We start from the raw sequence: 60,948 nt of genomic DNA, 5'->3' as shown, positions 1-60,948 counted from the left end.
AACTCACATTTGACCAAAAACAACAACGTGTTGATGATTCTGAGCGGTGTTTGCAGCGGTTAACTCGTAATACACCCGAGTTTTTCCGTCGATATGTGACAATGGATGAAACATGGCTCCATCACTACACTCCTGAGTCCAATCGACAGTCGGCTGAGTGGACAGCGACCGGTGAACCGTCTCCGAAGCGTAGAAAGACTTAAAAGTCCGCTGGCAAAGTAATGGCCTCTGTGTTTTGGGATGCGCATGGAATAATTTTTATCGATTATCTTGAGAAGGGAAAAACCATCAACAGTGACTATTATATGGCGTTATTGGAGCATTTGAAGGTCGAAATCGCGGCAAAACAGTCCCATATGGAGAAGAAAAATGTGTTGTTCCACCAAGACAACGCACCGTGCCGCAAGTCATTGAGAATGATGGCAAAAATTCATGAATTGGGCTTCGAATTGCTTCCCCACCCACCGTATTCTCCAGATCTGGCTCCCAGCGACTTTTTCTTGTTCTCAGACCTCAAAAGGATGCTCGCAGGGAAAAAATTTGGCTGCAATGAAGAGGTGATCGCCGAGACTGAGGCCTATTTTGAGGCAAAACCGAAGGAGTACTACCAAAATGGTATCAAAAAATTGGAAGGTCTTTATAATCGTTGCATCGCTCTTGAAGGGAACTATGTTGAATAATAAAAACGAATTTGTTAGACCGCGGACTTATCAGCCAACCTGTTAAATCCCCACATGCGTTTTTTGTAGGCAAATACTTACAGAACCACCCTCGTATTTGATGTGATTAAAATATTTTGACCAAAAATCACAAAGTTACAGGAACAAACAATTTTTATTTGAATTCATTCTGTTACAATTATTTAATTGAATCAATTATTGCTATTATTTCTACAACAGAGCTACCTGAATTAAAAGAATTCAGCTATTTGTTTATTTATTTATATTTAAATTAAAATAAATAAAAAACTTATATAGTCTAAAACATAGGTGGGTATTTTGTGTTGTTTCTTGTTTTTTTGGTGGGTTAGCTTTGAACACTTTTCTCTACCTCGCTTTCTCTCCATCGTTCTCTCACTCTCTCTCTCTCTAAATTCCAAATGTCCATTTATGATGTTTTATCACTCAGCATATCGTCCCAGAAATGCATTCGTCTTACATTGAATTCATTTCTTGTACTTAATTGTAATGAATCTTCTGATCCATTTTCAAAGGATATATAATCACAGATTGAATTCTCAGAATCGACAGGATAATTTTGAATATTGCACTGTACAAGAGAATCTGAGTGGCTAAAATAGAGAGAATATTTACTAAATTATATTGACTCAATTCAAACACACAAAATTGATGACTCACCTATTTTTGGCAAATGTTACAAATAAATTCACAAATGCACTACTTGCTTCGGCACGTGAAGAATTCTTTGGAAAATCTGGAAATAGAAGGGGTGACCGAAACAGGTAAATCAAATCATCACAATGTACAACACCATATGGCGTTGTACTAGCACCACCAGCGTACAATGTCGAATATGAATAGGGTCCCGTGTAATTAAAATAGTACAGATACAATGGTGATTTCACAGTATTGATATGAATCTTAATGGCATTATAGAATGGATGGTGAAAGCCTCGATCGGTAACAACCTGAAAGTAGATGAAAATATCAGCTGTTAGTAAAAATTATAGCCATGTTTGATTTATAAGATAGATTAGCTGCGAGGGCGATTTGATAAATATTTAGCCTACAAAATAAAATAAAAATTTTTTAGAAACTGTTTTTTTCAGATGCTTGAAAACTAATGGCGATTTTGATTGTAATCAATAGAGCGAAATTTACGAAATGGTTGCGAAATGTAAACAATTGCTCTATAGCATTTGAGTTTAATATCATTGACGGAATTATTAATTAGTAACTTTTTTCGTATGATACTATAATTTGGGCGTAAGGGCAATGAGATGAGAAGTAGTGTAACCCTTGGATTGCACCTTTGCACCGAATTAAAATCACCGTGACGGCAATGATATCTTCACTTGACTGATATTTTTGATCAACGATTTTTTGAAAAAAATAAGTCGGTAAGTGGATTTAATCAGGGTAATACGCTGGACCTTGCAGTTCGTAGACCAATTAAACCAAATTGATAATCGCGGGCGGAGGATGTGAATCGGTGCGTTATCATGATGAAAGAGGAATTTTTCCTTCGCCAAATGCTACCGTTCATCAGCCTCATAATAATTGGGCATAGTACAAGACTTCCCCATGTTGTCGTTAAAAACCACACGGAAAAAATATTACGAAAATTTTTCCAATTAAAATTTTAATTAAGTTTTTAAAAATATTCAATAAAAAATTTAATTGATTCAACACATATTTTAACAACATATATATTTAATTAATATTTCAATCATAAAAATTATTTATATCAATTAATTTTTTAATTGGATCAATTAATTTTCTAATTGATTTTTGGTGATTGAAGACATTTCAATTTAAAATTAATTCGATCAATTAATTTCGTGATTGAAGACAAAAAATAGTTTTCTGTGTGCATGGGAGAGTCTTCGTCTAATTAGACGCAGCCCTTGTGATCTCCGTTGTGTTCCAGATATCTATACTCAAAATATTTTGTACTACATTTTTATTATTCAAAAGCAAAAATGTCGAAATTGGCTACATTTGGCACAAATTATGGCCTTCAAATGACCCACAAAATCATACCGCGAAAATAGTTCTGCGGTATTTTGTCCCATTCCCGCGAAGCACTGTCTTGAGACGATCGAACCTTTGATATTTTTTTAGTGGCAACCTTACTCTCGAAAATGCGCCAGGCGTAAAAACCCCACCGATTGATATCCAGAAATTTTGGTGGCCATTGAGCGGTAGCTCCTTTTTAAGCCATTATTGATTGATGCGTGCTAAGTGACATGGTGCTGAATTCGGTTGCAATGTCCATATTGCCCAATGCTTCAATACTGTCTTTAGGACATTTTCCTGATAATGTTAGGCATTTATTTTGACGCTTGAGTTCTGTTGGAAAAATCGAAGGAGTACATTTTCATCTAACACCTTTGGCAATTCTGAGTAAATCATTTTGTTTATTCTCAAACTCAAACCATTTAATTTGGAATGGCTTCTCATCGGAGAAAACCAAATTCGATAACTGGCCACCTTCGAGCACGTGAAACCGTTGTAGAGATATCTCTCATCATCTCACTAGCAAGCTTTCTACCACTGTGGCGTGGATTTCGATCAAATCTAGTCTACATTTTTCATTTTGTTACCGTCCGTTCACGATTTTGGAACGTAATTTTTTCTACTACTAAACTCATAGAAATAACCATGAACAGCGTGTACGTCTCAAAACGATCCGTTCATGAAAGTTAATCGAACCACACATGTGGTGTCACACGGAGAATAGACGGCATCAATCTGGCAACGATAAAATGACATGTATTATCAAAACTACAATATATGTTGAAACCGTTCTAGAGATATCTCACGAGCAAGCTTTCTACCACTGTGGCGTGGATTTCTATCAAATCTGGTCTTCATTTCTCATTTTGATTTTTTGTGAACGTTTCCGCTTCATTTTGTAACCGTCCGTTCACGATTTTGGAACGTAATTTTTTCTACTAGTGAACTCATAGAAATAACCATGAACAGAGTGTACGTTTCAAAACGATCCGTTCATGAAAGTTAATCGACACACATGTGGTGTCACACGGAGAATAGACGGCATCAATCTGGCAACTATAAAATTACATGTATTATCAAAACTACATCAAGCGTCGATGATCTGAAAATGTAATGTAATTGTTTTCTCCATACGCGTTAAATGTCGCCTGAGTGCACTGCAGCACCATAAGAACGTCTAACTAATATTTTAGAACTCTTCATGACCAAAGAACAACGAAAGCCGTTCAGGAAATCGTGAACGCCCGTGGACGAATACGTGACCATCAGACAAAAATGTTACATGTTTCTCATGAAAAAGTAGCATGATGCTACGGCATCAATCTGGCAACTATAAAATTACATGTATTATCAAAACTACATCAAGCGTCCATGATCTGAAAACGTAATGGTTACGAATTTACAAAAAATCCGCCACCGTCAGTCGAACCTGAATTGTTTTCTCCATACGCGTTAAATGTCGCCTGAGTGCACTTCAGCACCATAAGAACGTCTAACTAATATTTTAGAACTCTTCATGACCAAAGAACAACGAAAGCCGTTCAGGAAATCGTGAACGCCCGTGGACGAATACGTGACCATCAGACAAAAATGTTACATGTTCATCGTGAAAAAGTAGCATGATGCTCTTCAGACACATTTGGGGCAATATCATATTTCTTCTATCGGTGTATATAGTCTCAATACTTACATCAACAAATCCTTGATTCGTCAACTCATGCTTTCCATCGAAATATTCTGCTATAACACTGGTCATTGTGGCATTCAAACGTGTGCTATCGAAATGGGGTGGTAACTCTAGAAATTCCTCTAAAAGATAATCAAAATCAGCATCGAAAGCTATCCTCAAAGATGGTTGCTCCAAAATGGCTACTGCTCGAACTGCCCCCTCTCCGGGGACAACTCCCGTCATAAATGGCAACGCCTTATAGTCACCGCGGGTGAAAATATCTGTAGGATGTTCGGTGAAGAATGCATCACTGGAATTGAAATTTTCCACAACTGGTCTATACACTGTTAGGGGATCAACATCCCAATATTTAATAGCATCGGCAGCATTGAGTAAAGTATTCACATCCACGGAGCGAAGAGCTTTCAGCAGCTTGGCTGTACTTAATTCATTGTAATTGGCTATATTGGAATACTTTGCTGTCATGCGAGCCAATTTCAACGCATTGGGTTGTATACCAAAGGGTACATTTGCTGGACCACTCATTGAGATAACACTCTGGAAGAGACCCTCAGAATGTTTGCTTAACATATGCATGTGGGCCGAGACACCACCAGCACTTTGTCCGAAAATTGTAACCTGTTTGGCATTGCCACCAAAAGCTCCAATATTCCGTTGTACCCATTTTAGGGCTAAAGTTTGATCTTTCAAACCAAAATTACCAGGAACTATGGAATCTTCAGTGGAAAGAAAACCAAAAACACCCAAACGATAATTGAAAGTAACCAAAATTACTTCCTGGGTGTCCATGAAATAGTCGGGGCCCAACACGGCTGGATGTGAGGAGCCTGCAAACCAACCGCCACCATGTATATAGACCATAACTGGCAGTTTTTCTTTGGGATTACGTAGCTAGAGGAAATGAAAATTAAAATTGGTGATGTTTTTCTTCTTCTTTCTTAATAAACTCACCATTGGCCTATAAACATTTAGGTAGAGACAATCTTCAGCACCACTTGCCTGAGGATTTGGCACCAAGGTGTTTTTTTGTATACAATCTGATTTTGCTTCTGTTGCATTAATAATTTCCAGAGATTTGGGATAAGCTTTTGGGTGCTGAAAAGATAAAAAACCATTCGGTAATTTTGTCAAAGAATAAAAGTTAGTTTAGGTATAGATGGCCAAAAATCGCCTTTATGGATTTTGGTATTGAGTGCGAGCCAAATATGCTGCTTATTTACAATAAATACCTTCTGTAAAGACCCATCTAGCATAAAATCCAATTTATAAATAAAAAACGTCGTAATCCAAAGATGCAAAATCCTAAAAATAAGTCTTAGCCTTCATTTGAAGTTTTTTATTTTTATTTTTGTACCAAATATTCATTACCACAGATAATTTATATACTATTTTTTTTTGTTTTTCTTTACCTTAAGATTTGCCGTACTTAAAAAACACGGCTGCCACTCGGGCCAAAAATAATCTACCAAAATTTGCAGCACATTTTACCAAAAAACTAGCCAACAAAAAATCGTAATTTGTCAAAATTTTAAAGTTGTCAAAATTTTATTTCTATAAAAATTTTGTCAACTTTATTTTCTATAGAAAATCTTGTTAAAATTTTATGTGTATAAAATTTCGTCTATAGAAAATGTCGTCAAATTTTTTTCTATTGAAAATTTTGTTAAAAATGTATTTCTATAGAAAGTTCTGTCAAAATTTTATCTCTAGAAACTTTTGTCAAAATTTTATTTCCATAGAATTTTTTTTTTTCAAAATTTTATCTCTATAGAAATTGTTGTCAAAATTTTATTTCTATAGAAAATTTTATCAACATTTGATTTTTATAAATAGATTTGGGCAGAGCCACTTCCCAAAGAGGAGTTCTATTCACGATTGTCACTCGAGCCAAACATATTCTACCGAAATTTGGAGCAAATTTTACCAAAAAAAAACTACTACAAAAATAATAAAAAACTTATTTTGTCAAAATTTTATTTCCATAGGAATTTTTGTCAAAATGATATTTTTGTACGAAATTTTGTCAAAATTATATTTTTGTAGAGAATTTCTATAGAAAATTTTGCGAAAATTTCATTTCTATCGAAAATTTTGTTAACATTTTATTTCTATAGAAAATTTTTTTTCTAAAGAAAATTTTGTCAAAATTTTATTTTCATTGAAAATTTTGTGAAAATCTAATCTCTATACAAAAATTTGTCAAAATTTTATTTCTATAGAAAAAATTTGTTAAAATTGTATTTCTATAAAAAATTTTGTCAAATTTTATTTCTATAGAACATTTTGTCAAAATTTTCTCTATACAAAATTATGTTACAATTTTATTTCTTTCAAAAATTTTGTCAAATTTTATTTCTATAGAAAATTTCGTCAAAATTGTATTTCTAAAGAAAATTTTGTCAAAATTTTATTTCTATAGAAAATTTTGTCAAAATTTTATTTCTATTGAAAATTTTGTGAAAATCTTATCTCTACCCAAAATTTTGTCAAAATTTTATTTCTATAGAAAAATTTTGTCAAAATTTTATTTCTAAAGAAAATTTTGTCAAATTTTTATTTCTATCGAAAATTTTGTCAAAATTTTATTTCTATAAAAATTTGTCAAAATCTTATCTCTATTCAAAATTTTGTTAAAATTTTATTTCTATAGAAAATTTTGTCAAAATTTTATTTCTATAGAAAATTTCGTCAAAATTTTATTTCTATAGAAAATTTTGTCAAAATGTTATTTCTATAGAAAATTTTGCCAAAATTTGATTTCTATCGAAAATTTTGTTAACATTTTATTTCTAAAGAAAAGTTTTTTTCTAAAGAAAATTTTGTCAAAATTTTATTTCTAAAGAAAATTTTGTCAAAATTTTATTTCTAAAGAAAATTTTGTCAAAATTTTATTTCCATTGAAAATTTTGTGAAAATCTTATCTCTATAAAAAAATTTGTCAAAATTTTATTTCTATAGAAAAATTTTGTTAAAATTGTATTTCTATAAAAAATTTTGTCAAATTTTATTTCATTTTGTCAAAATTTTATTTTTAAAGAACATTTTGTCAAAATTTTATTTCTATAGAAGATTTTGTCAAAATTTTATTTCTATTGAAAATTTTGTCAAAATCTTATTTCTATAGAAAAATTTTGTCAAAAATTTTTTTCCATAGAAAATTTTGTCAAAATTTTATGTCTATACAAAATTTTGTCAACATTTTATTTCTATAGAAAATTTTGTCAAAATTTTATTTCTGTGGAAAATTTTGTCCAAATTTTATATCTAAAGAAAATTTTGTCAAAATTTTACTTTTATAAACAATTTTGTCAAAATTTTATTTCTATAGATAATTTTGTCAAAATTTTATTTCTACAGAAAATTTTGTCAAAATTTTATTTCTATAGAAAATGTTATCCAAATTTTATGCCTATAGAAAATTTTGTCAAGATTTTATTTCTATAGAAAATTTTGTCAAAATTTTATTTCTATTGAAAATTTTGTCAAAATTTTGTTTCTATAGAAAATTTTGTCAAAATTTTATTTCTATAGAAAATATTGTCAAAATTTTATTTCTATAGAAAATTTTGTCAAAATCTTATCTCAATTCAAAATTTGGCTAAACTTTTAATTCTATAGAAAATTTTGTCAAAATTTTATTTCTATAGAAAAATGTTGTCAAAATTTTATTTCTATAGAAAATTTTGTCAAAATTTTATTTCTATAGAAAATTTTATCCAAATTTTATATGTATAGAAGATTTTGTCAAAATTTTATTTCTATAAAAAATTTTGTCAAAATTTTATTTCTATAGAAAATTTTGTCAAAATTTTATTTCTATAGAAAATTTTGTCAAAATCTTCTCTATTCAAAATTTGGTTAAAATTTTATTTCTAAAGAAAATTTTGTCAAAATTTTATTTCTAAAGAAAATTCTATCAAATTTTTATTTCTATAGAAAATTATGTCAAAATTTTATTTCTATGGAAAATTTTGTCTAAATTTTATACCTAAAGAAAATTTTGTCAAAATTTTATTTCTATAGAAAATTTTGTCAAAATTTTATTTATAGAAAATTTTGTCAAGAATTTATTTCTATAGAAAATTTTGTCAAAATTTTATTTCTATAGAAAATGTTATCCAAATTTTATGCCTATAGAAAATATTGTCAACATTTTATTTCTATAGAATATTTTCTAAATTTCGAGGTGACTCTCTAAAAATCGTAAATTTTAATTTTTATAGTTTTTAAATACATACACTAAACCTCAATTCTCCAATCGGTGGATAGGCATAGGGAATACCTAAGAAGGCTTCAAAGTATTCCGAGCGATAACCAGGCATCAATTTACCCAGAATACATCCAGCATGCCGGCTACACACCTTGGGTTGCGGTGGTCTATAATCATATCCTGAATTTACATATACTGGAGCTGTTATGGCTTGGGTAAGAGCATAGGCTAATGGCACAATAATCATGAGCAGACATTTAAGTAAAATATTTGTCATCTTTTGGCATGAAATAGGAATGTCTAAATTGAAAAGAAAACAAGAAAAGTATTTATGAAAATATAATTTTAAATAATTAATAAAATTAATATTATTAAATACTTGATGAGCGTTAGTTTTATAGTATATGTTCATCGTATTATATAATTACACTGCAAAAAAATATTGCCCTAATATGTAATCTAAATTTTTAGGATATGCAATTTACATAATATTAAGGACACATTTCTTGGAAACAAAGATATTTTAATTAAAGAAAAAATCATAATATTTGCCTTAAGAATTGTTTTCTATAAGTTGAAAAGACGAATTTTTGAAATTTGCGCCCCTTCGTTAAAGTCGTTTTTCTTTCGTAATATTTGTTTTGAAAAAATTCTTTCAAGATAATTTAAGATACTCATTTTTAAAATTCTCTTCTCTCAGTTAAAGTGATATATCTTTTCATAATAAATCCCATGAACTAAAATCGAGTTAATTGGCTTTGTTCTTGTGTTCTAGTGCATTTAAGGAGAATTTCATTTGTCTTAAATTTCGTACCGGAGGAAAGTATTTTTTCTTTAGGTGTAGACAAAAATTTAATTTAGGGCTATTGTATCCTTGATTTTGAGTTCTTTCGAGAAAAAAAACGAAACCACACCTAAAATCATCGGCGGCGCCACATGGCGCCTTCATTCTCTGTTAACACATAAAACTTCTTTTTTGCTCTTAGTTTTTATAAAATGTAGAAATGTTTTTTTTTCATTTATTTATTCAAAATTAATGAGGTATTATTTGAAAATTATACGCTTCAGCATAATCCAATTTAAATTTCAATACTTTAACACAAATATCAATACAAACGAGTTTTAACATTGTTGCTAATCGAGCGATGATAAATTTCTTGCTTTTGCTATTGGCGAAATTCAGGGGTGGGGGACGAAGCTAGGTTTAATACAATTTTATTTTATTTATTATGCCATTATGTTTGCCATGATGTCAAAATCTATTTAAGAAACAATATTGTCTATAATTTTGAAATGTTTTGTTTTTGTTTTTTCATAGGTGTTGATTTTGAAGCTAAAATAAAATTCCATGGAAATTCCATAATTTGGTCCATCGTCTACAACTCCTATAGGTCCAACGATCATTTCTATTTTTAAAATGGCTCTTAAATGGGCAGTTAAATTCATATTAGCTACTGTAAGGAAATTAGTTTAGTAAAACATGAGATTATCGTTTGACGTCAATGGGTGTTTCGATGTATTTCTCATTTTTTCTTCTTTTTTTTTTTTGAAGACTTGACAAGAGCTATTAGTTTAGTTAGTTAATTATCAGAAGTGTTGATATTGAATAACGGCTATAAATGTTGTGGTAGGTCGAAATAGTTGTTTTTGATTTATTCCCTCCGTTATTGAAATATAATAAATTTTTAATTCAGTTTGTAACAAATCAAAATAAAGATTTTAAATTTCCCTTAAGGTTTTAGCAATTGATTGCGAGGCAAAGATGTGACTTTATTTAAGAATCTACAAAAAAAAACAACATTCAGTCTGCTGTTATATTTTTATACCCACCACCATAGAATGGTGACGGGGGTATAATAAGTTTGTCATTCCGTTTGTAACGCATCGAAATATCGATTTCCGACTATATAAAGTATATATATTCTTGATCAGGGAGAAATTCTAAGACGATATAACGATATCCGTCTGTCCGTCTGTCTGTCTGTCTGTCTGTCTGTCTGTCTGTCTGTTGTAATCACGCTACAGTCTTCAATAATGAAGCAATCGTGCTGAAATTTTGCACAAGCTCGTCTTTTGTCTGCAGGCAGGTCAAGTTCGAAGATGGGCTATATCGGTCCAGGTTTTGATATAGTCCCCATATAAACCGACCTCCCGATTTGGGGTCTTGGGCTTATAGAAATCGTAGTTTTTATCCAATTTGCCTGAAATTTGAAATCTGGAGGTATTTTATGACCATAAAGAGATGTGCCAAAAATGGTGAGTATCGGTCCACGTTTTGGTATAGCCCCCATATAGACCGATCTCCCGATTTTACTTCTAGGGCTTATAGAAACCGAAGTTTTTATTCAATTTACCTGAAATTTGAAATCTAGAGGTATTGTAGGACCACAAATACGTGTGCCAAAAATTGTGAGTATCGGTCCATATTTTGGTATAGCCCCCATATAGACCGATCTCCCGATTTTACTTCTTGGGCTTATAGAAAACGCAGTTTTTATTCAATTTACCTGAAATTTGAAATCTAGAGGTATTGTAGGACCACAAATACGTGTGCCAAAAATTGTGAGTATCGGTCCATATTTTGGTATAGCCCCCATATAGACCGATCTCCCGATTTTACTTCTAGGGCTTATAGAAACCGAAGTTTTTATTCAATTTACCTGAAATTTGAAATCTAGAGGTATTGTAGGACCACAAATACGTGTGACAAAAATTGTGAGTATCGGTCCATATTTTGGTATAGCCCCCATATAGACCGATCTCCCGATTTTACTTCTTGGGCTTATAGAAAACGCAGTTTTTATTCAATTTACCTGAAATTGGAAATCTAGAGGTATTGTAGGACCACAAATACGTGTGCCAAAAATTGTGAGTATCGGTCCATATTTTGGTATAGCCCCCATATAGACCGATCTCCCGATTTTACTTCTTGGGCTTATAGAAAACGCAGTTTTTATTCAATTTACCTGAAATTGGAAATCTAGAGGTATTGTAGGACCACAAATACGTGTGCCAAAAATTGTGAGTATCGGTCCATATTTTGGTATAGCCCCCATATAGACCGATCTCCCGATTTTACTTCTTGGGCTTATAGAAACCGCAGTTTTTATTCAATTTATCTGAAATTGGAAATCTAGAGGTATTGTAGGACCACAAATACGTGTGCCAAAAATTGTGAGTATCGGTCCATATTTTGGGATAGCCCCCATATAGACCGATCTCCCGATTTGGGGTCTTGGGCTTATAGAAACCGTATTTTTGATCCAATTTGTCTGAAATTGGAAATCTAGAGGTATTTTAGGACCATAAAGAGGTGTGCCGAAAATGGTGAGTATCGATCCATATTTTGATATAGCCCCCATATAGACCGATTTCCCAATTTTACTTCTTGGGCTTCTAGAATCCGAAGTTTTTATCCTATTTGCCTGAAATTGGAAATCTAGAGGTATTTTCGGGTCACAAAGAGGTGTGCCGAAAATGGTGGGTATCGGTCCATATTTTAGTATAGCCCCCATAAGAACGATCTCCCGATTTAACTCCTTGGGTTTCTAGAAACCGTAGTTTTTATCTGATATGCCTGAAATTGTAAATATTCTGGTATTTTAGGCTCACAAAAACGTGTATCGGATTAAGTTTTTATCGGTCCATTTGGTAATGCCTCCATATAGACCGACTTCACTTCTTGAGGGTGTAGAAGGCGCACTGATAATGAAAATTGCTTGAAACTCAATGTAAATTTTCCAGATTTTACTTCTACAGATTTAAGATTTCAAATCAAGACGTTATTTTATAATTTTCTTGCACACTTACAAGAGATGTTAATGATTCCTCTAAAACTCAAACAAAAATGGTTCTTACAAATCCAGAATCTGATATAGTCCTCATAGGTGAAATCTTTAAATTTATCTTCGGGTTGTGTCCTCAAGTCCTCAAGCCCTCCTGAAATTTCAAAGGAAACCCTAATATTTGGTTCATGGTGGTGGGTATTTAAGATTCGGCCCGGCCGAACTTACTGCTGTATATACTTGTTGTAATTTATGGTCGGATGCAAAACAATCCATAAACAATTATATGCAAATTTCAAATTTAGTTTAGTTCCTAGTCCATATCCTAATAATACAAAGATTTAATATCATATTTAATTTAAAGATTATCTTGTTAATTCAGATATGTCTTCTTAATTTCACAACAAAATTAAATCTTTGATTTTTTTTAAATTTTCATTGATTTAATTAAAAAAAAAATATTTAATCTTTTGATGGAACATTTTTTTAATTTATAAGAATATATGGTTTAACAGTGGTTTGCTTCCTTTAAATATCGATTTTCCTTCTGGGCGAAAAGTAAAATTTGAAAAATTTGTAAAATCGAATATTTCTACATTGTTTGTATTCACGATTGCCACTCATGCAAAAAAATCTACCACAATTTGAAGAGCTTCTTAATCAAAAATCTATCAAATTTAAATAAAATTGTTATCAAAATTTATTTCGTTCCGGAGGAATGTATTTTTTCTTTCGGTGTAGACAAAAAATTAATTTAGGGTTATTGTATCCTTGATTTTGAGTTCTTTCGAAAAAAAACGAAACCACGCCTAAAATCAAAAATCTACAAAATTTAAATAAAATTGTTATCAAAATTTGTATATCTTAGTAATTTTGTCAAATATTCATTTCTATTTTCGAAATTTAATTTCTTTAGGAAAATTTCTCAAAGATTCATTTCTTTAGAAAACTTCTTTTCTATAGAAAATTTTGTCAAAAAAAAAAATTATAGGATGTTTTGTCAAACTTTCATTTCTATGGAAAATTTTTCAAAATGTTATTTCTATAGAAAATTTTGTCAAAATTTAATTTCTTTAGAAAATTTTGTCGAAATTTTATTTCTATTGACACTTTTGTCAAAATTTTATTTCTATAGAAAATTTTGTCAAAATTTGATTTCTATAGAAAATTTTGTCAAAATTTTTATTTTTATAGAAAATTTTGTTAAAATTTTATTTGTATAGAAAATTTGTCAAAATTTTATTTGTATAGAAAATTTTGTCAAAATTTTATTTCTATAGAAAATTTTGTCAAAATTTTATTTCTATAGAAAATTTTGTCAAAATTTTGTTTGTATAAAAAATTTTGTCAAATTTTTATTTCTATAGAAAATTTTGACAAAGTTGATTTCCATAGAAAATTTTGTCAAAAATTTTATTTCTATAGAAAATTTTTTCAAAATGTTTTTTCTATAGAAAATGTTGTCAAAAATTTTATTTCTATAGAAAATTTTGTCAAAAATGTTATTTCTATAGAAAATTTTGTCAAAATTTTATTTCTATAGAAAATTTTGTCAAAATTTTATTTCTATAGAAAATTTTGTCAAAATTTTGTTTGTATAAAAAATTTTGTCAAATTTTTATTTCTATAGACAATTTTGACAAAGTTGATTTCTATAGAAAATTTTGTCAAAAATTTTATTTCTATAGAAAATTTTTTCAAAATGTTTTTTCTATAGAAAATTTGGTCAAAAATTTTATTTCTATAGAAAATTTTGTCAAAATTTTATTTCTATAGAAAAAATTTCTATAGAAAAAAAATATAGAAAATTTTGTCAAAATTTTGTTTGTATAAAAAATTTTGTCAAATTTTTATTTCTATAGACAATTTTGACAACGTAGATTTCTATAGAAAATTTTGTCAAAAATTTTATTTCTATAGAAAATTTTGTCAAAAATTTTATTTCTATAGAAAATTTTGTCAAAATTTTATTTCTATAGAAAATTTGTCAAAAATTGTATTTCTATAGAAAATTTTTTTCAAAATGTTATTTCTATAGAAAATTTTGTCAAAATTATATTTCTATAGAAAATTTTGTCAAAATTTTATTTCTATAGAAAATTTTGTCAAAAATTTTATTTCTATAGAAAATTTTGTCAAAATTTTATTTCTATAGATATTAAACATTTCTTTCAAATAAATATAGAAAATTTCAAAATTTTATTTCTATAGAAAATTTTGTCAAAATTGTATTTCTATAGAAATTTTTTTCAAAATGTTATTTCTATAGAAAATTTTGTCAAAATAATATTTCTATAGAAAATTTTGTAAAAATTTTATTTCTATAGAAAATTTTGTCAAAATTTTATTTCTATAAAAATTGAAGTACCTCTCAGTTGGATAGAAATATATAGAAATTTTGTCAAAATTGTATTTCTATAGAAAATTTTGTCAAAATTTTATTTCTATAGAAAAATTTGTCAACATTTTTTTTCTATAGAAAATTTTGTCAACATTTTATTTCTATAGAAAATTTTGTCAACATTTTATTTCTATAAAAATTTAAGTACCTCTCAGTTGGATAGGAATATATAGAAAATGTTGTCATAATTTTATTTCTATAGAAAATTTTGCCATAATTGTATTTCTATAAAAATTAAAGTACCTCTTAGTTGGAGAGAAATATTGTGCAATATCTACCAAAACATCAAGAATTCTACCAATCTACCAAAGAGTAAAAGCCTACCATTTTCTATAGAAGTTTTGTCAAATTTTATTTTTATAGAATTTTTTTTAAAATTTTATTTTTATAGACAATTTATTTCTATAAAAAGTTTTGTAAACATTTTATTTCTATAAAAAAATTTGTCAAATATCAAGAATTCTACCAATGTACCAAACAGTAAAAATCTACCATTTTCTATAGAAGTTTGTCAAATTTTATTTTTGGAGAAAATTTTGTCAAATTTTATTTCTTTGGAAGGTTTTGTCAAAATTTTATTTCTATAGAAAATTTATTCAAAAATTTTATTTCTATCGAAAATTTTGTCAAATTTTTATTCCTGTAGAAATTTTTCAAAATTTTATTTCTTTAGGAAAATTTGTGAAACATTAATTTCTATAGAAAATTTCATCAACAATTTATTTCTATAGAAAGTTTTGTCAACATTTTATTTCTATAAAAAAATTGTCAAAATTTTATTTCTATAGAAAATGTTGTCAAACTTTTTTTCTATTGTCAAAATTTAATTTCTATAGTATATATTGTCAAAATTTTATTTCTATACAGAATTTTGCCAATATTTTATCTAGATTTCAAATTTCAAAAATAGGAGACGTTTTTTAATACTTTATTTCAAAGACTTTTTTACTTGAAATATACCATAATTTCTACTTGAATTTTTTGTATGATTTTTAGAAAGCATATACTAATTTGCTCCATCAATAGATTCCGGAAATCAAATCTGGTGATCGGTTTATATGGGACCTATATGGGAGCCACCGTGGTACAATGCTTGACATGCCTGCCTTTATACAATGGGTAGTGGTTTCATTACCAGCTTCTTCCTAACACCAAAACATTTTTCAGTGATGGAATTTCTCCTCTCAGTAATGTTGGCCACATTTCTAAGTGTTTCAAAGCTCCCCTATAAAAAAGGGGTGCAGTCAGTGATACTACTGTGGTATCACAATAGCCTAAGTATCGGAAAGATTGCGACAAATTGGAGCAACTGGTGCCAGTCCTGTCAGTGACGAATTGCACCAATATCCCATATTATTTTCTCGAAAATGGTGTATCTGATTTCGGCAAGTATGTTATGCTTGGCGAGAAAACAAAATTTTTGCGACAAACATGTGACAGGATCATGTTACATGGAAATAAGTTTGAGGTGAACATATTCCTTTTCTGCGTGGAGTTAGTGTGATTTCCGAGGGACTTCGAAGGGACATTTGAATCAATAGAAAATACATTCACATAACAAACAAATATGTTCACTTAAATTGATAACACTACGTGCCAGAAACCCTGTATGCTCTTTACGATTATATCAAAATACATAATTATTGTATTAAACCCCCACAAATATAGTTTTCCTTGCTCCTGGTAGAAGATATAAAGACTTTTATAAAAACCAATTTATCGACCTTTTATTATTTTTTAATAAAAATCACACCATATAAAATGGAGTGAGACAATGAAAGGTCATTTTTTAATGTGTTGTTTAATTGTGCATTATGATTTACATATTTACCGTTTCCCAAAGGCTTGTTACAATTAACCACTTTTTAATAGTTGACGTTACACTGTTAGAAAAATATGTTTTTCATATGTTCCGATATAAACAAAATGTGTTTCGGGCACGATTTTAAACCACAATATATTTAAGTGCGAACATGTAATTTTCCTAAACTAACACTAAATGTTTGGGACATCTATGTTAATATGTTAGAATATATTATGTTTGGGGCATGAATGTTTCATAAAAATCATATGTGTGAATACAAACATATATAAATTTACAAATTTCAACTAAACATACATATGTTGTGATATTTTATTCAAAGCGACAGAGAGAGTATAGAGAGAAATAGAGATGGAAACCGGGAGAGTTGACGAAAGATATCAATATAACACAGCAAAAGAGTCAAAAGAGAACAATTTCTGTGAAATCGCTTGTATGTTGTTTCGGAAAACTGTTTTATGATAAGGCCAAAAATTTGATATGTTTAAGTCTAAATATTATTTAATTTGAATAAAGAGAATATACATTCTGAACCAAGAGAATAGACATTTGAAAAACAAACAGCTTATGTTTTCACTTTGAGAGCAGCATTTTATGTATGTGTGGACATGTGTTTTGTTTATCATTTTGGCATTATTTTTTTCTTGGTTCGTTAAAAGAGATCAGGGGTCTTCATAAAAATAACGAAAGGGCACTATACTCTTTTTAGAGTTGGGACGGTAAAATGAAATAAGGAGGAAATAGTGAAAAATTACACAGTAAAATGTAAAAAAAACAAAGTTTAGTTTCTCTTTATTAAAAAGTAGTCCACGAGGAGTTGACGGACACCATCAAATATAAAAGCGGGCATAAAGTTCGACTTTTACAGCTAAAACAATTTAAAAAGTTTATTTTCTTTAAAATGAATTATTAAAGAAAAATAAAAGGAATTTTAGAGCGATGGTGTTAAATGCTAGTAAAAAACTGTTCACTCCTAAATAAATTTATGTTTATATTATAAAATTATGTATGTATGTTTATACTCGACTCCACGTTCTTCTTTTGTTAGTTTTTGAATTCCTTCCAAATTTTAAAGTTTTGTACAAAAACAGTTTTTTATTAAAGATTGTTATTTTTGCAATAAAAAATAATATTTTATCCAAAAATCATTCAATTTCGTTTATATCAAGCACTGTTACTGACTATAAATCTTTAATAACGCACATTTCGATGTTTCATTTAAAAAAATTAATATAGTATAAATATAAATGTGTAAATTAAAAAAAAAAAAATGTTCGGTCGGAGCAGGGATTGAACCCACGACCCTTTGCATGCAAGGCAGACATGCTAACCACTGCTCCACGTGGCAAACAAATGTATGTTTCTGTTAAATAATGTTATGTTTGCATGGGCTTGTGGGCGCTGCAAACTATGCTATATAAATGTAACTTAAAACGATAATTATCTACTGGTGACTATAACAGCTACGTAGCCCAGTGGATAGTGTGTTGGCTTACAAACTGTATGGTCCTCGGTTCGATTCTCCGTGCAGGCGAAAGGTAAAATTTAAAAAAATTATAAAAGTGAATAATTTCTTCAACATTATTTGTATTACAGAGAAAGGTGCCAATAACTAAAAAATTTCGTGGAAGTGAAAATTACGAGTATGTTAGGGAATGAGCACAATCGTGTTTGGGAAAAATTCTTCCAAGCATATAATATTTTTGGCTCAAAATGCTTCCAAACATATAATATGTTCACATAAAACAAACATATTAATGTTTCGGCAGTATGCAATTATATATGTGCTTCCTGCAAAATATGTTTGGAACATATGTTAAAGAAGCGATTTTTTTTGAGGGTGTAGTTATGATGACGTTAGTGTATTGTAATGGCCTCTTTCAATGAACTTAAAAACACATTTCTTTTTTTTTTTAATAAGCACTTTTCATTATTCAACTAGCACACTTTTGCAATTATCGGTATTTATCAATTATATTAATTAATATTTTATAATAGTAAAGATTTTTTTAACCGATTTTGATTTTAAATAACGATTTTTAAAACTTAATAGACACTCACTAAATTTCATAAAATTTTTGGGTATCCAGTCTCCAATTCAAATTAATCCTTTTTTGTAGTTTTTTTTTGGGATTTCGAAATTAGTTTATTTTTATCGTTATGGTTTTCAAAAACATCTTTTAACGTTGACTATTACCGAACGTCTAACACATGTGAAATGTGACCGCTGATATTTTATTCTTGAAATACAGGCAACGGAATAAATAAATAACGATTGACGGCTGGTGGTGGTGATAACGACAAATGTCGTTATAGCTCTACGGCAATTTCTATAGTATTTCACCTCATTTATCCGTACTAAAGCAAATAATATTCGTTACCAACATTTGTCTTTGTTTTATTAAAAAAAAATAAAAATTCGAGTGCTCTTATACAAACATATCTCGTCCGACCACTAGCACAACAAGTCAATGATAGTGCACGCGCTTTGGTTTCATCAAAACTGGCTAACAATTAATCGCCAATTCAAACATTTGTTGGGGAATACCATTATTGATTAATTGTGAATGCGCCGCTATCTAAACGATCCTATCACGAGTGTCTTAAATGAGAGAATGTGTGAGAGTAACGAAAGTGTTACAACTGGTCTGTCTATGCTATTGAAGAATGTTAAGAAACCTGCTTTACCGGCACTCTATTTAAATCACCCCATGAAATGAGAACAAAATATTCATAGGGGGTAGGGTGAATCAAAACAATAACAGTAACACGCTTAAATCGTTAACTGCCAAAACGAGATGCTTACACTCGTGCATAGGGGGTAGGGAGAATCAAAACAATAACAGTAACACGCTTAAATCTTTAAATGACAAAAGAGATGCTTACACTCGTGCATGTTTTTGTTTTTTCGATCAACAGAAATGAGTGCAAAATATTAGCATAATTTCAAATGCATTCTTTGGATATACGGGGGAAAAATGGCATTAGTTAAGGCAGACCCAAACTACTACACAGGAAAAAATATCAACAATATCACTTTTTTTTGTCCTATCCTATTGTAATGGACTAGCTTCCCAGCAAAAACTGTAATGACATATTTCCACTCGGAAATAATTCCACGAATTATTAGGATAATGCTTATGACTCTGATGCAATATTTGCTTTTTATGATTTATCGTGATTTTTTTTTCTTTCCTTGGATAAATTTTGGTAGAGGACATTTTAATTCTTTTTTTTTTGTGAAAGGTTTCTTATACCTATATTAAGCGACATGTTGCTAAGGTATAAAGTTGCTACTATTCAAGTGAATACACGTTTGCATACATAACAGCAGCATAAGCTCTTGATTGTTGCAAAAGGATTTTAAATCGATTCGATGAAATAATACCTTGCAATTGGATGTATTATCTCAATATTGTTTGAGGACAAAATCACCGAAGACTTGTAAAGGCCCCACGAATTTGATTGCACTCTATGGTACAATTTTATCATCACAGATATGGTACCTTTTTTGTACATCTGTGGCCAGCAAAACAGCAGGTACTTTCTGTACTTGTTTAATCGATTATTTAGGCTGGTCGAAACTCGATCCCCCAAGCACGAGGTTGATTATGTACTAAAGTCATACGTTGACTTCCTTTTTGTTTCGGGTCTTGAGCTAAGTTGACGCTGAATTTATAAGTTTTACATTACTCTAAATCTCGTGACATCCGTTCAAAAATATATTAAAAATTTCTTAAATTTTTAATATATATTTTCAATTGTGTTTAGTTTAAATTACTAGACAGGTATTTATGATTTAGTGTTTGTTTTGCGAGTACTTTTTTTATACGGAATAAATTTCATAGGAAAACCTTTTCGCACAAGGTTCTCGAGTAAGGAGATTTTCTTGGTCCTGATGGACTGGGAATCCTGTTTCTGGCTACTGCAGTTTGTGAGGTTTTGGACGAAGAACGATCCATAATTTTTTTATACCCAGAAAAAAAAACAAAATACTCTCGAAACGGTGCAGGATTTCCTCGAACCTTTTTCATATCTATAAGGATCCGCATAAGGACTCCCATAATCATAAATAAGGAAACTATCAGAAAAGTTGGTAAGACATTCAAAATCAAATGAACGGTGTTAAATTAACAAGTGAATTAGTTCTCTGTAGGCAACCATAAGTTATCAATCACCCCGCCTTATCATCATTGAGATCAGTGTTAAAAGAAAAAAAGTCTCTACGGATGAAGGGGGGGAGGTCAATTCTCCAAGGAACGTAAAGTGCCTGCACACTCCAGATTCTTGATTGAAAGCAGCAGAAGTAAGAGGAAAACGTAGACGGCAGAATAGTTACTAGCGAGATTTTAAACCGGGCATATCTCTGGCTCCACCGAAATTAAGAAAAAAAAAATAAGAAAACCTCGATTTTTAAAAGCTAAACTATGAAAAGTGGATGTGGAATGGAGATTAATTAAGAAAATTTATAAAAAAAAACCGTCGTGTCCGGATTGCTGAAAACAATGAAGACCTGGCGATAGAAACGTAAATTTGTAGTCTATAATTGGATAATGTTCGGTATATACTAAAAATTTTATTGAGCAAGAATTTAGTGAATGGTGAAAACTTAAAGCAGAAATTATATATATTAAATTTTTATTGAAAACACTTTAATTTAGCTTAACCAGCAAACATCTGTATTTTGAACCGCTGAGGCCTCATCGTCGTCGAAATCTATGTTTGGGTGAGTGTACACATTTCATGCATATTTAATTTTTTTTTACATAGAAACAAAAAAAAAAACCAGAAAGATCACAATGAAAAGGTAAGGGGGACCCATCACATAAGTTATGCACTACGAGTGCTTATTGAGAGAGCAAAATCTACTCTCGAATTGTTTTTGTAGCATGTAATAAAAAGTCTCCAACTATGTTTCCCCTTACCTCTTCATTCGTTTTCATTCAGCTTTTTCATTCATGTTTTCACTCTATTCATAATTCTCGCGTAAAATTTAATCTTACGCTCATGGCACTTTGAATAATGTTGTTGTAAATGCTGGCGCTGTAATATCACATACTCCCTTTCATTCACAATTTGTCATAATACTACCTTCGCGGTAACTGTTTTTTTTTTCATTAATCATCGTTATTAGTTTTACGATATTTCGTCTTCTCCGTATGCCCGAATCTAGATCAAAAATTTTGTATTATTTGTTTTGCTAAATAATTTGGAAGAAATTGCTTTCTACTTTGTCATTCTGACTAGTATACCCAGCACACTTTTTTTTTTTCTTTTTTTTTTATTCAAGACACCAAACGGTAAATAAGTAAATCTCGAAAATTATATTCATAAGTAATTGAGGAGTTTCTTTTTGAAAATACATATATATTAAGAACAAATATTGAAAGTGAAAATTGTTGAAAGAAAATAGTACTAATATTTATAGTTTGTTGTCATTGAAAGCGAAATTACATCTTTCTCATATTATGGTAAATTTTGAATTGTTCTTTGTTTATAGTATTCTAATATTACAACTTTTTGTTTTTTTCTTGAATTTTCTTGAAAGTGCGTCTCGTCGCTTATCATTAAAAAGTGATTATTGTTAACAATGATTTATTTGACAAGCTACATGAAGTGTTGAAAATTTCAATTTAATGAATGGTCATATAACGAAAAATGTATTTAAATTTTAATCTGAAATTTCCCTGTCACGATGTTAGGATAGGAAACAAAAATTTATATGAATTTTATTAATTAAGGTAGTGATCATAGGCTTACGAAGTTAATTATGATTTAAATAAAATTCTATTTCGTTCAAATGAATATGGATAGCTAAATTTATTTTGACTTCTTGCGTGGGTGAATGAGTTAAACCTAATTTACTTTGTGGGCCCCTAGAAAAATGATACTGGCGTCACTAGGGCATGGCAGGTGAGGGTAAAGAGACGCGGACTCTATAACATCTTAGGGTTCATACTAATTGACATTCTGGGTCTCGACTTTGCTAATTTTTTCTCATATTCTCATGTTTCCAACATAGGGGTTTTGCGTTTTTTTATTGTTGGTAACTTTGGTCCATTTAGATTAATTAGGAAAATTTAATTTCGGGAGTCTATATAAAAATTGTAATGCAACATATGCTATGAAATGGGAGACAAGAACTCCCCCAATTCCGGCTGATAGCTAGCTAATTTATGGCTCCCCTCGTCTCTAATTTCGTAGCATCCGTAGGTAGTAATACAAATTACTTAAAGACTGGATAGAGGTTTTAAAACTCTTGAGATTTCACTCAAGAGTCCGAATTTCTATTTAATGCTCAGGCAGTACAATACAGAATGGCGCCCAACATGGGGGCCGAAATTTTCTCAAATTTTGAGAAGTTTTGGTTCCGAATTTTCAGTTTCTTTTGTAAATTTCAAATTTAACATGAAGTTTATAAATTTTGGGTATTAGCATATTTTAATGGAGAATAGTGGGTAGCTTTTTATGGATTCTTAGGAACTTGGCGTTCAAAAGTGCGAGTTATCTAACCGAAAAATTCCTACTTCACCCTTTCTCTTTGAAAATTTTGCTCTTACAAAAAAAATTATTCGTTTCATGTAGAGTTTAAGATAGGCAATAATTTTTGCTTCTAGGTGGATTGGATACCCAAACTGCCCCCTTTTCTGGATTACGATTTTTATGGTAATTTGCTATTAATCGTCCGTTAAGGTGTAGAATGGAATGTTTTAGTTCACCGGGGGAAGGATTTTTTTCACTATTTAAGCTCAGTTTATCAATAGACTGGTTTTTGTTTACCACCTGAAACCCTGATATGTCAATATACATTTTTTTTCCTGTTTAACTCAATTCTTTTCCACGTAAGAAATACTATGAAAATAAGATTTGTTGGTACAATTTAATATATTTTTTTTTGTTTAAACCATTTTGTTGCAAGATAGATAAAAATGCCCCTTCAGCATTCACCCTTAAGGTCTGAAGAACAGGATCAGTCCCAGGACATGGATCAGGGCCAAGATTTGCTTCAGGACTTTTCTCAGGGTCAAGCTGCAAGCTTAACGATGTCACCTAATATTTCTCATGTCGGTCCTGGAGTGCCATCGTTCTGTTCTATTTGTAATGAAGTAATGAACGAAAAAACTCCTTGCTTAGTTATTGCCAGTTGTAATCATTCTTTTCATCAAGGATGTATAGAGAGTCATTTGGCAACCGAGGGTGTATGTCCGGTATGCAAATCCTCTTGTAATTTATCGGAGTTGCGAGCGATATCGTATCCTTTGAAACAGTTCAGAAATAAAGGACGTGGTCGAGGAGCGATGGCTAAACAATATCAAACTAGAAGCTACAGTCGGAATTTACAACAGAATAACCAGTTGGATATATCCAATCGGGATAGTGTTGACCCTATAGTGACTGCTTCCGATCAGAACACGCCCAAAAGGACTGCCACCTCGCGACCCGATTCTATTCCAGTGTCGAATCCTTCAATAGATTATTCTGAAATAAGTAGGCTAATAGAGGCAAATGTTACAAGAGTTCTCCGGAACCTAGATTTGATAGGCAGACAGCCTATTTCGAATCCTCCTGACCAATCTATCAATGAAAGAATATCAAGTGCACCCATCAATCGGGAAACCATGGATGCCCGGGTCTCCTCGCAAAACTCAAGCTATATGTCGAGCTCTGTTAGCATTCACACTGATAAAATAACGTCTATTATTAGAAACTGGGGATTGACCTTCGACGGTTCAGCCACTATGAGTGTGGAGGATTTTTTATACCGTTTACAAATATTGACTAATGACTATTTCAATGGCGACTTTGCCATTATTTGTAAAAACCTTCCAATTCTGCTAACTGGGAAAGCACAAGCCTGGTTTTGGAGGTATCACAAACAGGTCGGAATAATTACCTGGGATGAATTTTGTGATTCTTTACGGTTTCAGTATAAGGATTTCAAGTCGACATTTGATATCCGGGAAGAGATGCGAAACCGGAAACAAAAACCTGGCGAATCTTTTGATTCATTTTACGAAGCCATTTCCACAATTATGGATAGGCTACCAACACCGTTACCTGACACGGAATTAATTGAAATTGTAACCCGTAATCTTAGACCAGATATACGGCATGAACTTTTATATGTACCTGTGAATTCTATACCACACCTCAGGAAGCTCGTACAAATGAGAGAAAGCCTTCTTAATGACGAGTACGTGAGGAGAAATTTCTCTGCTAGAAATTCTAATGTGATTCCACCAAGACGACAAATTTCAGAACTTGAGACGGATATGGAATTTAATGAGACCGAGGTCTCTAAAGATCCTGAGGTACATGCAGTTCATGCATCCGAATTTTCGTCGCAATGTTGGAATTGTGACAAGGCAGGCCATCATTGGCAAGACTGCCTTGAAGAACGTTCGATATTTTGCTATGGATGTGGTGTTAAGAACACTTATAAGCCACAATGCCCAAAATGCAGCGTTCGCAAATCAAAAAACTACCAATGTCATGTTCCGAAACCGGAACAGAACTAGAAGCTAATTCTAGTAATTCTTCATCTACTAGTAATGATAATTCTTCATCTGATGATAATGACCCGGATTTGACCAAGGAATCGAGTAATGCAGACAATTATACACCCGAAATTTTACGTCGAGATTTTATTCGAAGTGGAAACGACGAATTGGACAAAATAATTTATCCTCGTATACCATACCACAAACGGTGGGAAATATACAATAACAAACGTAATGAAATTTTTTCTGATATAGTAGTGAATGAGGTTAGCTCGAGGATAAGGAAGCGTTCAACTCTTCGCTTGAGAAGGTTTTACAGAAATTTACGTAAATGTTCTAAACTTCTTGTATCGGCGATTGTACGTATTTCAAAGGATCCACGATACTATGCGAAAGTATCCTTTTTGAACTTTACTGAGTATGGGCTATTGGATAGTGGAGCCAGTATAAGCTGCATAGGAGCCGATTTTGCGCGGCAAGATTTTTCGAAATTCGACAATTTCTTCAGGTGTAAAACTCAGGTTAAGACGGCCGATGGAGCACCGCAACAGGTGGTTGGTTGGCTTAGTGTAGAAATGAATTTCCAGAATAAAATTGGTAAATTGAACCTTTTTGTTATCCCCTCGATATCACAAAGGCTAATATTAGGAATTGATTTTTGGAGGAGTTTTGGCTTGGTGGAAAGTTTTATAAAATCCACTGACATTGTCGACACGACTTTATTTAGTCTTGAGGAATCATGCTCCTCTGAATTCATTCGGAATCCTGATCACACATCTGAAATAGCACCTTCTGCTTGTGTAGAGCAATATTATCCCTTGGATGCAGGACAACGGCAACAACTTGATGCAGTTGTGTCCTTGTTTCCAAATTTCGCCAAAAAAGGCCTAGGGAGAACCGCATTGATAACACACGAAATCGATGTTGGTGATACTAGGCCTATAAAACAACGTTTCTATCCGGTCTCTCCCGCAGTAGAAAAACTAATGTATGGAGAGATAGATAGAATGTTGTCATTAGGGGTGATAGAGAAATCAACATCTCCATGGAGTTCGCCTATGAGGCTTGTGGTTAAACCGCATAAAATCCGCTTATGTCTCGATGCGAGAAAAATTAATTCAGCCACTAAAAAGGATGCATATCCCCTTCCATCCATTGAAGGGATATTTTCTCGTCTCCCTAAGGCTAATTTGATTTCGAAATTGGACCTAAAGGATGCCTATTGGCAAATTGGGTTGTCCGAGAACTCAAAGGCGATAACAGCGTTCACAGTCCCTGGTAGACCACTCTACCAGTTTGTGGTCATGCCATTTGGACTGTGCAACGCACCACAAACAATGTGTCGTCTCATGGACGAAATAATACCTTTCGATCTCAAGAATTGTGTTTTCGGCTATCTTGATGATTTGATTGTGGTGTCCGAGTCCTTTTCAGAACATCTTTCTATTTTAGTTCGCATCGCTGAACAATTTAGAAAAGCAAATCTCACCTTGAACGTAGCCAAAAGTCACTTTTGTGTAACTAGGGTCAAGTACCTTGGTTATGTGATTGGGGACGGAGGCATATCTACTGATCCGGATAAGATAAGCTCCATTTTAAATTGGCCAACTCCGAAGAATGTGCGACAAGTTAGGGGATTTTTAGGCTTGGCTGGCTGGTACAGGAGATTTATAGAGAATTTCTCTTCTACAGTCTTCCCTGTAACTGAAACTCTATCCAGCAAAAAGAAATTTGTGTGGACACCTAGCGCTCAGGAAGCCTTCGATAAAATAAAATCTCTTTTATGTTCAGCTCCAGTGCTAGTCAATGCAGACTTCTCACGGAAATTTTATCTCCACTGCGACGCCAGCGACTATGGTATAGGCGCTGTGCTAGTCCAGTTGGATAATGAGGGTTGTGAAAGGCCAGTGGCCTTCATGAGTAAAAAACTGAATGCGGCCCAAAGGAATTATAGTATAACTGAAAGGGAATGTCTTGCTGCAGTAGAGGCCATCCAAAGATTTCGGTGCTATCTTGAGCTCCAAGAATTCGAAGTGATAACTGATCACTCGAGTCTTGTGTGGCTCATGAGGCAACCGAATCTTTCGGGCAGACTTGCGAGATGGGTCCTCAAATTACAGGCATTTAAATTTACCATAAGCCACAGGAAAGGTAAGGATAACATCGTACCCGATGCTCTATCTAGAATGTATGGCGAAGAAATCACAGCTTTGGATGAAGTGTCTGTGCCTAATATTGATTTGCAATCACCATGTTTTCAGAGCGATGAATACGTTGCTCTTCGGAAAAGAATTAGTTCCAATCAAGAGAAATATCCGGATATACGGGTGATTGACCAATTTGTTTATATCAGAAACCGACATTATAATGGTGATACCGAAGATGAGGACAATTGCTGGAAGTTGTGGGTGCCAGGGGGTTTGCGTAAAGACCTCATTGCCCGCTACCACAACCTACCAGTTGCTTCACATGGGGGTATGTCGAAAACCATAGACTTATTGAAAAGGTTATTCTTTTGGCCAGGTCTTGTATGTGAGGTGCGGAATTTTGTTCGAAACTGTGATGTGTGCAAAACCACCAAGGCACCCAATTTTGTAATGAAACCGGAAATGGGCAATCAGCCACGCTCAGAGAGACCTTTTCAAAGGCTCTATGTGGATCTCCTAGGACCCTATCCGCGCAGTAAGAATGGGAATATTGGCATTCTCATTGTGTTGGACCACCTGTCCAAATTTCAATGGTTACAGCCGCTTCGAAAATTCACCTCTAGGGTCATTATGGATTTCTTGGAAAAGCAAATTTTTCATTGCTATGGTGTCCCTGAAGTGATTATAAGTGATAATGGTTCTCAATTTAGGGCCAATGACATCAATGCATTTTTTACTTCATTGGGCATTAAACATATATATACCGCGGTATATTCACCGCAAAGTAATGCCTCCGAACGCGTAAACCGCTCTATACTAGCGGGGATTAGGGCCTATTTAAAAAAAGATCATACTAGGTGGGATGAGAATATTAGTGCCATTAGCTGTAGTCTTCGTAACTCACGACATGAAGCAATACAGACCTCTCCATACCATGTGCTATTCGGAATAGATATGATAACCCATGGATCTGAATATCATATTCTAAGGGGTATCGGAATGCTTAACGAGCCAATTTATCAGTTGTCTAGGGACGATAATTTACAGATAATTCGTAAAGAGGTTCAAAGACATATGAAGGACGCATATGACCAGAACCAACAGCGTTATAATTTGCGCACCAGAGTACCAAATTTTTTTGTAGGACAAGAAGTTCTGAGACGAAACTTTGTCCAGAGCAGCATGGAAAAGCGTTTTAATGCGAAACTGGCACCTTTGTTTGTCAAGGCCCGAATCAGAGAGAAATGTGGTAACCACTATTACATCCTGGAAGACATCGATGGTAGAGTGATTGGTACCTACCATGCTAAAGACATACGGCCCTGACAAGTAACGAGAAAATTGCATGCAATCGAAAATATGTCTTTTTCTGGCTAATATGCTTCTCTTAGAGGCATATTATCCAGTTTTGTAATGACATATTTCCACTCGGAAATAATTCCACGAATTATTAGGATAATGCTTATGACTCTGATGCAATATTTGCTTTTTATGATTTATCGTGATTTTTTTTTCTTTCCTTGGATAAATTTTGGTAGAGGACATTTTAATTCTTTTTTTTTTTGTGAAAGGTTTCTTATACCTATATTAAGCGACATGTTGCTAAGGTATAAAGTTGCTACTATTCAAGTGAATACACGTTTGCATACATAACAGCAGCATAAGCTCTTGATTGTTGCAAAAGGATTTTAAATCGATTCGATGAAATAATACCTTGCAATTGGATGTATTATCTCAATATTGTTTGAGGACAAAATCACCGAAGACTTGTAAAGGCCCCACGAATTTGATTGCACTCTATGGTACAATTTTATCATCACAGATATGGTACCTTTTTTGTACATCTGTGGCCAGCAAAACAGCAGGTACTTTCTGTACTTGTTTAATCGATTATTTAGGCTGGTCGAAACTCGATCCCCCAAGCACGAGGTTGATTATGTACTAAAGTCATACGTTGACTTCCTTTTTGTTTCGGGTCTTGAGCTAAGTTGACGCTGAATTTATAAGTTTTACATTACTCTAAATCTCGTGACATCCGTTCAAAAATATATTAAAAATTTCTTAAATTTTTAATATATATTTTCAATTGTGTTTAGTTTAAATTACTAGACAGGTATTTATGATTTAGTGTTTGTTTTGCGAGTACTTTTTTTATACGGAATAAATTTCATAGGAAAACCTTTTCGCACAAGGTTCTCGAGTAAGGAGATTTTCTTGGTCCTGATGGACTGGGAATCCTGTTTCTGGCTACTGCAGTTTGTGAGGTTTTGGACGAAGAACGATCCATAATTTTTTTATACCCAGAAAAAAAAAACAAAATACTCTCGAAACGGTGCAGGATTTCCTCGAACCTTTTTCATATCTATAAGGATCCGCATAAGGACTCCCATAATCATAAATAAGGAAACTATCAGAAAAGTTGGTAAGACATTCAAAATCAAATGAACGGTGTTAAATTAACAAGTGAATTAGTTCTCTGTAGGCAACCATAAGTTATCAATCACCCCGCCTTATCATCATTGAGATCAGTGTTAAAAGAAAAAAAGTCTCTACGGATGAAGGGGGGGAGGTCAATTCTCCAAGGAACGTAAAGTGCCTGCACACTCCAGATTCTTGATTGAAAGCAGCAGAAGTAAGAGGAAAACGTAGACGGCAGAATAGTTACTAGCGAGATTTTAAACCGGGCATATCTCTGGCTCCACCGAAATTAAGAAAAAAAAAATAAGAAAACCTCGATTTTTAAAAGCTAAACTATGAAAAGTGGATGTGGAATGGAGATTAATTAAGAAAATTTATAAAAAAAAACCGTCGTGTCCGGATTGCTGAAAACAATGAAGACCTGGCGATAGAAACGTAAATTTGTAGTCTATAATTGGATAATGTTCGGTATATACTAAAAATTTTATTGAGCAAGAATTTAGTGAATGGTGAAAACTTAAAGCAGAAATTATATATATTAAATTTTTATTGAAAACACTTTAATTTAGCTTAACCAGCAAACATCTGTATTTTGAACCGCTGAGGCCTCATCGTCGTCGAAATCTATGTTTGGGTGAGTGTACACATTTCATGCATATTTAATTTTTTTTTACATAGAAACAAAAAAAAAAACCAGAAAGATCACAATGAAAAGGTAAGGGGGACCCATCACATAAGTTATGCACTACGAGTGCTTATTGAGAGAGCAAAATCTACTCTCGAATTGTTTTTGTAGCATGTAATAAAAAGTCTCCAACTATGTTTCCCCTTACCTCTTCATTCGTTTTCATTCAGCTTTTTCATTCATGTTTTCACTCTATTCATAATTCTCGCGTAAAATTTAATCTTACGCTCATGGCACTTTGAATAATGTTGTTGTAAATGCTGGCGCTGTAATATCACATACTCCCTTTCATTCACAATTTGTCATAATACTACCTTCGCGGTAACTGTTTTTTTTTTCATTAATCATCGTTATTAGTTTTACGATATTTCGTCTTCTCCGTATGCCCGAATCTAGATCAAAAATTTTGTATTATTTGTTTTGCTAAATAATTTGGAAGAAATTGCTTTCTACTTTGTCATTCTGACTAGTATACCCAGCACACTTTTTTTTTTCTTTTTTTTTTATTCAAGACACCAAACGGTAAATAAGTAAATCTCGAAAATTATATTCATAAGTAATTGAGGAGTTTCTTTTTGAAAATACATATATATTAAGAACAAATATTGAAAGTGAAAATTGTTGAAAGAAAATAGTACTAATATTTATAGTTTGTTGTCATTGAAAGCGAAATTACATCTTTCTCATATTATGGTAAATTTTGAATTGTTCTTTGTTTATAGTATTCTAATATTACAACTTTTTGTTTTTTTCTTGAATTTTCTTGAAAGTGCGTCTCGTCGCTTATCATTAAAAAGTGATTATTGTTAACAATGATTTATTTGACAAGCTACATGAAGTGTTGAAAATTTCAATTTAATGAATGGTCATATAACGAAAAATGTATTTAAATTTTAATCTGAAATTTCCCTGTCACGATGTTAGGATAGGAAACAAAAATTTATATGAATTTTATTAATTAAGGTAGTGATCATAGGCTTACGAAGTTAATTATGATTTAAATAAAATTCTATTTCGTTCAAATGAATATGGATAGCTAAATTTATTTTGACTTCTTGCGTGGGTGAATGAGTTAAACCTAATTTACTTTGTGGGCCCCTAGAAAAATGATACTGGCGTCACTAGGGCATGGCAGGTGAGGGTAAAGAGACGCGGACTCTATAACATCTTAGGGTTCATACTAATTGACATTCTGGGTCTCGACTTTGCTAATTTTTTCTCATATTCTCATGTTTCCAACATAGGGGTTTTGCGTTTTTTTATTGTTGGTAACTTTGGTCCATTTAGATTAATTAGGAAAATTTAATTTCGGGAGTCTATATAAAAATTGTAATGCAACATATGCTATGAAATGGGAGACAAGAACTCCCCCAATTCCGGCTGATAGCTAGCTAATTTATGGCTCCCCTCGTCTCTAATTTCGTAGCATCCGTAGGTAGTAATACAAATTACTTAAAGACTGGATAGAGGTTTTAAAACTCTTGAGATTTCACTCAAGAGTCCGAATTTCTATTTAATGCTCAGGCAGTACATTACAAAACATTTGGAAGTTGTTCTAAAGGCACAATTTTAAAAGCACTTCCAAAAATGTTTTTTATTTTAACTACACAGTAAGTTCAATTTTTTATGTGTAATTTTAACTTTTTTTGTTTCAAACAGGTTAAAAACAGAGTAGGAATGAATAAAATGATGGAAATTATTTAAATTTTTTCGACAAATTTTCTGAATTCATTCTAGAAAAATTGCGAATTTTTGAAAATAGTTGGGGTCAAGTGTTTCAGACGAGCGTTAGAATGCATTTAAAATCTTAAAAAAATTATAAAAAGTTTTTATTTGGCAAAATATCACAAAATTTTTCAACTCACATCCAGAGATGGTCTGTATCAAACTGTTTTAGGTTTGCGACTGTCGCAAAGTTGTAAACGTCGCAAACGTCACATACGCGTCGTAAATGTAGAAAAAGTAACAAAAGTCGCAAACTGAAAATACTTTAGTCGCGTCAGCTAGGCAGCGAATTCGATGATATTCAAGACGATGGTATGTGCGAAGAAGTTTCAATTCTTAGGAATGTTCACAATTTTCGGTTTTAGTCCCCACATTTTCCCTATTGCCTTTTGCACGAGTACTGGGTAACCGTGGATTTTCTCGTCCTTTCTTAGCTTTAAGTTCAGTCTCCTGTCCAATATAACCCCAAGGTATTTTGAACACTCACCAACGGGAATTTCGATACCACCAAATAAAATAGGCTTGACCATGGGAAAACTTTCACAAATTTCTGCAGAAACTCACAGCGAATGCTGTCAAACTAAATTAAAAAATGTTCAGGATTTCTTCTATTCAAAATTTGGTTTTCTACAGTAGGTTTACGACTTTTGCGACATACGTATTATACCGTCGCAAATGTATGTCGCAAAAGTCACAGTTTGTGACAGGCCAACCCTGCTCACATCCAAAACACTGTCTTCGCTTCATACCTTAAGAATTGATGCAAATTCATTGCAACGGATGTTGAAATGGTAAGCATCCTCCCTATGACAAGCCCATGTTAAATTCATCGCTTCTGGGCCCATTTTGCACCACTTCCGGATCCAAAAAGAACATTTTCATTACATTTTTGGCGACGCTTTTTTTTTGCTGGGTGGTACACAGAAAAAAATTCACTGCAATTTTTCTAATAAAAGTCTTAATTTAGTTTAAAAAATTTAATTAAAAATTTATTTGATTTAAAAAATTATTTAATTGAAACAAAAATCAATCACAAAAATTAATAGTATCAATAAATTTTTTAATTGTATCAATTCTTTTTTAATTGACCTTCAATTAATTGTTTAAATTGATACTATCATTTCTGTGATTGAAGACATTTCAATTAAAAAATTAATTGTCTCAATTAATTTCGTAATTGAATAAGAAAAACAATTTTTTGTGTGTAGGTGGGAATAAAAACGTTGACATGCTATTTTTAATACACTGAAATATGGTTCTATTAAAATAACAACGTAACATTCTTTTTAAAAAGAGAATCCTCCCTGTGTAAAGGCAATAGCTATACTGAAAACAATATTTTCGTGATATTAAAGATCACGCAACCTTAATTTTAGGATGCGCAAAATACACAATATTAAGGACAAAATAATGAAATTTTAATTAAAATAAAGTTTATAATTCTTGCTTAAAAAAATATTTGTATTAAAGTTAGGACACACATTTTGGAGAGTCCATTCATCCATTAAGGTCGTATGTCTTTGAACTAAGGCAAAAAAACTAAATAAAAATGTTTTTCATTTAAAGAAATCGTCTTTAAATTAAATTGCTATATAGAGTCTTTAGATTCACTTTTCAAACATAAGGTATGACTTAATTTGTGAATTTTACATCTTTGGTTTACATTTTTTTGGAGTTAAACAAACATTTTTACTTTCTGTTATATTTTAGAGAGAGAGAGAATGAAAATTCGATAAATGAGATCTCTAACATATACCAATATTGACTGTAGATTTTAAGCCAAATAAGTCAAAAATCCTTAAGCAAGTTCAAAATTTTTGGATCCTAAGTTTTTTTTTTTTTTTTTTTGAGTGTAAGTATTCATCTGATCTACTCGTATTTATCTTTTGGATCTCATTTTTGCAGTGCTAACAACATTTTGCGTAAGATGTAAACAAAATACACAAAAAAATGCAATATTATTGAACGACATCATTGTTATTGTTCACTAAAACCCTCACGTTTAACAATAGAGCAAAGCGCAAAACAACGACAATTGTTGAGTCAGATCATTGTAATAATAACAACCGGCATTGTCATTGAAAAAGTGCGCCATTGATTTAAATAAATTCGAGAAAAAAAGACTCGTCTTAACTCATGTTAAGATTAGTGTACATGATAATCGATTGAAGAGGTATTCTATTCAAAACAGGGCCGTATGGACTGAGGGCCTTAACTCGTTAGTCAACCAGAAGAGGAATACTCATTATTAGAGTTGTATTGTATATGCGTAACGTAATCCCAAATATAACAAGTATATATGGCCGTAAGTTCGGCCAGGCCGAATCTTATGTACCCTCCAACATGGATAGCGTAGAAACTTCTACGAAAGACTGTCATCCACAATGGAATTAATTGGGTTGTGGTATCTTAAAACTTCTTAACATCGCTTTCTAAATTGTTAGTTAGTCCATACGTGTTATATATTAGACAAAAAAGTATGCATAGGTAAGTCTACAAATAATTACGAATCGATATGGACTTTTGCACGGTACGTAGAGAGCCAGAATTGAAATATGGGGTCTCTTATATGGGGGCTATATACAATTATGAACTTTATATGGACCAATTTTTGTGTGATTGGGGATCGATTTATCTGAGGGCTATATATAACTATAGACCGATATGGACATAGTTAGGCATGGTTGTTAACGGCCATATACTAGCACAATGTACCAAATTTCAACTGACTCGGATGAAATTTGCTCCTCCAAGAGGCTCCAAAACCAAATCTCGGGATCGGTTTATATGGGGGCTATATATGATTATGTACTGATATGGACCACTTTTGGCATGGTTGTTAAATATCATATACTACCATGGACTGATATGAACCAATTCATGGACTGATATGAACCAATTCATGCATGGTTGTTGGATACCATATACTAACATCACGTACAAATTTCAACCGAATCGGATGAATTTTGCTCTTCCAAGTTGCTCTGGAGGTCAAATCAGGGGATCGGTTTATATGGGGGCTATATATAATTATGGATCGATTTCGACCAATTTTTGCATGGGTGTTTGAGGTCATATATTAACACCACGTACCAAATATCAACTGAATCAGATGAATTTTGGTCTTCCAAGAGGCTCCGGAGGTCAAATCTGGTGATCGGTTTATATGGGGGCTATATATAATTATTCACCGATGTGGACCAATTTTTGCATGGTTATTAAAGACCATATACTAACACCATGTACCAAATTTCAGCTGGATCGGATGAAATTTGCTTCTTTTAGAAGCTCCGAAAGCCAAATCTGGGGATCGGTTTATATGGGGGTTATATATAATTATGGACTGATATGAACCAATTCATGCATGGTTGTTGGATACCGTATACTAACATCACGTACAAATTTCAACCGAATCGGATGAATTTTGCTCTTCCAAGTTGCTCTGGAGGTCAAATCTGGGGATCGGTTTATATGGGGGCTATATATAATTATGGATCGATTTCGACCAATTTTTGCATGGGTGTTTGAGGCCATATATTAACACCACGTACCAAATATCAACTGAATCAGATGAATTTTGGTCTTCCAAGAGGCTCCGGAGGTCAAATCTGGTGATCGGTTTATATGGGGGCTATATATAATTATTCACCGATGTGGACCAATTTTTGCATGGTTATTAAAGACCATATACTAACACCATGTACCAAATTTAAGCTGGATCGGATGAAATTTGCTTCTCTTAGAAGCTCCGAAATCCAAATCGGGAGATCGGTTTATATGGGGGCTATATATAATTATGGACCGATGTGGACCAATTTTTGCATGGTTGTTAGATACCATATACTAACACCATGTACCAAATTTCAGACGGACCGGATGAAATTTGCTTCTCTTAGAGGGTCTGCAAGCCAAATTTGGAGGTTCGTTTATATGGGGGCTATACGTAAAAGTAGACCGATATGGCCCATTTGCAATACCATCCGACCTACATCAATAACAACTACTTGTGCCAAGTTTCAAGTCGATAGCTTGTTTCGTTCGGAAATTAGCGTGATTTCAACGGACGGACGGACGGACTGACATGCTCAGATCGACTCAGAATTTCACCACGACCCAGAATATATACACTTTATGGGGTCTTAGAGCAATATTTCGATGTGTTACAAACGGAATGACAAAGTTAATATACCCCCATCCTATGGTGGAGGGTATGAAAATAAAAGTGAATAATTAAAATAAAAGTATTAAGGTAACTACTTATTATTATTATCATTATTATCATCAGCCTATCATATTAATTTTTCTCTGCGTGTACTAAGGTAAAGCCACTTGAACCTTTTTAACTCGATCGCGAATTGTGCTAACAGCATCATTTTCCATAATTTGGACACATCGCCAATTCTTATATAAAATCAAACATGGCACAAAAAACTCACCAGACATATCAAGAGCATTAACACTGTAGACGCAAATTATGTGGCGCCAGTGTCCAATGACTAGCTAGACATAATGGAAATATATGACATAGGTATTTAACCCTTTGACGACGAATGGGACATATACGTCTCATTTCGTATTTCCGTTGTAAAATCTACATTTACCAATCAATTTTCAATCAATTTTATAGAAACTCTGAAACCCGATTTAACCGTTTAATGACGAAGAATTAACCGCTCGATAAAAGTAAGTTTTTCTTGAGAATTCATATTCAAAATACACCTATTTACTAAGTAAAGTGTCGTCAAAATGTTAAAAAAAAAGATATCCTTCTACGAGAAATTTCATGGGGCATTCGTCTTCAAAGGTAAATAGGTAGTAAGAAAATTTTTTTTAAAATACTTTATATAATTCACTACAAAATACATCATGAGCTTTGTTAGAATTTGTAAAATACAACCAGTACAAAAAAATACGCGACTTAGCATGTATTCATGACAATGCGAGCTTGGTCTTGTGCACTTTGTGTAAGCCTGCTCTCAAACAAAAATTTATTGTTAAACAAGTAAAGTCTAAAGTCGGGCGGGGCCGACTATATTATACCCTTCACCACAAAGTACACAATGTAAACTTTGTGTTACCATCTCAACTCCTTCAAAATTTGTTGGGAGTTTTTATGAAGGGTTATATTCCCATATACAAATATTTACATCTTGCCCGATTTGGAGACAACTTTTTATACTTTTACAAAATCTCTAGAATTAAAATTTAAATCGTCGAACGCCCTGGGATGAAGCAGAATGTTTGTAAAAACTATGTAACAAATATAAAGTTAGAGCAATTTTAATGCAATTGTGCAAAATAGCATTTATAATTTATCGGGCGATACATATATCTATTCGAGATATAGGACAATTTGAGTAATATTTACAATTTGTGCTACTTAGCAGTGGCGATTTTACAAGCATACACTGAAAAAAATATTTACGCGAAATTAAAGATTACACAACCTAAATTTTAGGATGCGAAATTTTTAAACTATTAAGGACAAATTTCTTTAAAATAATGCAATTTTAGTTAAAATAAAGTTTATGATCATAGCTTCAAATTTTTATACCCTCCACCATAGGATGGGGGGTATATTAACTTTGTCATTCCGTTTGTAACACATCGAAATATTGCTCTAAGACCCCATAAAGTATATATATTCTGGGTCGTGGTGAAATTCTGAGTCGATCTGAGCATGTCCGTCCGTCCGTCCGTCTGTTGAAATCACGTTAACTTCCGAACGAAACAAGCTATCGACTTGAAACTTTGCACAAGTAGTTGTTATTGATGTAGGTCGGATGGTATTGCAAATGGGCCATAACGGCCCACTTTTACGTATAGCCCCCATATAAACGGACCCCCAAATTTGGCTTGCGAATCCTCTAAAAGAAGCAAATTTCATCCGATACGGCTGAAATTTGGTACATGGTGTTAGTATATGGTCTCTAACAACCGTGCAAAAATTGGTCCACATCGGTCCATAATTATATATAGCCCCCATATAAACCGATCCCCCGATATGGCTTGCGGAGCCTCTAAGAGAAGCAAATTTCATCTGATCCGGCTGAAATTTGGTACATGGTGTCAGTATATGGTCTTTAACAACCATGCAAAAATTGGTCCACATCGGTCAATAATTATATATAGCCCCCATATAAACCAATCCGGCTGAAATTTGGTACATAATGTTAATATATGGTCTCTAATGACAATGCAAAAAATTGGTCCACATCGGTCCATAATTATATATAGCCCCCATATAAACCGATCACCAGATTTGACCTCCGGAGCATCTTGGAAGACCAAAATTCATCTGATTTAGTTGAAATTTGGTACGTGGTGTTAATATATGGCCTCAAACACCCATGCAAAAATTGGTCGAAATCGGCCCATAATTATATATTGGCCCTATATAAACCGATCCCCAGATTTGACCTCCAGAGCCTCTTGGAAGAGCAAAATTCATCCCATTCGATTGAAATTTGGTACCTGAAGTTAGTATATGGTATCCAACAACCATGCAGGAATTGGTTCATATCAGTCCATAATTATATATAGCCCCCATATAAACCGATTCCCAGATTTGACCTCCGGTGCCTTTTGGAGAAGCAAAATTCATCCGATCTGGTTGAAATTTGGTACGTGGTGGTAGTATATGGTATTTAACAACTATGGCAAAAGTGGTCCATATCAGTCCATAATCATATATAGCCCCCATATAAACCGATCCCGAGATTTGGTTTTGGAGCCTCATGGAGGAGCAAATTTCATGCGAGTCAGTTGAAATTTGGTACATTGTGCTAGTATATGGCCGTTAACAACCATGCCTAAATTGGTCCATATCGGTCTATAGTTATATATAGCCCTCAGATAAATCGATCCCCAATCACACAAAAATTGGTCCATATCAATAATTGTATATAGCCCCCATATAAGCGACCCCCATATTTCAATTCTGGCTCCCTACGTACCGTGAAAAGTCCATTATTCGTAATTATATTGTACATCCTAAACTTTAGGTTACGTAATCTCTAATATCACGTAAAAATTTTCTTCTGTGTAGGTACATTTATTTTCAGATCTAAGTTATTGTACCCTAACCACTATGTGCTTTTGGGGTATAAAAAGAAAACTAAAGTTTTTGATAATGGATTTCGTTCGGTGGTGAAAGGGCTAAATTAAATATAATTAAACGTAGTTGTTCCCAGGGCCTCGGCTTCCCCACCTACATCCCTGTTATTGTTTACATGTTGTAATCAGCATATTCTGTCGCACTTCAATGTGTAGGGTAAATAGATGATAGAAATATTTCAACTATTTTTAATTGATTTATTGATTTGTTTATCAATCTTCAAGGGGGGTGGTTGCTTAGCGCCACTTGATCAACATGCTCGATTAAAATTCATTGATTAGCCAATCGTTTCTAGTTTAACGATTTGTTTAATGATCGTATAAATTTTCTGATCGCTGGTCGTTGCCAGCGACGTCGGCACGTGTTTCATTAGTCTAGTTGGCTATGGTGATTTCGGAAAATAACTAATCGGCAACTTGAGATACGTAAATATCGTAGATATTAGACACGTGCTAAGGCCATAATAGCATTACAATGGAAACCAGAAGAGATATCATAAATCTTAAGTGTTAGATTTAGACGCGACTAGACGACAATCACAGAGGAAATGTGTAAAACGATGTAATAAATATATGGGGAATATTTTAAAGTGATGGCATGACTCACTTGTCGGAAAGAGATCAGTCGTTGCTAATGATATTTTATTTAGTGTTCTATTTTAACATAAACATATTAAAGTTTTTAGAATATATAATTAAAAAAGACGTTTTATTCTTTAATATATACATACATACATACAAGTTAGCCGATACCAACTTCAGGTTGCTAAACAGAATCAAAATCCGTAGTTAAACTTATGATAAATATAACTTTTTTTATTGAAAAAAAAAATTATTTGCTTGTAGTTAAATTTTATTATTTTTTTCCGCAGTCCAATTAAATCTTCCTTTTTTGAGTATGTTTCAAACATTTTATGAACTAAATGTATCTATAAAGTTCAATGACCGTACACATAAGTTCAATATAAACTAAAGCAGAAGATAATTTTCGAGCGATTCCCAATTTGGTTCTTTAATTTTAGTTCATTTTTTCCTCTATGAGAGGGTGTAATTTCGTGATTTGCAATTAAAAAGTACACCAGGGCATTAAATTTTCCTGGTTTTAACAACGTTTTGTAACAATCTCAAAATTTGGAGTACAATTTATTTGAATTTTCGCACGTTTAGTTCATAAAAAGTTTGAGACATACTCAAAAAAAACAAGTAAGTAAAGTCTAAAGTCGGGCGGGGCCGACTATATTATACCCTTCACCACCATGTAGACCAGCATTTGTGTTACCATCTCAACTACTTCAAATTTGCTGGGAGCTATATAAAGGTTTGCATTTTCAGATACAAATACTTATAATGGAGACAATTTTTTGTACTTCTACAAAATCTCTAGAATTAAAATTGAAATCGGCTAACGCCCTGGAATGAAACACAATGTTAATAAAAAATATGGGAAATATGAAGCGAGAGAAATTTTGTGTCAATTGTACAAAAGAGCATTTGCGATTTATCAGGCGATACTTATGTATTCGAGATATAGGACAATTTGAGTAACATTTACAACTTTTGCTACTCAGCAGTGACGATTTGACAAGAATATTGGTTAGATCTTGAAAAGATATGTGGTCAAGTGTGGGTTGTGATATATTATTTGGTCAAGTCGGGTGACTTGGAGCCTTATTTAAAACTCAACCGTTCTGTGGAAAGTCTGACATTACAGTGTCTAGGATATAACTAAGATATGGGGAAATTATCACAGAATTTTGTGTAAAGTGTGAGAATTTTGGCCATATTTGTATAAACCGGAAAAACGAATATATGGCGGCTTTATCTAATTCTGAACCAAATTAGATCAAACTTGAATATTATATTAAATATATTCTCCGTGGAAACTATGCAGTCAATTGGAGGAAAATCCCATTGAAAATGGGTCTAAAATATGAAATAGTCTACCATATTTTCCCAACTCTGGTGTACATATAACGGGAGCTATATATAATCTGAACCGATTTCGACTAAATTTGACATGCATAGTTAGAATAATAATTCTGTTATCTCTTTGCAAAATTTCACGTAAATGGGAGTTTAATACTGATACTGTTAAACGTACTCCTTGTGCAAAATTTGAACTAAATCACGGCAAAACTCTGGCTTTTGAGACCATATAAGTTCAAATCGGACGAAAGATATATATGGGAGCTATATCCAAATCTGAACCGATTTCAATCAAATTTACCAAGCATTGGTAGAATGTCAATTCTACTCTTTATGCAAAATTTCACGAAAATTGGTAGTAAACTTTGGCCTCTGTTGCCATATGAGTCTAAATCGGACGAAAGATATATTTGGGTGCTGTATCTAAATCTGAACCGATTTGGCTGATATTTTGCAAGTTTTTCGAGACTCATACAAAATGCGGATGTACGGAATTTGAAGAAAATCGGTTGATAAACACGCCAATTATGACCAGATCGGGGATAAATATATATGACAGCTATATCTAAATCTGAACCGTTTTTTTCCAAAATCAATTGCGATTGTCTTTGTCCCAAAAAACGACCCTGCGCACAAAAATACATGAACAGACAGACAGACAGACGGACGGACGGACAGACAGACAGACAGCCAGACAGACAGACGGACATCACTAAATCGACTCAGAATTTAATTCTAAGACGATCGGTCTCAGACTTTTCCTTCTTGGCGTTACATACAAATGCACAAACTTATTATACCCTGTACCACAGTAGTGGTGAAGGTTATAAAAAGGAAAATTTATTTGGGCTGTGGAAAATTTCGTAAAAAATAATAATCTTTAAATACAAAGAAATAATTTTTTTCAGTGAAAATATAACTTTGGCGTAGTCAAAAAGTTTACTTGGATCCAAGGATTTTGACCTTTCCTTAAGGATTTCCATATCGATTCCGATGCGTCGTCTTTAAAATAATAACATTTTTATCTCGTTTTAAAATAAAGTTAAAATTAGGATACAGATTTCATAAAAAATTTAGAGCCAATTTTAAGCTTTTTTATCTTCAATCCAAAGATTCAATATCTCAGTTAATTTAAAGATTATTTCCTTAAATCAAAACTGTTTTTTGTTATTTTAACGTAATTTTACCTTAGTCAAAAGACATACGACTTTAACGGAGGGACACAAATTAAAAGATTCGTGGCCAAAATTTTAGGAAAAAAATTTTAAGCAAATATTACAAAATTTTCTTTTAATAAAAAATTTCTTTATTTTATATAAATTTGTCTTTAATATTGGGTAAATTTCGTGGCCTAAAATTTATATTGCACAATCCTTCGTAATATCTTAATATTTTTCTCAGTTTAGTCAAGGCAAAAGGTGCACGCAAAAAAAAGTGTACTCACTATTTCACTAAAGCCAATTTAACTATATTTTAGTTCATGAACTTATTATATTTGGTGAAAGTTTTATTTACTCTAATAATTTTTTGCGTACGTTAGTTAAATGAACTAAAAGATGGGAAAAAATTATACACAAGTTAAGGATAGAGATTTACTAAATTCGTATTTGTCATAAAATAGTTCATTATTTTTTCAAATTTTTAAATTTTTATACAAAAGCGTCCATCATGAACTTCGTATGTCACTAAAGACATTCTTGCAATTTTGAACTCCAATTTTTTCCTTCAAACTACAAAATTTTCTTTAAAATGTGAAAAACATTATTTATGTCTAATAAATTCTCTTGAATTTGTCGAAAAATTTTTACTTATTTTTGTGATATTGGCGTGATGCCAGCGATTGTAATACTGTTTAGTTAAAAATTTCTAAAAATATTCAAAATTTTCTAAAATTAATCAAAAGTTTTCTTCCTGGTGGGTTCACTGTTTTTTCAGTGTGGTGATGTCAAGCAAAAATAAATGAATTCTGAAATGTAGATTATATTCCCACATTTTTGTCATTTGAATCAATAATAATTATTTCCACACAATAAGTATGCTTGGTTTAATTGGTAACACCTCGACGATATATAACAAAGTTTAGGTCCCATAAAAAATGAATTGAACTAAGTCTAAACCGCTCAGTATATAAATGTATAAATGTCTTAGAATTTAAAAGTGAGAATCATTTGCATGTTTCATGAGTGTGCAAATACATGCTTCTCTATTCTTGAAATATTCCAGAGTTATTCATTATCTTTTTACCATTGTGCATTTTTGAAGTACAGAACTAATACAGAACTCGATAGACAAATAGCTTGTTTGCATCACCAAATATTTAATTGATTATTTGTTAATATTTGTTTTTGTAGCTTTTTAACGATATTTAACCATATCTAAAAGTTTTAAAACATATTTTTTTGGGAGAAACAATTACCGACAAACATTTGGGGTAATAAAAAGCTGGTACACTGAAAAAAATATTGTCGTGAAGTCAAAGATTTCATGACTTTAAAATACGAATACAAATTTAGCTTAGCATAGAAGACGCATTTCTCCAATATAAAGTTTTTTTCCTTGTCCAAAAGTCGATAAACTTTTCCGTGAAGTCGTATTGTCCTTATAATTAAGTAAGTTCACTTAAAAATGAGTATCATAATATGAAAGCAAAAATGTTTGGGCTAAGGTCTACTTGACTTTAATAACTCTGAAAAATTCTTTAAATTTAATGAAATTGTCTTTGAATTTGTTGTTTTATTGCATCTTGACTACAAAGCAAAAAATCGTTCAAATATAGGTCATGTTTTTCAACACTTTATTTTAAAGACGTTTTTTACTTGAAACATAGCATAATTTCTACTGGAGTCTTAATTTGGAAAATAAAGTTGTCGTTAACTCGTTTTTAAAGGACTTTTATAGCGTATGATGAAAAAAAAGCTTAAAAAGCGAAAAATTAAAATTTGCTTCCTAGAAGCAAGTACACAAAGCCCAAATTTAAAAAAGAATTGTGTCTTAAAAGTATCCTTACTTTTATTCACCGCTTCTTTGGCTCGAAATCAATACCAACATTTTTAAAGTAAAGACAAAATCTTTAAAACCGGGCATGTTTTTTTTTCAGTGTAGAAAAAAAATCATATATATTCTTTTCAAATTCACCACACCACGATTGAAGAAAAATTCCCGGTTACAATCAATCATCGTCCAATAAGTTTATTTACACCGAAAAAATGTTCTCGTGAAGCCAAAGATTTCATGCACTTAAAATACGAATGTGAATATTGCTTAGCTTAGTATAGAAGACGCATTTCTTTAATATAAAGTTTTTTTTTTGTTCAAAAGTCGACAAACTTTTCAATGAAGTCGGCTTGTCCTTATAGTTAACTGACTCGACCTAAAGTTGGGAACCTTAACAAAAAAGAAAATTTTGTTTGACTAAGGTCAATTTTAATTTAATAATTCTGAAAAATTCTTCAAAATGAATAAAATCGTCTTTAAATTTTTTGACCTTTTGTATCTTGACTACACTGAAAAAAATATTTACGTGATATTAAAGATTACGCAACCTATATTTTGCGAATTTACAAAATATTAAGGACAAATTTCTTTAAAATAATAAAATTTTAATTAAAATAAAGTTAAGGGATTGTAGCTATATGAGAAGAAGATGCACAGTGGTGGTGAAAAAATGATTCAACTTGGGAGAAATGATTCTCGTGTGTAATTGCCATAAGAAATTAGCAGATCTTACTAAAGACTATGGAAATGTGGATTAGCCAACACTGAAACATATGTATAGTCAGGCTTGTAAGATCGGTATCTGGCATTTTCTTTTCAATAGAATAATAATACCAATTCCTTAATCTTCATGTCCAATTAGCTCGCATTTAAAATTGTAATTAATGCAAAGTTTATAATCTTAGCTTCAAAAATTTTTTCATTAAATTTAGGACACAAATTTTGTAACTTTGCATACCTCCGTTAAAGTCGCATGTCTTTGAACTAAGGCTAATAAATAAAGAAACACATTTTCGATTTAAAGAAATTGTTCTTAAATTAACTGAAATATTGAAGCTTTAGATTTAAGATAAAAACACTTCAAATATAGGCTAAGACTTATTTTGAGCATTTAGCGTCTTTGGTTTAAAGTTTTTTTTGTTTTGAATTATGAAAACATTTATTTCTTTGAAGTATGCGTTATAATTTGGATTTTTAAATTGGCATTTGTTTATACGTGAGTACCTTTATTAATAAACCGCGAAAAGAAAATGAAAATTTGATAAATGAGATCTGTATCTTAATTGTAATTTTCTTGGTCCTAGATTTAAAGCCAGATAGGTCGCTTAAAAATTTCTTTATTTTAAAGAAGCCGCATCTATGGTTCGGAATCAATACCAAAATAGTTAAGGGAAGGTCAAAATCTTTGGATCCAATTAAATATTTTTTTTGTAAATTTCAATGAAATTTTAAAATTTTGTAGTTTAAAAAAATTGTTTAATTTTTATTTCAGATTTTAAGAGATCAGCTAGTAAATAAGCGCAATACCAGAATATTTATTAAAATTGCGCGATACAAAAAAATGCACTATACCAATTTTCATCAAAATCTGAAATAATCGTACAAAGCAAAAAACCGTTCAAAAATAGGAGATGTTTTTCAATACTTTATTATAAAGACATTTTTCACTTGAAACATAGCATAATTTCTACTTGGAGTCGAGCCTGAATTTGGAAATTTAAGTTGTTGTTAACACATTTTTAAAAGATTTTAGTAGGAAATGAACAAAAATGCTGGAAAAACGAACAAATTAGAATTTGTTTCCTAGACTCTAGCACGAAAAACTCAAATTTAAGAGTAAATTGTGTCTTTCATGTATCCTTACTTCAATTCTCCGCTTCTTTGGTTATATATAACAATTTATATTCCCATATACATATATTTTAATCTGAACTATTCAGATCTACATATAGATATAAAACATTTCTTTAGAATAAATATAGAAAATTTTGTCAAAATTTTATATCTATAGAAAATTTTGTCAAAATTTTATTTCTATAGAAAAATTTGTGAAATTTTTATTTATAAAGAAAATTTTGTCAAAAAAAAATTCTTTCAAAAAAAAAATCTCAAAATTTTATTTCTATGGACAATGCTGTCAAAATTTTATTTATATAGAAAATTTTGTTAAAATTTTATTTATATAGAAAATTTTGTCAAAATGTTATTTCTATAGACCATTCTTGTCATATTTCTATAGAAATAAAAAATTGAAAAATTGTCTATAAAAATAAAATTTTGACAAAATTTTCTATAGAAATAAAATTTTGACAAAATTTTCTATAGAAAAAAAAATTTTAACAAAATTTTCTATAAAAATACAAATTTTGACAAAATTTTCTATAGAAATACAATTTTGACAAAATTTTCTATAGAAATAAAATTTTGACAAAATTTTCTATAGAAATAAAATTTTGACAACATTTTTTGAAGAAATAAAATTTTAACAAAATTTTCTATAGAAATAAAAATTTTGACAAAATTTTCTATAGAAAAAAAGTTGACAAAATTGTCTATAGAAACAAAATTTTGACAAAATTTTCTTAGAAGTAAAATTTGACAAAATTTTCTAAAGAACTAAAATTATGACAACATTGTCTATAGAAAAAAAGATTTTAACAAAATTTTCTATAGAAATAAAATTTTGAAAACATTTTCTATAGAAATAAAATTTTGACAAAATTTTCTAAGGAAATAAAATTTTGACAAAATTTTCCATAGCAATACAATTTTGGCAAAATTTTCTATAGAAATAAAATTTTGACGAAATTTTCTATAGAAATAAAATTTTAACAAAATTTTCTGTAGAAATAAAATTTTGACACAATTTTCTATAGAAATAAAATTTTGACGATATTTTCAATATTTATTCGACAGAAGCGTTTTATATGTATAGAAATACAATTTAAACAAAATTTTCAATAAAAATAAAATTTTGACAAAATTTTCTTAGAAGTAAAATGTTGGCAACATTTTATATAGAACTAAAATTATGACAACATTGTCTATAGAAAAAACGATTTTAACAAAATTTTCTATAGAATAAAAATTTGAAAATATTTTCTATAGAAATAAAATTGTGACAAAATTTTCTAAGGAAATAAAATTTTGACAAAATTTTCTATATTTATACGAAAGAAGTGTTTTATATCTATAGATATATAATTTTGACAAAATTTTTTATAGAAATAAAATTTTGACAAAATTTTCTAAGGAAATAAAATTTTGACAAAATTTTCTAAGGAAATAAAATTTTGACAAAATTTTCTTAGAAATAAAATTTTGAAAACATTTTCTACAGAATATTTATTAAAATTGCGCGATACAAAAAAATGCACTATACCAATTTTCATCAAAATCTGAAATAATCGTACAAAGCAAAAAACCGTTCAAAAATAGGAGATGTTTTTCAATACTTTATTATAAAGACATTTTTCACTTGAAACATAGCATAATTTCTACTTGGAGTCGAGCCTGAATTTGGAAATTTAAGTTGTTGTTAACACATTTTTAAAAGATTTTAGTAGGAAATGAACAAAAATGCTGGAAAAACGAACAAATTAGAATTTGTTTCCTAGACTCTAGCACGGAAAACTCAAATTTAAGAGTAAATTGTGTCTTTCATGTATCCTTACTTCAATTCTCCGCTTCTTTGGTTATATATAACAATTTATATTCCCATATACATATATTTTAATCTGAACTATTCAGATCTACATATAGATATAAAACATTTCTTTAGAATAAATATAGAAAATTTTGTCAAAATTTTATATCTATAGAAAATTTTGTCAAAATTTTATTTCTATAGAAAAATTTGTGAAATTTTTATTTATAAAGAAAATTTTGTCAAAAAAAAAAATTCTTTCAAAAAAAAAATCTCAAAATTTTATTTCTATGGACAATGCTGTCAAAATTTTATTTATATAGAAAATTTTGTTAAAATTTTATTTATATAGAAAATTTTGTCAAAATGTTATTTCTATAGACCATTCTTGTCATATTTCTATAGAAATAAAAAATTTAAAAATTGTCTATAAAAATAAAATTTTGACAAAATTTTCTATAGAAATAAAATTTTGACAAAATTTTCTATAGAAAAAAAAATTTAACAAAATTTTCTATAGAAATACAAATTTTGACAAAATTTTCTATAGAAATACAATTTTGACAAAATTTTCTATAGAAATAAAATTTTGACAACATTTTTTGAAGAAATAAAATTTTAACAAAATTTTCTATAGAAATAAAAATTTTGACAAAATTTTCTATAGAAAAAAAGTTGACAAAATTGTCTATAGAAACAAAATTTTGACAAAATTTTCTTAGAAGTAAAATTTGACAAAATTTTCTAAAGAACTAAAATTATGACAACATTGTCTATAGAAAAAAAGATTTTAACAAAATTTTCTATAGAAATAAAATTTTGAAAACATTTTCTATAGAAATAAAATTTTGACAAAATTTTCTAAGGAAATAAAATTTTGACAAAATTTTCCATAGCAATACAATTTTGACAAAATTTTCCATAGCAATACAATTTTGGCAAAATTTTCTATAGAAATAAAATTTTGACGAAATTTTCTATAGAAATAAAATTTTAACAAAATTTTCTGTAGAAATAAAATTTTGACACAATTTTCTATAGAAATAAAATTTTGACGATATTTTCAATATTTACTCGACAGAAGCGTTTTATATGTATAGAAATACAATTTAAACAAAATTTTCAATAAAAATAAAATTTTGACAAAATTTTCTTAGAAGTAAAATGTTGGCAAAATTTTATATAGAACTAAAATTATGACAACATTGTCTATAGAAAAAACGATTTTAACAAAATTTTCTATAGAATAAAATTGTGACAACATTTTCTAAGGAAATAAAATTTTGACAAAATTTTCTATATTTATACGAAAGAAGTGTTTTATATCTATAGATTTTTTATAGAAATAAAATTTTGACAAAATTTTCTAAGGAAATAAAATTTTGACAAAATTTTCTTAGAAATAAAATTTTGAAAACATTTTCTATAGAAATAAAATTTTGAATATATTTTCTAAGGAAATAAAATTTTGATAAAATTTCCTATAGAAATAAAATTTTACCGAAATTTTCTATATTTATTCGAAAGAAATGTTTTGTATCTATAGAAATATAATTTTGACAAAATTTTCTATAGAAATAAAATTTTGACAAAAATTTTCTATAGAAATAAAATTTTGACAAAATTTAAATAGAAATAAAATTTTGACAAAATTTTCTATAGAAATAAAATTTTGACAAAATTTTCTATAGAAATAAAATTTTGACAACATTTTTGAAGAAATAAAATATTAACAAAATTTTCTATAGAAATAAAATTTTGAAAACATTTTCTATAGAAATAAAATTTTGAAAATATTTTCTAAGGAAATAAAATTTTGCCGAAATTTTCTATATTTATTCGAAAGAAATGTTTTGTATCTATAGAAATAAAATTTTGACAAAATTTTCTATAGAAATAAAATTTTGACAAATTGTCAATAGAAATAAAATTTTGACAAATTTTTCTATAAAAATAAAATGTTTACAAAATTTTCTATAGAAATAAAATTTTGACGAAATTTTCTATAGAAATAACACCTTGACAAAATTTTCTAAAGAAATAAAATTTTGACGAAATTTTCTATAGAAATACAATTTTGACAAAATTGTCTAAAGAAATAAAATTTTGACGAAATTTTCTATAGAAATAAAATTTTGACGAAATTTTCTATAGAAATAAACCTTTGACAAAATTTTCTATAGAAATAAAATTTTGACGAAATTTTCTATAGAAATAACATTTTGACAAAATTTTCTATAGAAATTACAATTTGGCAAAATTTTCTATATAAACAAAATTTTCTGTACAAATAAAATTTTGACAAATTTACATATGGCTAATGGAATTAATGGGTTATAGAATTATTAACCTTGATGATAGACCTTTTTCCATTTAGTTATGGTTACTCTCAATGGAGTCATGATGTACAAGACAAGAAAATTCAATTTAACAATGATCACATGACGCATGATTGATTTACAATACACAATGAACATGAAACATTTATTAAGCTTACACTTTTTAATAGATTACTTTTTATAACAAAAAAATATTTTCAATGTAGGGAAAAACTATTTAAGGACTTTTTATTTCTCTACAACTTGGCACATTGGAAGTTCAAATGTAACTGAAGTTTTCCTTAGTGCAACATCTGATTTTTATATGAATGCTTATTCCTCTGACCTTCTTCGTTTTTAATATTTCTTCTTTCTCACCCACTTCTATAATCGTTGGGCATCATAAAAGACGATGATGATGCCTTCGATCAAATATATTTTGCTTCATATGGCTACACGCTTATGTTCTATCATTGGCAAAGTAATAATTGATAATTCTGTTTATAGTGCCATATAATAATAGGAAAAATTTATGATTTTTTTCTTTTTTTTTCTAAATTTGTAGTAAAATAATATCAATGTTATGGGATCTTTTATGGTATTACTCCGCCAAAAATTTGTTTACTTTAGACACGATGTTCCTTATTTTTTGCAATTTTAGGGAGTGCTACAGAGTTCATGAGATCATAAAGCCATTGAGGGCAATGTGGAAAAAATTTTTGAAAATCGGCCAATATTAATATGAGAATGCTTTATCTAAATCTCAACCAATAAGTAATGTCTTATATTTTTCAAATTTAAGAGATACCGTACAACAGGGATCACTAAAGTCAAATTACCATTCATGGCAATTATTATAATTTAGTTAAATTTAGGCCTATATAAGATATTTTCCTTCACCCAAAGAAATTTGTTAGTACACTGAAATAAATATTGATCTTATGAAAAAGAGTATGCAACCGAAATTTTATGATACGCAATTTACTAAATTTACCTACATTTTAAGAATTTTTATCTTTAAATATAGAACACGAATTTTTGAAATTGACGGTTTCTGTTTTGAAGTAATATGTCTTTGAAGTAGAGCAAATTTCACTTAATGCAAGGAAAAACATAGTTGATTTAAAGAAATAATCATTAAATTAACCGAGATATCGGATCTTTGGATTAAATATAAAAAAGCCTCAAAAATTTGCAAATACTTATTTTGAGAAATTTACATCTTTGGTTTAAAGTTTTTCTTTTTAAATTTAGAAAATATTGTTTGCTTGGAGGTATCTGTTATAATTTGGACTGACATTTATATGTACATTAATAGAAATAGAATTTGATGAATGACATTTGTATTATAATTTTAAATTTATAGAGCCTAGATTTAAAGCTACATAGTTACCTAAAACAGACCATAATTTTATAGAAGCGGGATCTTTTGCTCGGAAACAACACCAAAATCCTTAAGTCAAGGTTAAAATCTTTGAATTCAAGTAAATTTTTTTTTTGAGTGTCCACACAACAGCAAAAACAGCTAAAACTGCATAACATCTGATGAGTCACTGGTTCCTGTTTTAGCATACATTGTCTGCTATTTTCTAAACTCGATTACATTAGGACATGTTTTTGTTGTTGTTACCACAATTATGTCCATCTTGAACATCGTAAGGATATTTGATATAAGGATATTGGATATTCCAAAAATATTAAATTTTCTTAAATCGAAATATATTTAATTATTCTTATCATATCGCCATTGGTAATATGCAGCGAAACCTCTAAAAGGTGGACACCCACGGTCGCCTAAATTTTGCAACGTCCCCAGACAACTGGTCGTGTTTGGGAGGTGTCCGGGTTTAAGAGTGTCCACGTTTGAGAGGTATACAGTGAAACCTCTCAAACTTGGACACTCTTAAACCCGTTAAAATTTTCTAAAATTACCATTTTCTTTACAGGTGGGTTCATTTTTTTGTGTGTAATTCAAAATCTATTCACCTGTGCTCGATATGACCATATTTTGCCTTGACTAATGCTCGCTCACGACAAAAAAATGAGTTGGAAGCACGGTTGCCGCAGTTTTTAATGTATGGTAAGTTGGTAGAATTCTTGCTCTTTTGGTAGATTTGGCAAATAAAATATTTACATCTAATAGGTAATTCATAAATTTTCTATAGAAATAAAATTTTGACAAAATTTTCTACAAAAATAAAATTTTGACAAAATTGTCTATAGAAATAAAATTTTGAAAAAAATTTTCTCTAGAAAAATAATTTTGACGATATTTTCTAAATTTATTCGAAAGAAATGTTTAATATATATATATAAAAATAAAATTTTGACAAAATTTTCGATAGAAATACAACTTTGACAAAATTTTCTATAGAAATAAAATTTTGACAAAATTTTCTATAGAAATAAAATTTTGACATAATTTTCTATAGAAATAAAATTCTGACAAAATTTTCTATAGAAATAAAATTTTGACAAAATTTTCTATAGAAATAAAATTTTGACAAAATTTTCTATAGGAATAAAATTTTGACAAAATTTTCTATAGAAATAAAATTTTGACAAAATTTTCTATTAAAATAAAATTTTGGTAAAATTTTCTATAGAAATAAAATTTTGACAAAATTTTCTATAGAAATAAAATGTTGACAAAATTTTCTATAGAAATAAAATTTTGACAAAATTTTCTGTAAAAACGAAATTTTGACATAATTTTCCATAGAAATAAAATTTTGACAAAATTTTCTATAGAAATAAAATTTTGACATAATTTTCCATAGAAATAAAATTTTGACAAAATTTTCTATAGAAATAAAATTTTGACAAAATTTTCTATAGAAATAAAATTTTGACAAAATTTTCCATAGAAATAAAATTTTGACAAAATTTTCCATAGAAATAAAATTTTGACAAAATTTTCTATAGAAATAAAATTTTGACAAAATTTTCTATAGAAATAAAATTTTGACAAAATTTTCTATAGAAATAAAATTTTGATAAAATTTTCTATAGAAATAAAATTTTGACAAAATTTTCTATAGAAATAAATTTTTGACAAATTTTTCTATACAAATAAAATAATTTTGACAATATTTTCTAAATTTATTCGAAAGAAATGTTTAATATCTATAGAAATAAAATTTTGACAAAATTTTCTAAAGAAATAAAATGTTGACAAAATTTTCTATAGAAATAAAATTTTGACAAAATTTTTTATAAAAATAAAAATTTTCTATAAAAATAAAATTTTGACAAAATTTTCTATTGAAATAAAATTTTGACAAAATTTTCTATTGAAATAAAATTTTGACAAAATTTTCTATAGAAATAAATTTTTGACAAATTTTTCTATACAAATAAAATGTTGACAAAATTTTCCAAGAAATTCCTTCTCTGAGTGCATGTACAACACGGTAGCAAATTGCTCTGGCAATAGTTCTGCATCAGACTGTGAATACTTCGCGGACCACCTTTGTAGTCATGTAATTATTAGACTTTGCATGTACATATAAATTAATTCCCAAAAGTGAGCTTAGTAGATCATGAGAACAACTTTACTCACGTGCACATCTCTTGTGGTAAGTGATGCTGCATAATCTGCAGTACTTCTTCATTTCTTTGCATTCTGCAAAAATGGGTCACATGCGAATCTGCATCTGAAATATATTGGTTCACTATGCTTCGGAGCATTGCAATTCTTATATGTATAGCTTGGTTATCAGATTGGTGTTCACGTTATTTGGCATTGAATTCAATAAAGCAAATTGAAAGTGAAAAAAGGGAATGTGAGATAGACTGGATCAATGGAGAATGAATGAATGTGACAACATTGTAATGATTTAAGAGACTATGTTAAATATGCAATTGACCTAGTAATATTGTATAATTCTGTAACAATTGTTAATCCAGACTAACTTGGGAAATTTATATAGTGTATTCTTAGTGTTCTTTTATAAAAAAGCAGGCAAATGTGCGAAAAGGCTTCGAATTCTGTTGTGAAAATTGCGGGCATTTTCAGCACTGCCGACAAACGAGAGAGCTGTGATTGCCATGTTTGCTGAAATTATAGCATTTTTTTAGGTTTCTGGCAACATTTTAAAAATGCGCTTTCTGTACAGACAAAAAGAAGGCAAAGCACTTTTTTCAGTAAAGAAAACACCATAAGTTAACAATTATACAGTGAAACCTCTCAAACTTGGACACTCTGAAAACCGGACACCACCCAAACATGGACAGTATAATTAAAATACTGGACAAATATAATTAAACTAGAACCAAATCATTTTTTGAAATACACTAAAAACAAGTATGTCTGGTTCTAAAAATTTTGTCTTTACACTAATAATTATACCCTGCGCCACACTGCGGAACAGGGTATTATAAGTTAGTGCATATGTTTGTAACACCCAGAAGGAGACGAGATAGACACATGGTGTATTTGGCAGTAAAGCTCAGGGTGGGTCCCTGAGACAATATAACCATGTCCGTCCGTCGGTCCGTCTGTCTGTGAACACATTTTTGTGATCAAAGTCTAGGTCGCAATTTAAGTCCAATCGCCTTCAAATTTGGCACATGTTCCTAATTTGGGTCAGAATAGAACCCTATTGATTTTGGAAGAAATCGGTTCATATTTAGATATAGCTCCCATATGTATCTTTCGCCCGATATGCACTAATATGGACCTAGCAGCCAGAGTTTTATACCGATTTGCTTGAAATTTTGTACAAACATAACACTTAGTCGTATAGTCAAGTGTGATTGAAATCGGTTCAGATTTAGATATAGCTCCCATATATATCTCTCGCCCTATATGGACTTATATGGCCCCAGAAGCCAGATTTTTGGCCGAATTTGGTTGAAATTTTGCACTAGGAGTACAATTAGTAGTATAGTCAAGTGTGCAAAATTTTATTGAAATCGGTTCAGATTTAGATATAGCTCCCATATATATCTTTCGCCCGATATGGACTAATATGGTCCTAAAAGCGAGAGTTTTGGCCCAATTTGGTTGAAATATTGCACAGGGAGTAGATTTGGCATTGTAGCTATGCGTGCCAAATTTGGTTGAAATCTGTTCAGATTTAGATATAGCTCCCATATATATCTTTCTCCCGATATGCACTTATATGGACCCAGAAGCCAGAGTTTTATCTCAATTAGCTTCAAATTTTGCACAAGGAGTACAATTAGTAGTATAGTCATGTGTGCCAAATTTGAATGAAATCGGTTCAGATTTAGATATAGCTTCCATATATATTTTTCGCCCGATATGGACTTATATGGCCCCAGAAGCCAGAGTTTTGGCCTAATTCGGTTGAAATGCACTAGGAGTACAATTAGTAATATAGTCATGTGTGCCAAATTTGATTGAAATCGGTTCAGATTGGGATATATCCCCCATATATATCTTTCGCCCGATTTACACTCATATGACCACAGAGGCCAATTTTTTGCTCCGATTTAGTTGAAATTTTGCGCAGCGAGTAGAAATAGCATTGTAGCTATGCGTGCCAAATTTGGTTGAAATCGGTTCAGATTTAGATATAGCTCCCATATATATGTTTTTCTGATTTCGACAAAAATGGTCAAAATACCAACATTTTCCTTGTTAAATCGCCACTGCTTAGTCGAAAAGTTGTAAAAATGACTCTAATTTTCCTAAACTTCTAATACATTATATCGAGCGATAAATCATAAATAAACTTTTGCGAAGTTTCCTTAAAATTGCTTCAGATTTAAATGTTTCCCATATTTGTTTTTTACTAAAATTGTGTTCCACCCTAGTACATTAGCCAACTTAAATTTTGAGTCTATAGATTCTGTAAAAGTCTATCAAATTCTGTGCAAATCGAGTGATATTTAAATGTATGTATTTGGGACAAACCTTTATATATAGCACCCAACACATTTGACGGATGTGATATGCTATCGAAAATTTAGATCTACAAAGTGGTGCAGGGTATAATATAGTCGGCCCGCCCGACTTTAGACTTTCCTTACTTGTTTTAGTATTGATTTCGAGCCAAAGAAGAAAAAGAATCTTAAATTTGACCTTTGTGTACTTGATTTTAGGAAACAAATTTTAAATTATTTTAATTTATTCGTCTTTAAAGTCCTTTAAAACGTGTTAACGACAACCTTAATTTTCAAATTCAGACTCGACTTGAAGTAGAAATTATGCTATGTTTTAAGCAAAACACTTTTTACAATAAAGTTTTTAAAAAATTTCCTAATATTGAACGATTTTTTATTTAATTCATTAATTTTGAACAATTTTTCCGCATTATTAATGTTAAGTTAACTATAGTCAAACAAAATGTTCTTCCATGTAAAGATGCCCATGTTAAAGTCGAATCATCTAACTATATGGACAAAACAATATAATTGAAAAGTATATCGACTTTTGGACAAGGAGTAAACTTTATATTTTATACTAAGCAAAATTTGCATTCGTATTTTAAGGACATGAAATCTTTGGCCTCACGACTATATTTTGTTCAGTGTACAAATAAGTTGATTTTGGTATCATTTTAGCAGTGGATATTTTTTTGGAGAATCTTAATTATTCAGATGATATGTTTTGCAGTGTATATGGGAATTACAGCGAAACCGGCGACACTTGGACACTCTGATAATGAGCCACCTACACTGGAAAAAAACATGACCGGTTCCAAAGATTTTGTCTTTACTGTAACAGTTTTGGTATTGGTTCCGAGCCAAAGAAGCGGAGAATTCAAGTAAGGATACTTTTAAGATACAATTCTCTTTTAAATTTGGGTTTTGTGTACTTGACTCTGGGAAGAAAATTTTAATTTTTCGTTTTTTCAAAATCATTTAAAAACAAGTTAATGACAACTTTATTTTCCAAATTCATACACGACTTCCAGTAGAAATTATGGTATGTTTCAAGTAAAAAACGTCTTTAAAATAAAGTGTTGAAAAACATGTCCTATATTTGAACGATTTTTTTCTTTGTAGTCAAGATGCAAAAAGATAACACATTTAAAGACAATTTCATTAAATTTAAAGAATTTTTCTGAATTATTAAAGTCAAGTTGACCTTAGCCCAAGCATTTTTTTTTTCATGTTATGATACCCATTTTTAAGTGAAAACACTTAATTATAAGGACAATACGACTTCATTGAAAAGTTTATCGACTTTTGGACAAGGAAAAAAACTATATATGAGAAGACGCATTCTTCTATGCTAAGCAAAATTTGCATTCGTATTTTAAAGACATGAAATCTTTGACCTCACGACAATACTTTTTTCAGTGTATTGGTTCATAATCATGGTTGCCACTCGAGCCAAAAATAATCTACCAAAATTCTATTTCTATAAAAAATTTTGTCAAAATTTTTTTACTATAGAAAATTTTGTCAAAATTTTTTTACTATAGAAAATTTTGTCAAAATTTTATTTCAATAGAAAATTTTGTCAAAATTTTATTTCTATAGAAAAGTTTGTCAAAATTTTATTTCCGTAGAAAATTTTGTCAAAATTTTATTTCTATAGAAAATTTTTATTTTTATAGATAATTTTGTCAAAATTTTATTTCTATAGAAAATTTTGTCAAAATTTTATTTCTATAGAATGTTTATTTTTATAGAAAATTTTGTCAAAATTTTTTTTCTATAGAAAATTTTTATTTTTATAGAAAATTTTGTCAAAATTTTATTTCTATTCTATGCTAAGCAAAATTTGCATTCGTATTTTAAAGACATGAAATCTTTGACCTCACGACAATATTTTTTTCAGTGCATTGGTTCATAATCATGGTTGCCACTCGAGCCAAAAATAATCTACCAAAATTCTATTTCTATAAATTTTTTTTTCAAAATTTTATTAACATAGAAAATTTTATCAAAATTTTATTTCTATAGAAAATTTTGTCAAAATGTTATTTCTATAACAAATTTTGTCAAAATTTTATTTCTATAGAAAATTTTGTCAAAATTTTATTTCTACAGAAAGTTTTGTAAAAATTTTGTTTTTATAGAAAATTTTGTCAAAATTGTATTTCTATAGAAAATTTTGTCAAAATTTTATTTCTATAGAATTTTTATTTCTATAGAAAATGTTGTCAACATTTTATTTCTATAGAAAATTTTGTCACAATTTTATTTCTATAGAAAATTTTTTCAAAATTTTATTACTATAGAAAGTTTTGTCAAAATTTTATTACTATAGAAAGTTTTGTCAAAATTTTATTTCTATAGAAAATTTTGTCAAAATTTTATTTCTATAGAAAATTTTGTCAAAATTTTATTTCTATAGAAAATTTTGTCAAAATTTTATTTTTATAGAAAATTTTGTCAAAATTTTATTTATATAGAAAATTTTGTCAAAATTTTATTTCTATAGAAAGTTTTGTCAAAATTTTATTTCTATAGACAATTTTGTAAAAATTTTATTTCTATAGAACATTTTGTCAAAATTTTATTTTTATGGAAAATTTTTTCAAAATTTTATTACTATAAAAAATGTTGTCAAAATTTTATTACTATAGAAAGTTTTGTCAAAATTTTATTTCTATAGAAAATTTTGTCAAAATTTTATTTCTATAGAAAATTTTGTCAACATTTTATTTTTATAGAAAATTTTGTCAAAATTTTATTTATATAGAAAATTTTGTCAAAATTTTATTTCCATAGAAAGTTTTGTCAACATTTTATTTCTATAGCAAATTTTGTCAAAATTTTATTTCTATAGAAAATTTTGTCAACATTTTATTTTTATAGAAAATGTTGTCAAAATGTTATAGAAAATGTTGTCAAAATTTTAGTTGTATTAAAAATTTTGTCAAAATTTTATTTCTTCTATGCTAAGCAAAATTTGCATTCGTATTTTAAAGACATGAAATCTTTGACCTCACGACAATATTTTTTTCAGTGTATGGGTTCATAATCATGGTTGCCACTCGAGCCAAAAATAATCTATCAAAATTCTATTTCTATAAAAAAAATTTTCAAAATTTTATTACTACAAAAAATTTTGTCAAAATTTTATTACTATAGAAAATTTTGTCAAAATTTTATTTCAATAGAAAATTTTGTCAAAATTTCATTTCTATAGAAAATTTTGTTAAAATTTTATTTCTATAGAAAATTTTGTCAAAATTTTATTTCTATAGAAAATTTTATCAACATTTTATTTCTATAGAAAATTTTGTCAAAATTTTATTTCTATAGAAAGTTTTGTCAAAATTTTATTTCTATAGAAAATTTTGTCAAAATTTTATTTCTATAGAAAATTTTTATTTTTATAGAAAATTTTGTCAAAATTTATTTCTATAGAAAATTTTTATTTTTATAGAAAATTTTGTCAAAATTGTATTTCTATAGAAAATGTTGTCAAAATGTTATAGAAAATTTTGTCAAAATGTTATTTCTATTGAAAATTTTGTCAAAATTTTATTTCCATAGAAAATTTTGTCAAAATTTTATTTCCATTGAAAATTTTGTCAAAATTCTATAGAAAATTTTGCCAAACTGACTTTGTATCGCCAAGTGTTACCGCAACCCAAGTAATTCGATTGTGGGTGACAGTCTTTAGTACGCAATCCATGGTGGAGGGTACATAAGCTTCGGCCTGGCCGAACTTACAGCTGTATATACTTGTTTTTTCATTCATACTAATAAAGAACATCTCGAGAAGTAATTAGAATGTTATGCCTTCAAATCAAATCGGGCTAAGCTTTAACCTCAAAATAAGTCTTAGCGTATATTTGAAGCGTTTTTATCTTAAATCTAAAGATTCATACCCTGTTTCTGTATGTCGAACGAAAACCCAGTCGACTGAAAAGCAGTCACTCGAATTCGAATCAATTTGGGTTTCTCTATTTTTGAAAGTTCATATCGTTTGTATGAGAGTACATTGATAATCAAAAATAAGTATTTTAAAATTTTTAGCCTGAGAATTGATTCAAATTTCAAAATTGTTTTTACTTTTTTCTTGACACCTATTGTTTATGTTCGTTTGTTACTCGAAAACAAAATATGAAGTGACTTGCCTGTCGACATAGAGAAACCCAAATATTTTGTTTTTCATTTTAAACACTCTCGTTCGACATACAGAAACAGGGCATCAATATTTCAGTTAATTTACGGACGATTTCTTTAAAACAAATGTGTTTCTTTACCTCAGGGAAAATTTGCTTTAGTTCAAAGACATACAACTTTAACGGAGGGACACAAATTTCCTTAGTTTAATAAAAAAAATTTTTTTGAAGCAATGATTATAGACTTTATTTTAAATAAAATTCCATTATTTTAAAGAAATTTATCCTTAACATTTTGTAAATAGCGCATTCTGAAATTTAGGTTGCCAAATCTTTAATATCACTCTCAGTTTGGAACTCGAATGGAAACGTGAATATGATTGATGAAGAGTAGAGAAATGAACTATGAGGAATCACAATGGACCAACATGTTCTAAGTGGGAACCAATCCCTCTTCTACGGATTGGCGTCATCCTCTATAACCTAACCCAAACTACCCTCTAAATTGCAAATTAAAGGTTTACCTATTTGCTTTGATAGTAGACAATTATTTATTCTACCAATGACATACAATGTATTCTAATATTGAAGAATTTCATCCCACATTCTCATACGTCTAACATTAAACTTATTATCGGTTTTCACAACAAATGCGTTCGATGGTCCATTTTGATATGAAACATAGCTACAAATAGAATCCTCGGAATTTGTAGGGAAATTGGCTCGGATACATTCGGGACCAGAGTATCTGAAATAGAAGAAAAAAATTAATAAAAAATACATACGCAAAGGTTTTGCTCCTACCGATTTGCAGCAAAATTTACAAAATTTTCCACCAAAGTTTGGCTCATTTTGGCTTCCGTG

The 60,948-nt window shown here is 30.3% G+C and overlaps 2 protein-coding genes across 4 annotated transcripts in view; both read right to left on the bottom strand.

The window, feature by feature from the left end:
* Nucleotides 1-815: 815 nt before the first annotated feature.
* On the bottom strand, nt 816-50,300 carry LOC142238020 (juvenile hormone esterase-like). 3 transcript variants are annotated; one of them, XM_075309510.1, is made up of 7 exons: nt 18,453-18,656; nt 16,617-16,666; nt 8,628-8,899; nt 5,341-5,484; nt 4,390-5,280; nt 1,359-1,648; nt 816-1,291 (listed from the first exon to the last, which is right to left on the bottom strand). In XM_075309510.1, exons 3-7 carry the CDS (start codon nt 8,874-8,876, stop codon nt 1,108-1,110), a joined length of 1,758 nt encoding a protein of 585 aa, XP_075165625.1. In that variant the 5' UTR covers nt 8,877-8,899; nt 16,617-16,666; nt 18,453-18,656; the 3' UTR covers nt 816-1,107. The 3 variants fall into 3 exon arrangements, with proteins under 3 accessions (XP_075165625.1, XP_075165626.1, XP_075165624.1); XM_075309511.1 differs by lacking the exons at nt 16,617-16,666; nt 18,453-18,656 and adding an exon at nt 50,280-50,300; XM_075309509.1 differs by lacking the exons at nt 16,617-16,666; nt 18,453-18,656 and adding an exon at nt 18,669-19,209.
* A 10,311-nt stretch (nt 50,301-60,611) lies between these two features.
* Nucleotides 60,612-60,948, bottom strand: part of LOC142238022 (juvenile hormone esterase-like) — a 6,856-nt gene continuing 6,519 nt past the window's right edge. Inside the window, exons 4-5 of the mRNA XM_075309512.1 lie at nt 60,889-60,948; nt 60,612-60,832 (exon numbers count right to left, since the gene is read on the bottom strand). The exon at nt 60,889-60,948 is cut by the window's right edge and continues 239 nt beyond it. Coding sequence (XP_075165627.1) covers nt 60,664-60,832; nt 60,889-60,948 — 229 coding nt within the window. The 3' untranslated portion in view covers nt 60,612-60,663. The remainder of the gene's footprint in view (nt 60,833-60,888) is intronic.

Source organism: Haematobia irritans, chromosome 5 (genome assembly GCF_050003625.1).
Source record: "Haematobia irritans isolate KBUSLIRL chromosome 5, ASM5000362v1, whole genome shotgun sequence".
In the NCBI taxonomy this organism is placed as follows: Eukaryota; Metazoa; Arthropoda; class Insecta; order Diptera; family Muscidae; genus Haematobia; species Haematobia irritans.
This window is presented reverse-complemented; position numbering and strand designations above follow the sequence as displayed.

Coding starts and splice junctions, on each gene's coding strand:
- LOC142238020 (XM_075309509.1), bottom strand. Junction 5,485..8,627: donor TTGGAGAATTGAGGTTTAGT/GTATGTATTTAA, acceptor TTATCTTTTCAG/CACCCAAAAGCTTATCCCAA. Junction 1,649..4,389: donor CGAATCAAGGATTTGTTGAT/GTAAGTATTGAG, acceptor ATCTACTTTCAG/GTTGTTACCGATCGAGGCTT.